Genomic DNA, 72,089 nt, shown 5'->3' with positions numbered 1-72,089 from the left:
TTCACAATTTTGTCCTTTTAGGACTTATTACAAATATATGCTTTTTAAGCATTTAAGCTTTATTTCATGAAAGACCACATCATATCTTCATCCTCCTGGTGCTCTAGTCTTCAAAAGGGTCCCAAGGAGATGGTCCTACATCACTAGATCCCCAAGAAGTAATAAACATTCAGCACATGACTTGTTTCAAGAATAGATTCAAACCATTAAACTAAATACCTACCCTTTTCCCAACTCTTTCTAAGGTCTTCAAATATGTCAATTAGGTTGTTCCAATAGTCTAAATGCATATCTTTAATAGGTTTATTCAAAACCCCTTACTTGGACATTATCTAGGCTTGATATTAATATTGCTATGAATCAAGTAATTCCTTATTTTCACCAATTTCTCCCAAACCCCATACACGTAAATTATAGTTACAAATACTACTATTAGAGTATGACAACATATAGCAATCTCATTTGTAGTTCCTTTAGACCAACTATTTGATCCAACACTATGGATTCAATAAAATAGGTCTAATTACCCTTCACTTACAAAGAAACTCTCAATATTTCTAACCCAAGGCCCTATAAAGGATATGGTAATATTCTATCATGATCTAAAACAACATATTTTCACACCCAACTACCTAGCCATGGGCATTCAATAGTGAAAAAGTTGCACTTAGCAACTTTCCAAGTTTGCAAAGTTGCTTGAGAACATTAACAAAAAGTGCTAAATCTTTATAAGGGTTTCAAGATTCAGTTGGAAACTTATGAGATCGGTTGATTTACATGGGTAAGAGGTATTTAAGACCAATTCAAGTCAGTTAGAGCGTTGGCACATGCTTTTGTACAAATTTTGGCATTGGAATGAAGAGCAAACTAAGCATTTTGATGACAATTTTCTGATTTCACCCTTCATTCACACCTTTAATGGATTGATAGGGTTGTTTTTTTCATGTGGTTTGATAGGGTATGGAATGTAGATGCTTTGGTAAAGACTAGGAGTTTTTTTGATCAGTTTCTTTACTAGTTTGAAATTTTTTTTTAAAGTTGCCAGTTCGCTGGTCTATACAAAGCAATCAGCAAAGAAACCTCTATAACTTGAATTCCAATGGTGGAACCATGATGGCCTTTTGGAATCACGTAATAGACTGTATAAAAAATGTAAATATTTATTTTGGTCTTGTTTTGTAGAGGTTTGTTTTTTTTTCCAAGAGACCCTAGGCGAGTTTGCATACCTGCCTAGGAAATGAAATCAACAAATAAGTGTTTGAAAGGAGCATAGAATGGGGTGTTGGTGGTGCAAGGGCACCTTGAAACATAGGTCCCTCACCTTTTCTTTTTCTTATCTTGTGCTCCAAGAGAGCTCTTGTAAATAATAATAAGGGTCATTGGACCCAAGTAACAACCCCAAATGAGCAAATTTGTAACAATGTGCCAAGTGACCCTTGTAGGTCCTGATGGGAAAATCCTACAAACAGTCAAATCTAAGATGTTTTTAGACTTTAATAGGTTTTTTCTACCCTAAATAGCATGTTCCCATCAACACCTTTCAGTTTCCATACCCTCCAAGCCAAAATGCATAATTCACCCAAATGTTGTCAATGTAAAAATTGCAAAATTGCATTAGCAACTTTTAGGAAATAACCATAAAAATATCTATATTCCTATATTCTTTTGAGGTTTTACTATTTCCAAACCTTTTCTAAGTCATAGAATTGGAATCAAGTGAAAAATATAAAAATTGCACTTTTTCTGCAAAGTTGCATTGTTGAAAGTTGTAAAAGTTGCTCAAATTTGCAGCTTAGTGGAAAAAAGGTTGTGGGATTGAACCGTCTACTCCAATAGCTCCAAGTGGCTAGGTAAACCCTATCCTCAACCTCATCCTGTCCGCTTCAGCACTTGAACATTCTCGGGTACACTGAACCAGAATGTCCCCAAGGGTCACTAAATGCCATAGGGCTACGATCTTTGACAGGACATATCTCGGAGCTCATGCGAGGTATGTATGTGATTCTAGTTCCTACAGGACTATGTTGTAGAGGCCTACAATAAATTCTCTCACTTTTTGGATATCACATTTTGTTTTCATTTTACAACGCCATCTCAAGTGATACTGAAACTTGCAGTGTTGGCTAGTACAAAGCTGCAAACTGCCAAATCTCTCTCACCTTTCCTTGTGGGATCAAATTGTCTACTTTGTTAGCTCTGAGTGGTTGGGTAAACCCTATCCTTAACCTTGTCCTATTTGCTTCAACACTTGAACCTTCTCGGGCACGCCAAACTGAAATGTCCCCAAGGGTCACTAAATGCCATAGGGCTGTGATCTTTGACAGGGCATATCTCAGAGCTCATGTGAGGTATGGATGCGATTCTAGTTCCTACAAGACTATGTTGTAGAGACCTACAATAACCTCTCTCATTTTTTGGATATCACATTTCATTTTCATTTTACAATGCCATCTCGGGTGATGCTGAAACTTATAGTGTTGGCTAGTACAAAGTTGCAAACTGCCAAATCTCTCTCACCTTTCATCATGGGATCGAATTGTCTACTCCATTAGCTTTGGGTGGTCTGGTAAACCCTATCCTCAACCTCTTTCTATCCCCTTCATCACTCGAACGTTCTCAAGCACGCCGAACCACAATGTCCCCAAGGGTCACTAAATCCCATAGGGTTGCGATCTTTGATGGGGCATACCTCAGAGCTCATGAGAGGTATGGATGCAATTCCAATTCCTAAAGGACCATGTTGTAGAGGCCTACAATAGCCTCTCTCAATTTTTGGAGATCGCATTTTGTTTTCATTTTACAATGTCGTCTCGAGTGATGTTAAAACTTGCAGTGTTGGTTAGTACAAAGTTGCAAACTGCCAAATCTCTCTCACCTTTCATTGTGGGATCAAACTCTCTACTTTGTTAGCTCCAAGTGGCTGGGTAAACCCTATCCTCAACCTTGTCCTATCCCCTTCAACGCTCAAACATTCTCGAGCACGCCGAACCGGAATGTCCCCAAGGGTCACTAAATCCCATATAGCTGCGATCTTTGACGGGGCATATCTCAGAGCTCATGCAAGGTATGGATGCAATTCTAGTTCATACAGGACCATGTTAGAGAGGCTTACAATAAACCCTCTTAGCATTTGGATTTCACATTCTATTTTCATTTTACAACGCCATCTCAGGTGATGTTGAAACTTGCAGTGTTGGCTAGTACAAAGTTGCAAACTGCCAAATCTCTCTCACCTTTCGTCATGGGATCAAACTATCTACTCCATTAGCTTCGGGTGGCTGGGTAAACCCTATTCTCAACCTTGTCATATCCCCTTCAGTGCTCAAATTTTCTCGGGCATGCCAAACCAGAATGTCCCCAAGGGTCACTAAATCCAATAGGGCTGCGATCTTTGATGGGGCATATCTCAGAGTTCGTGTGAGGTATGGATGTGATTCTAGTTCCTATAGGACCATGTTGTAGAGGCCTATAATAACCTCTCTCACCTTTTGGAGATCACATTTTGTTTTCATTTTACAATGCCATCTCGGGTGATGCTAAAACTTGTAGTGTTGGCTAGTACAAAGTTGCAAACTGCCAAATCTCTCTCACCTTTCATCGTGGGATTGAACTGTCTACTCTGTTAGCTTTGGGTAGCCGGGTAAACCCTATCTTCAACCTCATCCTGTCCGCTTCAGTGCTCAAATGTTCTTGGGCACGCTGAACTGGAATGTCCCCAAGGGTCACTAAATCCCATAGGGCTACGATCTTTGATGGGGCATATCTCAGAGCTTGTGTGAGGTATAGATGCAATTCTAATTCCTACAAGACCATGTTGTAGAGACCTACAATAAACTCTCTCACTTTTTGGAGATCACATTCCATTTTTATTTTACAATGTCATCTCAGGTGATGCTGAAACTTGCAATGTTGGCTAGTACAAAGTTGCAAACTGCCAAATCTCTCTCACCTTTTTGTTGTAGGATCAAACTATCTACTTTGTTAGCTCTGAGTGGCCAGCTAAATTCTATCCTCAAACTTGTCCTATCCCCTTTAGTGCTCGAACGTTCTCGGGCATGCCGAACCAAAATGTCCCCAAGGGTCACTAAATCCCATAGGGCTGCAATCTTTGATAGGGCATATCTTAGAGCTCGTGTGAGGTATGGATGTGATTCTAGTGTTAGGATAAACCACGGACAGAAATAAAAAACTACATGCAAATATAACCAATAACAAAAAATAATAGAACACACAGAAATGAACACAAGGCACCAAGATTTAACGTGGTTCACCCAATCCCTGGGCTACGTCCACCAAACAGCAAGTCTGATCTTATTACAATCTAGTGATTACAACTTGATTACAATCCGTAATCCCTTACAGCTCAATACCGCCACAAGAACCAATTTCGTATCACCACACATGAAAAATACCCAACCCTAAGCCCTTTTTATACAAGTATTAAACCGCTTTAGGGTTATAACATGTCAGCCATATGTCGGCCATAATATGTCGGCGACCATGTCAGCTACTTCCCAAAAAAAAAAATTTCGGAAGTATGTACAGTACTTTCCTGATCAGTCACCACAATCTAACATCTAGTTCCTACATAACCATGTTGTAGAGGCCTACAATAACCTCTCTCACTTTTTGGAGATCACATTCCATTTTCATTTTACAATGCCATCTCGAGTGATGCTAAAACTTGCAGTGTTGGCTAGTACAAATTTGTAAACTACCAAATCTCTCTCACCTTTCATCGTGGAATCAAACTGTCTACTCTGTTAGCTTTGAGTGGCCAATTAAACTCTATCCTCAACCTCATTTTGTCCCCTTTAGTGCTCAAACATTCTTGGACATGCCAAATTGGAATGTCCCCAAGGGTCACTAAATCCCATAGGGCTGCGATCTTTGATGGGGTATATATCAGAGCTCATGCAAGGTATGGATGCGATTCTGGTTCCTACAAGACCGTGTTATAGAGGCCTACAATAACCTCTCTCACTTTTTGGAGATCACATTCCATTTTAATTTTACAATTCCATCTCAGGTGATGCTAAAATTTGTAGTGTTGGCTAGTACAAAGTTGCCAACTGCCAAATCTCTCTCACCTTTCGTCATGGGATCGAATTATCTGCTCCATTAGCTTCAGGTGGCCAAGTAAACCCTATCCCCAAACTTTTCCTATTCCTATGTGACAATGGATAATCAATATTGACTAACTTTAAAGATGTTAAGAAAAGGGGAACTTTAGTTAACAACATTGGAAATTTAGTTTAAAACATTGATAAATTGTTAATGAAGCTAAAATATTGAATGGACTTATATCAAAGGTAGTTATGTAAAAATAGAAGATATGAGTCAAAGGGGGATAAATGAACTATTGGAAAATGCTACTCAAGGAGAGAATTGTTATAGTTAAGATATGAGTCAAGCAAAGACATGAAGTAGAGAAGTGTTGCAAGGAGATGAATGGTTTATTAGTTCTATGAGTATTCATAAGGGGGAATATATAATAGAAAAAAAGTGGAAACATTATTGTGTTTCATCATAATTTGAAGATGATAAATATTGGTGAATAGAGGAGGTCTGAGGCCATGCACTAATTCATGCACCAATTATCTAGTAATTACTTTGAAAACCAAACCTAGTGTGACCTTATTAGGTCTATGTACTTTACATGGGTTAGGTGCTACATGAATGGAATTGGGAATCTAGGCTTTGGAGTCTTAAATAAATTTCGAAAGGGGGTCTGAATCTACCCATAGAATAGTTAGATTTCAACCTAAGAGGAATTTAAGTCCAAAAAATTAGATTAGGAGACCTACGAGGAATTCTATGATAGTCGACATTTTGTACTGTATGACAATTAGAGGGTTAAACCAAGAGTTGATTCTCAATCAGATCAACATAAGGAAGGTGTCCCAATAGAAACTTAGGGTTGGTGAAGCCATTGGTGAAGAGTTACAGCTATTGGCTTGGAATAGGGCTAGTGTCCCTAAAAAAAAAAGGTGCAAGATCTTGATTGGAGAAATACTCACCTTGGAGGAGTTCACAAATGACCCTATCACTTTAGATAGGCCACAAAAAATGATATCCTAAAGGACTGAGATATTAGGAAGGTCACAAGTTTAGTTTCGTAGATTAGGAACAAGAAAGTGCTTAAACCTCACTTCTTGCTCAACATCTTTGCATTAGTGAGGGGGAGATGAAGAGGATAGATGGCTACACAGATATGAAAAAAATAGAAATATGAATAGGGGGGAGGGGAGGGGGGAATAAGAGAGAGTGAGATACAAGGATAACATGAGCCAAAACTACCAAATTGTAGTACTTGAATCCTTCATTAGAAAATCAACACCCAAATTTGAATACGAGTCTACAAAACAACATGTTCCTTCCACTTGTCATACTCTTTTATTTCCTTTTAAAGATGCTCTATGATTTTCCATAACATGCATTGTAAATTTGTTAACAAGTATAGCTCCCTCTTACAAGAATATTATGTGTCATCTTAGATTCGTCCCCCTCTCATGTTACATATCTCTCTTTCATATACATCACAACTATTTATTAAACTTTTATTTTTACCTTAATCTAGTTACTATAGAATAATAAAAACACATTCCAATCAACTGGTGATTATGTTACAATCATTAATGTATGAAAACACATAAAACTATCAGTGATTATGTTACATTTATGATTTTTAAAATGACATTTTTTTGCAAATAATCCATCTTTTCTCTACTATTGTATCAAAAATTCAAAATAATTAGGTATTGAATTAAACTTGATAAAAAAATGATAGAGAAGGAAAACTTTAAACATGAACAAGATCATAAATTATATGATGATGACATATTGCAAATGATTAACTTATGCTTAAACAATGATAAATTTTATTGTTAATCAATATTCTATCAAAGTTTTGAATAGATTAGGTATTGAATTTAATTTCATACATGCACATATCTAAGTTAATGTCATACACAAACATATCTAATTTAATGTCATACATGAACAAACATGAACAAACATGAACAAACATATCATATCATATGTCGTATATGAAAAAACATAGCATATATATTAACCAATAATGTCATAAGTCAAATAATGTTATACATCAAATAAATGTCATACATCAAATATAGAATTTTATATACATCAAATGTGTATCAAATATGTCAACTGATGCCTATATATATACATGTCTAGATCAACTACATCTTTTCCTTCCCACGAGGGGAAGGAAACAAGTCTCTCGATGTCCTCTGCCGTCATGTGGAGGGAGACAATGGAGATGACAAGGCCCTCCTGACATGCTCACTCGACCTCTTGTTGAGGCTCTTCTCTAGCTCCAACTGATACAAAAAAAGTAGATATGAATCAATATTTATTATATGTTGAAATCAAATATATGTACACACAAAATCAATTATTTTCTTACCGCCAACAAATAGTCACTCTGTAAGTTCACCTCAAATGCTCGTGCATGATCAGGCATGATGAGACCCTACAACAATTCAATAAATATAATCACTTATAAATACACATATCACCAAAGTCATCTTATACCCAACAATTCCAACCCAAGTTTTGATTGTGGGTCCAAGATATTCAGAGCATGTGAAATTTGATCTAACAACTTATTTTTTGGTTTAGAGAGAAAATACATGTCATAAATGGTAAGATAAGGTCCAATAAATGAAAGGAATTATTTGATTGAAGTTGAAATAGAGAAGCACACTTATAGATAAGGGTAACCTTGAATTTTTAAAGAAAATGAATCAATATAGGACTTAAATAATAATTTGAAGGTCCAATGAGTGTTAGGAGAGTGTGAAATCAATGTAGGAACCCATAATGTATATTAAAATGGGGCTAAAATTAATACCAAATAAGTGTTCTTACTTTTTCAAATGATACATGTAGTCCCCACTTTATTGGAAGAATGCATCCACCTCATGCACACAATAAAGTAGAAGAAAAAAAGAGAAAGAGGTAAAGATTTTGGGAAAACTACAAGGAGATTAAATATCACCAAGATGAAGGAGAAAAGCTCCCAAACCAAGAATATTAACTATTACATTCATTTTCAAGGATACATAAAAGAACAAAAAAATCCTAAAGCTTACTAAGATTCCAAGTCAACTAGTTGAAGAGACCTCACTCAAGAAAATGTCTCAATCTCAAGCATTGTGTTGAAAAAGCTATAGCAAAAGCTCAAGTGGTCACTTGAAAAAAGAAAGAACAAAAATAAAAAATAAGAAAATACTCAATGATTTATCCCACTAGCATAGCTATAAGAGTATGAAAAGAAGAGAGAAGGGCCATGCAACCAAAAGTCTAGTAAGTTATCTTATCCAAGTTTATTTTGTATGAGAGGAGGAGGAGGACGAGAATGAAAGAATGTAGAATTTTTTTATGCTAGTTCCATTCATCCCAAAGAAATAGTGAGGAGAGTTGATGGTGTTGATTCCAAAAACTATAGTCTCTTTGAATCCTAAGAATATGCCTAGTTCTATCATCAAGTTCAACATTTGACTTTGGCCTATGAATAATATCAATTTAAAACACAAATTATCATACACTTATGACTCTACTAGACCAAGGTGAGTATATCTAATCACCAATTATATCTTTAAACTTGACTATTATTTATAGAAAACATATAACTTCCATCTTGTAGGTCCTACTCCTAGTTGCAATCAACTTGGAATACAACTAATCTTCTATTCCTATCTTTACTTTTAATTTCATTATCTCCTACTCTTAGTCCTCATACCTTTATTTGATTTTCCTACTTCTTCTCTACTTCTAACTTCAATATGTGCTCCTAGTTCTTCTTTATCTAATTCTTTCACTGCCACTTCTACCTTCACTCCTAGTTTTTGAATTAAAAGTAGCGAAAACTAGGGGGCTGACCCTTTAACAACAAACTGACCTACTATCAATAGATAACCATTAAACAAAACTACCCCTTACCACTTAGCAAAACAAAAACAAGGTTTTGGTCCATAATTAAAAGAGTATCAGTAGGCCTAACATACATACTGCTTGTGTAAAAACTATAAAAGCTATAGTAATATACAAACAAAGGTTAACATTAAAATTTTTGAGATTAACTATTATAAACAACAACTAAAATGAAGAAAATTATTTCATACCTCCGTCAGTGGCTCTGAGCTAGCCACAGCTATGGCCACTCCACTATCAACAGACTATTGCAAATTAGGAGGTGTGTCTAACATCATGAGCTACATGTCATACAATACACGTTACATCTAACATGAAACATAAAATAAATATAATCAAATCAAGTAAATTAACATGAAACAACTAGACCTGTGTGAAGCTCGTATGATGTCTATGCTCTGAGTCTGTGGTAAAGGTTGAGGGTCCTATGGAGAACTGATGCACATGCACAATTTTTTTTGTCAATCCTTAATATGATTACGTAATAAATATATATATATTAATTAAAATGATTAAATTGAAACATACCTCAAGACTTGTGGAAGGGACAAAAAATGGGCCTGGAGGATCGTTGTTGGGCCCAACAACACTCTGACCCTAAATTTTAAACAATGTCAATAGATGCTAATTAATTAATCATTCACTATACATATGAAATGTGATCTAATTAATAAATTATAATTGTAATTCACCTATGTGTCAATGCCAAATGTCTCATTCAGAAACTGATTGGTGACAAACCCATCATTTGCACCATCTCCAGCATGAGTGCCAAATGTGCATAGGGATCCACATGAAGTGTACATGTGACCATGACACACAGAAGGCTCCCCCTCAACTAATGGGCTCATGGAATGGATGAGGGTCTATGTCAAAGCATTAATGGTCCCTAGAGTGCTGGCCTTTACATGTTCCTTCACAACTGAAGGAATAGTCACATGCTCGCACTATGGCTTGACCACAGGTGCCCTAACTACATTAGGGTCACGATGTGCTCCCAGCCTCTCAAATGATGAGCCGCCACCTCTACCCTGGGAGTCTAATATATCAAAATAATTGGGGATCTCTCCAAGGAAAAACTCACAATATAATTTTTTCAAAAAATACATGGGGACCTCGTGATTGTTGCAAGGAGAGGCATAAAAAACCATCCATCATCTATCCCAAAAATTGTTTGTAATAGCACTGTGTATGCACCAATGGATGGGGAATCATTTAGTACCCTATCTAACAATATTTTTCTCACCAAGTTTTCTAAATAATGCACATATACTACCATTTGGTATTTCTTTTTTTTTAACGTCTTCATATGACAATTTATTTGCATAAAACATTTTTTGTTCATCCCTCTTAACCTGCCAAATATCTAACTGACCACTAATTGAGGCTATCTAGGTGTTAATGGATTTGAGGGATGATGCCAATTGAGCCCTCATTGGATTGGTTTGTCTAGATTCTTTCAACCGAGCAATGAGTCTTTCTAATTCAATTTTGCCTCTCTCTATTTCATTTATTATATTTTCTTGTGTGCCTGGCGAAGGTCTTGTAATTGGTTCGGGTTGTGGAATTTGTTATTCTTCTTGAGGAGGGTTTTGCTTTTGAGGGTTTTGAGGCTCTTGTGGATTTTTTGGTTGATTATGGATATTTCTTGATAAAAAATCAATTGAAATCCAAATAAATAAACAAATCTAAATGAAATTTGTCAAAACCCTACAAAACAATATAAAAATCATACAAAACAATATGAAAAACATATTAAACAATGCAAAGTTAAGTTAATATCACTTACGACATCGTCATGGGTGTGCTTGTTGTCTTCAATTTCATTGGCAAGGAGGCATATTTGCAAATGAAGGTGAAAACTTGGGTTTTTGACCTACGTACGTGTTGTTCCCTATGGGAATAGAAAAAAATAAAGATAAAAATGATGGTCTGGGGGTCTGCAGCCATTATATATAACTTTTTGATATTGCAAATAGTGCATGTGTGCTATAGCATACATGCACTATTGAGATTAGGAAAAAAAACCCATGTCACCTTTTTGGCACCACAACTCGGTGCATATGCCCTACAATGGATGTTGAGTTACATTCAGGAGTTGAGTTACAATTAGAATCCAAGGTGAATTTTGATGTTGAGATTAGTTTCTAGGAAAGGAATGTCCAGTTACATGATAGACAAGTACACATTGAACCTAAGATTGAACTTCATGAATGACCTATTGTTGGAGAGAGAAGAACAAAGCCAAGATTATCAAAATATTTCAGAAGACATCATCCTATTGAATAAATCATTGGATAAAAAGAGGATGGAACAATGATGAGGAATAGATTAAGGAATGAAACATGTTTGTTAAGCATACATGAACATAAATCAATGAAGGATGCATTAAAGAATGAAGATTGGATTCAAGCCATGAAAGAAAAAATTGATCAGTTTGAGAAGAACAAAACTTGGACACTATTACCAAGAGTAGAGGACAAGAATGTTATTTGAACAAAGTGGGTATACATAATCAAATAGGATGAGAATGGTGAAGCAACAAGGAATAAGGAAAGGTTAGTCTGCAAAGGTTATGCACAGGAAGAGGGAATTGACTTTGGAGAGACATTTGCCCCAATTGTAAGATTGGAAGGAGTAAGAACTTTGCTTTCTTATTCTTCTTATAAAGGATTCAAATTTTATCAAATATATGTTAAGTCAACATTTCTAAATGGTATACTAGAAGAGGAGGTTTACATTAAACAACCTAAAGGATTTGTGATCCAAAAAACAAACAGATGGTGTGTAGATTGCATAAAGCTTTATATGGTTTAAAGCAAGCTACCAATGTATGGTATGAAAGATTGCACAATTATCTTGTGAAGATTGGTTTTAAGAAGACTAATGACAAAATCAATGTATACTTGAAGATAGAAGGAGGTAAGGGAATTTTACTAGTTGAAATATTTGTTGATGATATCACATTTGGAGGACAAAATGCATTGTGTAAGACATTTACAAAAAAAATGATGAAATAATTTGAGATGTCTATGTTTGGAGAAATAAAGTTCTTTGTTGGATTAAAAATATATTAGATGAAATATGGTATTCACATTACTTAATCCAAGTATGTAAAGGAAATCTTGAAGACTTTTGGTATGGAGGATTCAAGACTAGTTAGTACTCCAATGGTGGTAAGACATAAACGATCGAAAACTAATGATTATGCTAATGTAGATCAAACATTGTACAAGTCTATGATTGGAAAATTGCAATATGTAGTTCATAAAATACTTGATATTGCACTAGTTGTTGGGATTATTGTAATATTCTCTACAAATCCTAAGGAGAATCACTTAATGGTTGTTAAGAGGATTATGAGATACTTAAAAGGTATAGAAGACTATGGTCTATACTATAAGAAGAATGAAAAGATTGAATTGAGAGCCTATACAGATGTTGATTGGGCTAGAAATATTAATGATAGGAAAAGTACAAGTGGTGGAGTATTTTTATTAGGAAAAAGATAGGTTTCCTAGACTAGCAAGAAACAAAATTGTGTTTCACAATCTATTACTGAAGCTGAATATGTGGTTGCTACTATAAATTGCACAAATATGGTATGGATCAAATAGTTAGTGAATGGAATGAAGGAAGAAATCACTAAAGCTCTGGTAATCTACTATGACAATATAAGTGCTATAAAAATATCTAATAATCCATGAACCACATGAAGACAAAGCACATTATAATGAAATATCATTATTTGATAGAATTGGCTCAGGACAAAGAAGTGGAAATGGAATATGTGAATACATAGGGACATGTAGTATATATATTCACAAAGGCTTTACCTAAGGATGCAGATGAATATCTTAGAGGTAAGCTATGGGTGATGTCCCTATCTCAAGCTACTTAAGAAGCATGAGTAGTGCACTACATCAACTGAGTTGAATGACATACTTCACAGCTTGATGTAGTCGATCTTACTTTAGGAACTACCTAAACTAAGGAAGGAACTACAAAGTAAGATTTATAGTCAAATGTAAGGTGACAGAGGGAAAACCTAAATTGTTGATATCTACATGCATAAATGACAAGTCTTTGGCATTGTTGTCAAAGAGGGAGAAATATAACATTACCAAGAAAGAGGGAGATTAGTACTAGAAAAGAGAGAGATAAGAAAGAGGGACAAAGATTATTGTCAAGGTGGAGGACAAAGAAGAAGAGTTTGCACTAAATATCTAAAGAAGAAGAGAGACTGTAACCTATATAGAAGAAAGACAGATATGAATGGGGAGAGAGAGAGAGAGAGAGAGAGAGAGAGGCAAAGGATGAATAGCTAGGACCAAAGGCTCACCCAACTATCCAAACCACCTTGCAAGAGTTAACAAAATGGAAGAAAACGCAAAGAACAACCAAAGGAGGAAAAAGATAAATACTTTTATTAATTCATCAAAATATCTTCATACATGGCCAGCTATAAGGCCTTCTAGGTTACGGCCAAATAAAAATACATTCACATTCAAAGATCCAATAGCAAATTCACACTTTCAGTTTTGCTCTCTAATCCTCTTCCAAATAATTGCCTAACTGTAAGCCTAAACACTCTATATATACTTGCCAAAATGGCTTATAGATTATTCTAGAACATTACATAAGAGGAAGGCCGACTCAAAAATGGTCTAGGCACATCCCAAGAAAAGATCTTAACATAAATTTCATGATTGAAATAAATCCCACAAGTTAGCTTGTAGAAATCATGTCCAAATGCTAACACTTGGCATACACTAGTAACTAGGCACATGAAGACACTCTCGACATACACTGGGTAACTCGGCACATGAAGAAACACTCGATATACATTGGGTAACTCAACACATGAAGAGTCACTTTGCATACATTGGGTAACTCAGCACATGAAGGAATTACTACAATAACTTGGCACATGAAGAGACACTCAACATACACTAGGTAACTCGATATATGAAGAGACACTTGGCATACATTGGGTAACTTGGCACATGAAGAGTCACTCAACATACACTAGGTAACTTTGCACATGAAGGAATTACTACAGTAACTTGGCACATGCAGGAACTACAGGACACATGAAGGCACATGAAGGCATTGCTAGGCACATAAAGGAATTTCTAGGCACATGAAAGAACTGCTAGCCACCAACTTATAGAATGAACAAAATCAGCAGGATAACAAGGCAACCTAGGATGCTCTTGCATTAGACAACTGGGGTTGAAAGAAATGATTCAGTTGAATCATTGAGATGTCACAACTTGAGCTGAATCTAACTCAAATTGAGAAATCCATGAAGCATCTTAAATAGGTTTGTTCTTCCACTTCACCAAATATTCATAGTAATCTTTTCCTCTTGTGCTCTTGCCAACTCTCTGATCCAATATTTGTTCAACTTCTTCAATCTACTTCTTAGGATAATTATCTAATACAATAACTTCATCCTTTGACTCATGATACTTATACAAATTAGCAATATTAAATAGGGAGATATATCCATGTCATCAAATAACTCAACTTCATAAACATTACCACTATCAAACTTCTTCAAAATCTTACAACATCCAAATTTCTTCATCTTTAGCTGCTTGTATGTTCCAACTAGGAATCTTCCTTTCTTCAGATGAATCATCACCTCATCACCAACTTGAAAATCATAGTGTCTTCTAGACTAATCAGCATTCTGCTTATACTTTTGATTACTTTGTTGCAACCTCAACTTCACTTCCTTGTGCAAAGACTCCATAAAATAAGCAAATTCTTCTCCTACAACACTTTTCTTTTCTTCACTAGCAACATCTCTCAAATCTTATATACCTCTAGGATGTATTCTAGTAATAATCTCAAAAGGTTTCTTCCCTATACTCCTATTCATAGAATTGTTATATGCAAATTCAACTTGTACCAATACCATCTCCCAATTACTTGGCTTATTCCCAACTAAACATCTTAGCAAATTACCCAAGCTTCTATTCACAACCTCTATCTATCCATTTGTCTATGGATGGAATGTAGAACTAAACTTTAGCTCAGTACCCATCTTTTTCCACAAAGTCTTCCAAAAATAACCAACAAACTTACTGTCTCTGTTAGAAATAATCCTTCTTGGTAATCCATACAATCTCATAATATTTTTAAAGAAAATTTTAGCAACATGCTCAACATCTGATGTCTTCTTACATGGTATAAAATGAGCCATCTTAGAAAAAAATTTGACTAAAACAAATATAGAATCATACCCCTTCACTATCTTAGGCAATCCAAGAACAAAATCCATACTAATGTCAGTCCAAGGTTTCTCAAGAATAGTAATAGGTGTATACAAACTAGTGTTTTGACTCACCTATTTTGCAACTTGACAAAATCCACAACTCTTTACAAATTTCTCAACATCCTTATACATCTTTTCTTTTAGAAAACTCAATGTCTTATCAATTCCAAAATGTCCAGCTAATCCACCACTATGATTTTCCTAAATCAGATTCAACCTCATGGAACTTCTAGGAATACACAACTAAATACATTTGAACAACATACCTTCTTCAATGAAATACTCATCATACTTGCTTATGTGATCTATCAGATTTGGTGCTCTACACTCTCTCCACACCTCAAAAAAATTAGGATCAACATCATACAACTCTTTCATTTCATCAAAACTCTACTTGATTACAAATATAAAACTCTGCAAGTACTCAACCCATTTCATATTTCTTTGATTCAATTTATGTTGGCTTCCCAAGTATTGTAAAGCTCTATGATTAGTTTATAGTAAAAACTCTTTTAGAATCAAATAATGTCTCCACTTCTTCAACGATTGCACAATAGCATAAAATTCTTGATCATACATAGAATATTTCCTTTTAGAATCATTCAAATTTTCACTAAAGAAAGAAATAGGCTTACCTTCTTGACTTAATACAGCTCCTATTGCATTACCACTTGCATCACATTCAACTTGAAATACTTTGTTGAAATTAGGTAAAGCCAATATAGGTAATTCAACAACCTTTTGTTTCAAACTCGCAAAACTCTTATCAGCTCCATGTGTCTAGATGAAGTCCTTTTTATCTCCCCTCATTGTATCAGTCATAGCATTACAAATAGAACTGAAATTATTTATAAATTATTTATAAATACTAGCCAAACCATGAAATGATCTTACCTCACCCACATTCTTAGGTGTAGGCCATTCCAAAATTGTTTTAACCTCCTCAAGATCCATCTTCAAACCATTAACTAAAATCACAAATCCTAAATACACAATTTCCTCTTGCATGAAAGAACACTTTTTTAGATTAATTAGCAACTTTTCCTCTTTCAACCTCTATAATACTTGTCTAATATGCTCAAGATGTTCTTCCTTAGTCTTACTGAATATCAAAATATCATCCAAATAAACAATCACAAACTTACCCAAAAATCTTTTTAGAACTTCATTCATCAACCTCATGAAAGTACTAGGTGCATTAGTCAAACCAAAAGGCATAACCAACCATTCATACAAACTATATTTTTTCTTGGAAGTAGTCTTCCATTCATCACCTTCTCTAATTCTAATTTGATGATAGCTACTCTTCAAATCAATCTTGGTAAAATAATTTGCTCCACTCAAACAATCCATTATGTCATCCATCCTTAGCATAGGAAACCTATATTTCATTGTGATCTTGTTAATAGCTCTAGAATCAATACACATTCTCCATTCTCCATTTTTATTAGGTGCTAATACAATAGGTAGAACACATGGACTCAAGCATTCTCTAATCAAACCTTTCTGAAACAACTCATGCACTTGTCTATCAAGTTCTTCATTCTCTGCAGGTGTCAATCTATATGGTGCTTTCTTTGGAAAACTAGCTCCAAGAATTAGATCCATACAATGACTTATACTTCTTACTAGAGGTAAATCATTAGGAATAATATCATCAATAACATCTTTATACTCATTCAAAAATTCTATAATTTCTACTGGTACTCAGCTATCACTATTTGCTATCACTCAGTCATTACTAGTTTTTCCTGCTCAATCATTACTACCAACACTTGGTCCTCCAAGAACTATAGAAAAAAAAAACTTGATTCTTCTTTACTTCCTTTTTGAATTGTTTCCCATTAACCATGCATACTTTTATTTTAGTAGAACTAACCTCATCTAGACTTTCAATCAAAGGCAACAATATTTGCTTCTTCCCATTCACCCAAAGAGTATATTGATTCAATCTTCCATCATGTACAACATATCTATCATATTGCCAAAGTGTACCCAATAGAATATGACAACAATCCATAGGCATAATATCACACAAAACTTCATCAAAGTAATGTCCAATATTGAACTTCACAAGGCATTGTTCACTTACGAATATCTTATGCTCATCTTTGATCCATGAAACATAATAGGGTTTGGGATGTTTTAGCCTCTATAACTACAACTTTGTAACTAGCTTTTCTGATGCAAAATTTATAGAACTTCCACTATCAATGATCACCTTGCAACATTTTCTAGCCATCTTACATTTGTTCTTGAAAAGACTCCTCCTTAAAATAGGTTCCTCATCACTTCCCTTATTACATAAGGTCCTTCTCACCATCAGAATTTCTCCAGCCTCAAGTCCACTTGGTGAACCCTTATGATCTCCTTGAATCACAACATTTTTGTTACCTTTCCCACTTCTAGAGGATCTACATTCAAAAGATATGTGTCCCTCTTTACCACATCTAAAAAAATTACCTGAAATCCACCTCTAGAATAAGAATTACCTCTTTCTCAGTAAGAATTACTACCTCCTCGGTAAGAATTACCACTCTTCCATTTGGTCTTGCCCTTGTAATCATTCTTCCATTTAGATTTTCTTTTATCCCATATGAAATTTTCAAATCTACCATCTTCACCATAAGATCTATCTCTACCTCTCTGGAATCTACCACCTCTACCTCTTTGTTTTTGTTCATGCTTCTTTGTCAAGATCTCCTCAGCTTTCAAGGCATATTGATATGCTTCTTCTACACTTTCCAACTTCACAAAACTTATTTCATCTTGAATTTCAGATCTTAATCCATTAATGTACTTTGCAATTTTCTCAACATCATCATCCACATGTCCAAATCTAATGTCCAACCTATAGAATTCCTTGATATATTCTTTCACATTCCTATCCTTTTGTTTCAAATTTTGCATATTTCTCAACAAGCTAACTTGGTAATCAAAAAGGAAGAACTTTTTCTTTACCTTGTTCACCATCTTTGGCCAAGTTTTGATCTTCTCCTTTCCTCTCCTTTGTCTATCAATTTGCAAATTTTCCCACCATAACGATGCATGATCTTTTAATCTAGTGATTGTAATCTTCACCTTTCTATTATCATGAGTGTTTTCATACTCAAAGAATGTCTTCATATCAGAGATCCAATCCAACATAGCATTGGTATCCAGTTTTCTATCATAAAGAAAAACTTTCATAGCAGGCTTTGAATTTCCCCTAGACAACACTCACAACAATCTTTCCTCATCTCGATCTTCTTTAGGTTCTGGATTATGGTTTGGTGCTATTGTTTCATCATCACTTACATCATCAAGATGTGCTCCTCTCCATTGGGATATCTCTACAACATCTAATTTGGCTACAATTTGTCTCAACTGATCCAATATAGCATCATCAACATTTCTTCTACCATGAACCATCTTTACAAATTAGGTTCCTATAAGGTCGTAACCCTTTACAAGTTATAGGTCAAATATGTAGATCTACCACCCTACAACCATATCCAAATTAGGGTTCTATATGATCCAATCTCCACAAGGATGAACCTCAAGCTATGATACCAACAGACATAGAAAAAGGATGAATAACTAGGGTTAAAGGCTCACCCAGCTATCCAAACCACCCTGAAAGAGTTAACACAATAGAAGCAAACACAAAGAATAGCAACCAAAGGAGGAAAAAGAGTGAAATACTTTTATTGATTCATCAAAATATCTTCATACATACCCAGCTATAAGGCCTTCTTGGCTATGGCCAAATATAAATACATTCACATTCAAAGATCTAATAGCAAATTTGCACTTTTAGTTCTGCTCTCTAATCCTCTTCCAAAAACTTTCCTAACTCTAAGCCTAAACACTCTATATATATTTGCCAAAATGGCTTATAGATTATTATAGAACATTACATAATAGGAAGGCCAACCCAACAATGGTTTGGACACATCCCAAGAAAAGATTTTAACATAAATGTTATGATTGAAATAAATCTCGCAAGTTGGCTCACAAAAATCATGTCCAAATGCTAACACTTGGCATACACTAGTAACTCAGCACATGAAGAGACACTTAGCATACACTAGGTAACTGGGCACATGAAGAGACACTCGGCATACACTGGTTAACTTGACAAATGAAGAGTCACTCGGTATACATGAGTAACTCAGCACATGAAGAGAAACTTGACATACATTGGGTAACTTAGCACATGAAGAGACACTTAGTATACACTATGTCACTTGGCACATGAAGAGTCACTCGGCATACACTGGGTAACTTGGCACATGAAGGAATTGCTATAGTAACTTGGCACATGAAGGAACTGCTAGGCAGCAACTTGAAGAATGAACAAAATGAGCAAGATAACAAGGCAACGTAGGATGCTTCTGTATCAGAGAGAGAGAGAGAGAGAGAGAGAGAGAGAGAGAGAGAGAGAGAGAGAGAGAGAGAGAGAGAGAGAGAGAGAGAGATTTAATTAAAAGGTATTAATATTCTTTTTGGTATTGATTTTCCATCAATACCAAAGAGGGAGATTGTTGAAAAAGAAAATTGTTGAAGTATAGAAATGAAGAATATTTATGAAACCTATCATGGGAATAATCAATATTTTGTCACTAATGTCAAACCTACTACTTGTTGGTAAGAATATTGCTAACCTTGGTTTGAATGCTATCATTTGATTGGTTGATTAAGAGGATTTGAAAAGAAATGATAACAAGAGTACTTGGATGAAGGTTAACTTATATGGTGTATAAAAAGAGCACCAAGACCTAGTAAGACTGGCAATATAGTGTATTGTTTATCTACTTAAGGCTAAAATGAAAGGATACTTGAGAAAAGAAAAGAAGAAGACTAAGAAAAAATAAATGTGTCTGCCAAGCTTGACTAAGCAAACAATGGAAGCTCAAAAATTTAGTTTAGGCTGAGCAGAAAGTTAGTTGTCATAGAGAAAATTCAATATTTGATGAGCAAAGGAAACTTAGTATGTGTTGAGTGTTAGAGAATGACTTTATTGACCAAGTGAAGAATTAGTTCATATTGAGAAACCTAGTGTTGATTGAGCATCAAACGATAGCTATTGCTAAGTAAACACCATGTTATTGCTGAGTGATAGTATGAAGTGTTTGACAAAGATTTGACAAATCTGAGTTGACAAATTTGAGTTCTTGAATTATGTAAAATGTGTTGAAGATAAGTATGATGTGCTAGTGGTACAGAATTCAAGATAAATGAGAAAAGTTTGAAGAGGATTGTAAGGGAAGTTTCTATAGGGAACAAAATGGTAAAGAGGGAGGATTCGATGAATATAACCTAACCCTAAGATGGATGATTGTGGTAAAGTGGCAAAAAATCAAAATTCACTATAAGGAGATACAAGGCCAAAAGAAAAGAGTGAAGTGTGTGAGTGAAAAAGAGGAGTTTGGAGGTGTTGCTTCATATGGTGGCCAAAGGAATGAACCTGCAATTGGTATACTAAGAATGAAGGCTTTTAAGGAGGTGAAGGCTTGAAGGGTGAACAAGAAATTAGAGATGAAGGAGAATGAATGAAAAGTAGTATAGAGAGCTGAACGAGAGATATGTAATCTATAAGTGAGTTGTTTTTTTATCAGATGAAGTCTTACTTTTTGGAAATAATAAAGGGAAAGTAAGTTCTAAGATAGGGGGAAGGTGAATCACCATTTAAAACTTTTACCTCTAAAACATTTCAACATGAATACATCTCATAACTTAATATATAAACTAAAATAAGTAACCATTCATCACATCCAAAGAATGAAATAAATCAACACATAATACATAAGGTTTTGGTTATCTAGAAACCCTCTAAGGAGAAGGTAAAATTGGGGTGAGGATGACACTACAATTCTTCACTACTATATTTGTAAAGTGTGGCCTATTATGGGTACAAAGTTTTGATCATAATCTAGATCTACCTTGTGAAAGGTCTACCCTATTAAAGGCTTACAAGACTGCTAGGTCTCACCTTGATAAAAGGATTTAAACTCACAACTAAGTAAGCACTCTATTAGGAGATTTACAAAATCCTATTAGGACTACATTGTTAAGAGATTTACATTGTATAACCTATTAGAATAATTCAACACCTAATCCTTCAATTAGCACCTTGCTTCTTGATGTTAGATCTCCTCTATATTGGTTATCTCTTGATCCTCTTGATCAGATCTATCTTCTCTATCCTTTCACTATCTACCCATGTTCTTCTTAAACAAATTCTACATTGTAGTTTCATAACTTAGCCATCATTTCCACCATGAAATGCTCTCTATGCTTTTAGCATTCCTCTCCTTGTGCATGCGATGCTTCTCTTTGCAACTTCTTTGCATGCATACTCCCCTTAGGGTTTACCTCTTCAAACAGGCATTATAGAGATTATCTAGGTCATAATAAATTACTATGGTTGATCCTTATTGTTGCCTAATCCTTCCCTTTATCTAATTGGCTCCATGTATTAGCATAGGGTTTTGTAATATGAATGGATCCTTATTTCTAAATATAAAAAATTAATATTCACATTGGCCTAAAATAGTTTAAATAGAAGTTTGTGCCATAACAAACATCTATGTCAAAGACTGATAACTCAACATTAATAGACTTTTATGCTTGGCCTTCACTATGCTCTTTATACTGATACTCAACTTCTGAATAGCTTGGCACTTGCTCTTGCTCAACACCTAAATCACTCAACACACACTATTTTCCTAGCTCCTTCTGATTTCTTAGCCCTTGAGTGACACGACACACACTAACTTCTTGATACATACTAGTGCTCAACACTAATTGTCATATTACTCAACATGTATTTTCTAGAGGCTTATGCTTGACATACACTATGCACTCGATTTGCACTATTCTTTGATAGATAATGACTAAGTGTTTTGTCACCATTTTGTCAAAACCACAATGATATTAACAATCTCCCCCTTTGACATGAGTGGTGAAAACACTTTGTCATGGCATATACAACTTAATTTTATGCATAAGTTAGATAATATATCATCTCTGATTGACTTCTCTACAAACTTTCAAAATCTTGAAATTTCCAAAAAATGTTTCTATCTCCCATACCTTATTACTTCCCTGAGTAAAACTTCATTTCATTTTTGTAACTCCTTTTGAGTAGATATATGCCTTGAAAAAATTCTCCACAATTTACAATAACTTCAAAATCTTCAAAATCCCCCTTTTTTGACACTTTGTCATTTGGGTCGTACACTTATAGTATATTTGTCCAAAAATGGCTTGTGTAGTTAAATTATGATTCCCAAAGTGGAATCCAAATTAGCACTAGTTGCATCTAAAGATTGAATTTGTATTTCTAGATTCACTATCATATCTACTAGACCTTCTAGAGAAAGATGAGAATCTTTCTTCAACAATATTTCTGCAAAGGTTAGTTCCTTCTACAAAGCTTCCATGTGTGGAGTCAACATGGACTAAATACTAATCAAATTTGATCTAATATTCTCATCCTTTTCTTGTAACTCAACAAGCCTACTTTGTTTCTACAATAATCTCAAAAAATGAATTTGACCAATGTTAGGAGATTGCCTTAATGTAGTACCTATTAATTATAAATCTCATTGCATCTGGTCAATTGACTATTGAGTCTCTTTGGTAAAGATATCAACATCACATAATTTCTTGTATAGAGAGAAAATATTCTCCAATAGTTTATGTGCACTCTCCATCTTAGTTGATAAATCAACTTGTCTAAGTGCAATGGCACTAGATATCTTGTCCATAACCTTAGTGTGAAATTTCCTTTCAAACCACTCTAATAGCTCTACATTTGACTCTATATCTTCATCCTTAATCTTATCAACTATATGTACAAGCTTCTCTAAGATAGGCTTATTGGAAAATGAATCTAAAATATGAAAAACATCTACAAAATTATCTCTAATATAATGTAGAACCTATTTTTTCTTATGATCCCTTCTCAAGATTTCTTGCATTGATTTCCTCTATAGAGCTTCTTGAAGAACATCCATTTCTTCAACTGTGATTGTTGTTGGATCAAATTGGGCTAGAAAAATAACATCATCTAAACTTACATCCTCAAATGATGTAGTCTCATCACTCTTAAGTGTACTAGTACTCAACATTGATAGTTGCAAAGGCGTAGCTTGAGTACTCAGCCTTTGAAGAGTCTGATTGCTAGGAGGAGGTGTAGTGACTGGTAAAGTAACTAGTATTTATATGGCTACCTATTCCTCTATCTCAAATATCATCTTATCATTTTATCCTCTTCCTATTGTTCAACCTCCATTTGATCTTCAATGGGTTTTAGTGAGGTGAGTGTAGGATTCTCTTCCTTATTCTCTTTCTCTTTATTACCCTCTTTGTTAATTATGAAAAGTGTTGGTAACCTTGAGCCTTGTATACTCGGTAGTAATGTATCTAATGTATCTACTTCTTTCTCTTTTTATCTCAATGACAACAATAGGAATTGAACATGGTGCTTGGTTAAGTTCACCTTTCTAGTCTAGGGTTACAATTTAATCTGTTGTTTGTTCATTTGAATCCTTCTCCTTAACTTTTTCAACATGTGGGGGCACAATAGATGTGTCTGGTTGTGTCTTAGTGGATGCAATCTAAGCCTTTTGGGATTCATAAATCCTTACCAGTAGAGGCTTTGTACATGGAATAATAGTATTAGTTGATTGAGATTCATCAATCCTTACCAATACAAGATTTGTGCATGGAATAATAGTATTGGTGTATTCCTATTGCAATGTCTTTAAATCTTCCTCACTCAATGGATTTACATTCTTTGTAGAGTTATGAGGAATGACCTCAATGGTTACTAGGTCATGTTGACTCTCTTTCTCTCCATGTGTAGGATTGGTGCTTGACATATTAACATCATATGCATCTTGTGCATCTTTCTCAATTGTCACATCCTGAGCAGTCTCCTCCTATTTAGCTTCATTTTTCTCTACATCTATTCTGTTCTTCTCTTTGACTATTTGTACTATGTGTGTCATCAACCCATAGATTGTTTTCCAAAGTAATTTTCTCTTGGTTACCACTTCTTCAACTCTAATTCTCAAAATATGAAAGGCTTTGTATTTAGGAGAAAATCTCCCTTTGTGTTTCTCTATAGCCTTTGTGATATGTTTCTTACCAAATTCAAGCATAACTTGAGCTAAAGTAGCCTCTCTAGTTTGTTTTTCAGTCTCCATACTAAACTTCAATTTCTACTCAACTCTTTCATATAGAATTTTAGGTAATGAGTTAGCAATCTCTAATGGAGTGGTTTTAAAATTAGCCATCATATCATAAATAGCCTCTTAAATATTATGCTTATCTCCATTATCTAACTTATCAAAATCATTATTTTGGAAACTTGACAATTATGTATTATTTTTTATATTGTCTCATAGGTATTCAATAATAGATGAAGGATTGTGGCTTACCAATTTGAATTGACCATTGTCATCTAATTCTATCCTTTCATCATTTAATTCCTCCCAAAGTTTCAAACTCCTCTTTAATCTCTTAGTGGGCATGCTTGACTATGTTTTATCATCCTTCTTTTTGCCTTTATCTAATTGAGCTTCCTTAGCTTGTACAGTGGCACCCCTTATCCTTGACCTTGTTAAAGGTGTGACTAGATTTTGTTGTTCCTTCTTTTCTACTTTCTTTTGTGGTGCCTTCCTCTTCTTCTCAATTTTATTTGGTTCTGGCTCAACTTCCTCTTCACCCTCTGAAGCTTGATCTTCTCCTTGTCCTTGTGTAAGCTATAAAGGCCCTTGACCTTCTTCTTCTTCTACTTCACCAAAACTTTCTTTCAATTTCTTCGCCATCTTATTCGTATTTCTAATGATGATGGTAGTTTGCAAGTTTACAGTTATCCTTGATTTGGCTTCATCATAATTCCCAAAGGATGTATCATCCTAGTCAATCTCTTTTGCCAACAATGTAGTGATGGTTTTTGATGCCTCATCAACATTTATCTTATATGGTAATGGTCTTAACTATCTAAACCTTGAATAGCTTCCTAAACATAGGTATAGTCAGCATCTAATAGGAAAAAAACATCATTATAATGTTTCTCCACTAGAGATATAGGAATTATTGATCTCTTCTTCATAGATTTCTTGAGATCTTAAAAATAGCTAGTCAATACTAACTCAAAATTTTCTCCTAATTGCTCAATGAATTCATCTATCTGTTGGGTAATAGACCGATTGGTCTTCCAAGATACCTTGCCAAATGTAGGAAATGTGTTTTTCACATAAAAGAACATATAGTTAATGAGTGAACCAAGCTTACATGAAAAACTCTTTTCCTTTTTTATAACATCTAGGTTTTCAAATAGTTGTTGAAGTTGTATCTCTGCTAAGTCATATGAATGATCTTTCTTTATGATTTTGTAACCTAGGTCAAAGGAAATGCATGGAACACTATTTAGTTGGCTCAACTAGTAGAATCTATGTGCTATAATTCTTAGTGAAAATGTAATAATAGGGTCTTCAATAGTATCAATTTACATTCCCCTCTTGTTCCATATGACTCTAGTATTTTTTTCAATAACTTCTTTTATATCGCTCCTCAATGTCTTCAACATTTCTAGGGTAGGATACTGCATTAGCCTATGAATGATCCTCTTTGCTACTCTAATAGGTCCATTCTCCAACCATAGATAATTGTCATGCATATGACTCAATACAATATTTATCCATTCTTTTTTAAAAACTTAAGAAAATCTAGGGCATGCATTAACCCTTTTCATTGTATGATTTTTTTTTCTTCTTTCAAAACACCACTATCACATAACTTTTGATAAGTCTCTCTAATTTCTAAGTCACCAACTTTTCTAACCTTGCATGTGTAACAACATCTTACATCCTGAATCATTAAAACCTTCAACAAAATAGTTGATAATGCACTAGATGGATCACTTTTGTATGTAGTCTCAAAAATAGCATGAAATGGTGGTTGTCTAACATTATTATTGTTCAATTGTACATTGGTAACCTCTTTACCTTCCTTTCTTACTTCTGTTGATGAACTCGTTGACATATTTCACTTGCTATAATTTGCAAAATGTGAAATACTATAACTCGGCACAAGTGAAATACCTTTAAAATTGATGTAAAATGTCATGTAGCAGTTGAGTCTAGTATGTAGTTGTTGAAATCTCTACCTCAAATTCCCTTTGAGCTCTTCAATCTTCTAGTAAATATAAATAACTCAAAAATTTGAGTATATATCCTTCAAAACCTTATAATTAATGATTAGTGCATATACAATTGTAATCTTAGTTGCTATAGGATTTTCAATTTACTCGACTCTAATAACTAGCTCTATAATCACTACAGTACCTCACTACTCGACACTTATTGCAATACTTCCAATACTTGACAACAATGAAGAAAATAACATAATGATAGATTGTCTCTTTATTCTAATTACTTCATTGCATCTTAATGTATACTGATAGATCCTTTTCATTACTTGAATGTTTGGAACTGCTGCAAAATATATCATTTTAGATGCCAGTTCCACACATACCTTTGATTACCTAGTTGGGGATGATTTGATCACCTAATCCATTAGATAAAGTGATCTCACCTAGACTTGATGTGCTACAATCCTCCTTCTTTCTCCATGTCTTTTTCATATGCATCTTTGTCTTTTCAAAATCCACCTTTTCTTTGCCTTTGCCGAACTCATTTCTTGGTGCAAGTGATTGAGTTGGAAGTTTTTTCTTACATGACCAATCTTAAGACAACTAAAGCATAAAATCTCATTCAACCATCTATTTTTATTACCTCTGAAATGCATCCTAATGCAATTTAAAACAACATGACCATACTCACCATAATAATGACAACTATACCTTGTATTGCAATCCCAATCATAAGAATTCCCATGGTTATGTACCTTGGTTTTCTTGTTTGATGTCCACTTGGGTTTGGATCTACACTCATATGCCTTGTATCTATGCTTCTAATATTTGTAACAATATCCTTCAAATCTATAAGTGTTGGTGGTCTTTTTCCTACATTGATGTGCCTAATGTCCTTTCTTCTTGCAGTTATGAAAACATCCCTTGAATTTATGCTTAGGGCTTTGATTTCTATTGTTACTCCTACAAATATTTTCTATGTGACCCAATTTTCTATAGTGATGACAAGTGGTCTTTTTGTTCTTTCCCTCATTGTTCCTTTGTTCACAAATTCTAGATGATTCTCCTTTCTTAGTGGTAGAATATCCCAATCTAGCGATGCCATTATTTGATCTTGGTGCTTCCATTAGTTTTTCAAAGTACTTTATGGCTTTACTAGGCTTGTCAAGATTTCTCTTTCATATATTCAATTCATTCTATAGTAGGGTAGTTTATGTTTCCAAAGTTGTAATCTCAATGTCTTTCCTATTCAGTTCTTGATTTGCAATCATCAGTTGTTTCATCATATCCAATTAAACGCTTGATAACTTTTTCACATTTGATGACTTCTCCTCAATTCTATTAGCTAGTAATCTTTTATCTTCTTCAATCATGAATCTATCTTCTTTAGCTTTATTTTTTAGTTTAGATGTCTCACATAACAATACTAACTAAGTTTCTTGTTCCCTTTTTACATTCTTGACTTCTTCATTTAGTGCACTATTTTTTTTCTGTCAAGTCTACAATTTCTGCATCAAATTCATTTGAGTTGATGTTAGGATAAACCATGGACAAAAAATAAAAAACTACATGCAAATATAACCAATAAAAAAAATAATAGAACACATAGAAATGAACACAAGGCACCAAGATTTAACGTGGTTCACCCAATCCCTGGGCTACGTCCACCAAACAGCAAGTCCGATCTTATTACAATCCAGTGATTACAACCTGATTACAATCCGTAATCCCTTACAGCTCAATACCGCCGCAAGAACCAATTTCGTATCACCACACATCAAAAATACCCAACCCTAAGCCCTTTTTATACAAGTATTAAACCGCTTTAGGGTTATAACATGTCGGCCATATGTCAGCCATAATATGTACAGTACTTTCCTAATCAGTCACCACAATCTAACAATCTCCCACTTGGGGACTGATCAGGCTCCACACTAAACAACAATCTCCCACTTGGAGACTGATCCTGTAGCAATACAACTACCGCATGGGGCTCCCACTGGATCAAACCACCTTGGACGTTGTTGTTCTTTTATTCACATTTAGTCTAAAAGACCAACTGAAGCTGAAGAGGAGTTCAGCTTCTCCCTTGTGACAACCTTTGTCAACATATCTGCTGGATTTTCATTGTTATGTATCTTCTCCAGCTTTAACTGTCCATCTTCCAAAACTGATCGAATGAAATGGTACCACAACTGTATGTGTTTGGTCTTAGAATGCAGAGCTGAATTCTTAGCAAGATGAATTGCACTCTGACTATCTGTGAACAAATAATTATCCTTCTGAGGATGTCCCAATTCTTCCAAGAAGAATTGAAGCCATATCATCTCTTTGGTTGCCTCTGTAGCAGCAACATACTCTGCCTCTGTAGTGGAGAGAGCATTAATCTTCTATAGCCTAGAAACCCAGCTCACGGCTGCCCCACCAACAGTAAAGACATAACCTGTAGTACTCCGCCTGGTATCAATATCCCCAGCCAAATCTGAGTCAACATAGCCCTGTAAATCAGTAGTAGAGCCCCCAAAGTGTAAACACTTATTGGATGTTCCTCTCAAATATCTGAGAATCCATTTGACAGCATTCCAATGCTCAAAACCTGGATGACTCATATACCTGCTAACGACTCCCACTGCATGTGCAATATCTGGCCTAGTGCATACCATAGCATACATCAAACTTCCTACAGCTGAAGCATAGGGTACCTTGGACATCTTATCCTCCTGTTCTTGTCTCTTGGGACACATCTCCTTAGTCAATTTCAAATGACCAGGTAAAGGCGTGTTGACAGCTTTAGCATTCTCCATAGAGAAACGTTGCAACACCTTCTCAACATAATCAGCTTGAGATAGCGTCAATGTTTTGTTCTTCCTATCTCTTCAAATCTTCATACCAAGGATTTGTTTTGCTTCCCCCAAATCCTTCATAGCAAATGCATGTGCTAGCTGGCCTTTTAGCCCCTTAATATGATGCATGTTAGACCCAGCTATAAGCATATCATCAACATATAGACATAAAATAATGTAGCTATCATCATCCAACCTCTTAAAATAAACACAGTAATCTGAATGACACCTGTTATATCCATGCTCATGCATAAAACTATCAAATTTCAGATACCATTGCCGAGGTGCTTGCTTCAAGCCATATAAACTTTTCTTCAATTTGCACACTAAGTTCTCCTTACCTTTGACCTCAAAACCCTGTGGCTGAGCCATATATATTTCTTCATCCAAATCACCATGAAGAAAGGCTGTTTTAACATCCATCTGCTCTAAATGCAAATCTTCAGTAGCCACAAGACTTAAAACAGTACGAATAGAAGTCATTTTAACAACAGGAGAAAATATCTCATCAAAATCAATTCCCTTTTTCTGTGCAAATCCTTTTACAACTAACCTGGCCTTAAATCTTTTCTTACCTCCTTCCTCTTCTTTCAACCTGTAAACCCATTTATTCTGTAAAGCCTTTTTACCTGCAGGCAACTTGCACAAATCCCATGTCTTATTTTTCAGCAAAGAGTCCATTTCATCTTTCATTGCAAACTCCCACTGAATCTTAGTATCCACCTGTACAGCTTCATCATAACTTTCAGGTTCACCAGCATCAGTAAGTAAAATAGAATACAAAGAGGGAGAAAACCTTTGTGGAGGTCTAATTGGCCTTGTTGACCATCTAACATTCACTGGTGTGTGTGGTATTTTTTGTTGCAGTTGTTGCACATCATGAGGAATGGTTGGAACATCAACTTTTGGAGTATCATCCAGCACTACATAATCATCTTCTGTCTTCTCATGTTGCTGCACCAGATCTTTGTACAACACTTTTTCATTGAATATGACATCTCGGCTTCTTATAATTTTATGATTTTCAAAATCCCAAAGCCTATAGCCAAATTCATTAATGCCATATCCAACAAAGACAGATTTCTTTGATTTCGCTTCTAGCTTGGTTCTATTTTCAGAGTCTATATGAGCAAAAGCTTCACAACCGAAGGTCTTGAGAAAAGAATAACTCACCTTCTTACCAGTCCATGCTTCCTCTGGAATACCATAGCCCAAAGGAGTAGAGGGACCTCTATTAATCAAATATACTACAGTATTGACAGCCTCCGTACACATGTGTAAGGGCAACCCAGCATGCAACCTCATGCTCCTTGCGCACTCCATTATAGTCCTGTTCATGCGTTCAGCCACTCCATTTTCCTGTGGAGTCCTTGGAACAGTTTTTTGTCTACGAATACCATTAGTGGAGCAATAATCTTCAAATTCATGACTGCAATACTCACCACCATTATCAGACCTGAGACATTTTAATTTCTTACCAGTCTCATTTTCAACCAAGCATTTCCATTTCTTAAAAGTTTGAAATACGTCAGATTTCTGTCTAAGGAAATAAACCCATACTTTTCTAGTTGCATCATCAATAAATGTAACATAATAATGAGAGCCACCAAGGGAAGATACCTGAGCCGGTCCCCATACATCTGTATGCACAAGCTCTAATTTCTCCTTTTTGTTTTCCTTCCCTGTCTTTACAAAACTCACTCTCTTTTGTTTTCCATACACACAACTTTCACAGAAATCCATATTTACACATTTTAGACCTGGTAAAACTTTCCTTGAATGAAGTACTTTCATACCTTTCTCACTCATGTGCCCAAGTCTATTGTGCCACAGCGCTATATCAGAATCTACAGCAGCTATTTGTTCTCCCTGCTCAACTGCAGTAATTGTTCCTGAATATTCATTTTTCTCTAAAACAATCAAAGTAGAAGGAACAATATGACCTGTACAAAGATATAAGGTGCCTACTTTCACACCTTTTGCTACTACAAGGGAACCTTTTGAAACCTTCCAATTTTTATCATTAAAAGTAATTACACAACCCTCATCACCGAGTTGCCCTGCTGAAATTAAATTCCTACTTAGCTTTGGAACATGTCTTACCTCATGTAGTAGCCAATGATTCCCATTTTGCAACTTAATCTTAATTTTTCCCTTTCCAACAATCTAACAGGGTTCATTATCCCCCAAATAAACAAGCCCAAAATCCCCTTGGACATAATCAATGAAATAACCTCTATGAGGTGTAGCATGAAAAGAAGCACCAGAATCTAAAACCCATGAATCATCAACACTCTCTGAAGACAGAAGCAAAGCATCCTCTTCGGATTTATTACTTACCACATTTGCCTCTTTGTCTCCATCTGATTTATCTCCTTCATTTTTCTTTCGAGTCCAGCAATCTTTCTTTTTGTGCCCTGGTTTCCCACAGTACCAGCAATCATTTGGTCCTCTCAATTGAGACCTCCTCCTCTTTGACTTTCCTCTTGATTTCCCATGATTTCCAGAGTTACTTCCTCTTTCAGTCGTTCTGCCCCTGCTTTGTGCATTTAAAGCACTTCCTGATGTAGATCCACCTGAGGATTTTCTACGAGTTTCCTCACTTAAAATAACACCGATCACATCATCATATTTTAGGGTACTTGATCCAAGAACAAAATTACTCACTGCCATTACCAAGCCATTCCAGCTTTCAGGCAAAGAACACAAAATCAAGAGAGCCCTAATTTCTTCATCAAAATTGATACCCACAGAAGATAATTGACTAGTAATAGTATTAAACTCATTTAAATGATCTGCAACAGATCCACCTTCTGCCATTTTCATATTAAATAAACGCTTCATGAGAAATACCTTATTTGAAGCGGAGGGCTTTTCATACAGTGTCGCTAGGGTTTTCATCAAATCTTCTGTCGTCTTTGCTTTTGTAATATTAAATGCCACCGATGGTGCCAAGCATAACCGAATGCTTCCGAGTGCCTTTCTATCCAAAAGATCCCATTCAGCCTCTGACATAGTTCCCTGATTCTTGGCTTTTCCTTCCAATGGCTTCCATAAATCCTTCTGATATAAATAGTCTTCCATTTGCATCTTCCATAACTGGAAGTTCTGCCCATTAAACCTATCAACCCCCAGCTTACCATCATCTGCCATTGCTCCCACTCAACCGTGAGACTCCCACTTAATTGTGAGACTTTCCTACAGAGGATAACGTAGAAACAACTAGGCTCTGATACCACTTGTTAGGATAAACCATGGACAAAAAATAAAAAACTACATGCAAATATAACCAATAAAAAAAATAATAGAACACATAGAAATGAACACAAGGCACCAAGATTTAACGTGGTTCACCCAATCCCTGGGCTACGTCCACCAAACAGCAAGTCCGATCTTATTACAATCCAGTGATTACAACCTGATTACAATCTGTAATCCCTTACAGCTCAATACCACCGCAAGAACCAATTTCGTATCACCACACATCAAAAATACCCAACCCTAAGCCCTTTTTATACAAGTATTAAACCGCTTTAGGGTTATAACATGTCGGCCATATGTCAGCCATAATATGTACAGTACTTTCCTGACCAGTCACCACAATCTAACAATCTCCCACTTGGGGACTGATCAGGCTCCACACTAAACAACAGTTGAACTATCCTTAAGAAATACAATGGTGTTTTTTCCTTGATACTGATTGTCATTTTGTTGAATGGCCAATCCCTTTCTTTTCTTCAATGACCATTGTATTTCTTCTCTTGCCTCCTTAAGTTGATGTAGGGAAAGTTTTATTTCAATCTTCTAATTCTCAAGAATCTTTCCCAATTTGTAAACTTCCATCTTCAACTTCTTACCTCCAAAGTTGTCAAACTTTCATTTCTAGAGAATAAAGCTCTGATACCAAATGTTGGAAATAAAAATGGAAAAGTAAGTTGAGAGGGGGGGGGGGGCGGAGGAGGCATTGGACGTGAATCAACACTTAAAACCTTTACCTATAAAACATTTCACCATTCATCCATCTCATAAATTAATATGTTAAATAAAATAAGTAACCATCCATCAAATCCAAAGCATGAAATAAATCAATACATAACTCATAAGATATTGATTACCTAGAAACCCTCTAAGGAGAAGGTAAAACTAGGGTGGGATGACACCCACAAATCTTCACTAGTATAGTCATAAAGTGTGGCCTATGATCATAATATATGATATACTACTACAAAGTTTTGATCATAATATATGATCTACCCTATGAAAGTCATGCCCTATTAAAGGCTTATACAACTGTTAGGTCTCACCTTGATTAAAGAATTTGAATTCACAACTAAGTAAGCACTCTATTAGGAGATTTACAAAAGCTTGTTAGGACTACTCTATTAAGATATTTACTCTCTATCACCTATTTGAATGATTCAACACCTGATCCTTCAATTAGCACCTTGTTGCATGATGTCAGATCTCCTCTTTACTAGTTATCTCTTGATCCTCCTAATCAGATCTATCTTCTCTATCCTTTCACTTTCTATCTCTGTTCTTCTCAAATAGATTATGCATTATAGTTCCATACACTAGTAGATTATAGGTCAAATTTTGTCCTAAATTTTTGACCAACTCGGGTCGAGAGTTGTTCAAAACCTTTTTTTATTTGGTTTTTATGGCCGAGTTGGTCAAAATTTTGACCAACTTGGGTTCAAATAACAAAATAGAAATGGTTCTTTCTTACTTGTTCCTTTCATGTTCATTTTTGTGTGCTATTGGAGCATCTAGTGTGTGACATTCATGGAAGGCAGCCCTTTCTATCACCCAACAAGTTGGGCCTTCCTTCATCTCCTTCTAGTCCTAGATGCTCATCAATGGCTTATGGAGCTTTAGAGGAAATTGGACCTTTTCTTATATTGAAGAATGGCACTGGACTTTGCTTGAATAAATTCTTATGGAATAGAGGTAATGATATATTCACTACTCTAATTTGAGTTTAAGACAAGTGATTTAACAATATTGGTTCTAATAATAATTTCCCAAATTTGATTGTGTGACATATATACACCATGCTAAAAAAACCCACTTCAAAGCATCAATATGGATATTTGCATTTATCTTTGATCTATGCTTCCACACACCCCATTGTTTCCATCATCATTAGCATGACCTTTGTAGTTAGAAAATGAGGTAAACTCCTATTTTGAAACAATAATCAATGACATCCTCTATACTATGAATGATAATGCATTTTTTATGCATGTACATGTGGCTAAGGGAGACCATCTAGACTAGTAATGGTTCAATCACCAATATTTATCTCATCTTTGTGTCATTTCTATGTTTCCAACATGGGTTTCTAAGAACTCCTGCCTATGCATAGGGGGAGTCAACATAGTAATTCTCCATAATCCCCATATCAGGTTTGGAAACTGATTCTTCTTTGATTTTTCCATGTCAACATACAAACATATAAGAAGTCAACACAACACTTCCATGAACAAGATCCACAAATGCCATAGAAGACTTCAGCGAGACTATAAGCCTTGGGAATTAACAACATGCCTTATCAATCTTTATTTTTCATATTTTAAAATTGGTTTATCTTTCAAGCCTATGTGACTCAGACAATTATAGTCTACTATACATACCTTTTATCTCTACTACTCTTGACCCAAGTGTAACTTTGTATCAGGATTTTTTACTCAGAAATTATGACATGGTGTTTTAAAGATATTTGAATTCTCTTTTAAATGGCATAAACTTTATGTTTTGTATAGTTTTTATTCATATATATTTCTCAAGTTCTTTTAGATTATCTCTTTCTTTCTTAAATATCAAACTACAAAAATGGAAGTCATAGTTATGACCAATTGAAAGTTTTACCTCTTCTATGACTAACCTATTTTCATTTTTCATAAGTTATCTTATATCTATTATTAATTACGGGGCTTCAAGCAATAAATTAACAATTTTACTATTTAAGCCATTTATTTATTTTAATCTTTTTAGCTTGTAATGACTTCTCCCTTTTCTTGAATATTAGTTTTGATCTAATTTCTAAAGGACTGATGAGAATTTATTTGTCCCTAATTCCTTATAATCGTAAGGGCATCCTCCTAGTTTTTCTCACTCTGTATATAGTAAAAATCATAAAGGCTTCTAGCTTTTCTATCTATCTCACTTAAACTCCCCATATTTTTTATCATGGCATTGGGTCTTCTTTCATGACTTCCATGACATGTCATTACTTTGGCATTCATATTTATGTATGTAGATGAATCTCAATTTATTGAAACAATGATAATTTTATGTTTGATGCTTAGATTATTAAAAAGACCAAGTAATAAGAACTTAATGTCACTATTTTTGGGAGGTATTAATGCCAAAATCTATGGTCCTCTAGACTCCTATTCTTGGAAAAATTAGGCAGCCCATGTGATGCCTCTCTATCAAGTTTTTCCTATCTAATGGATTTCTATAGTAGGCCAAGAGGTTATTTTTGGTCTATTGGATACTCTTGAATTTCTATAATTATCTCTTTGGGTCAAATATAATATAATTAAACTATTATCATCTCTTACAATGTTGCTTTGGGTTGTGTTGGCTCTTAAGATTGGAAAACTTCTTCTTACTTCCCCTTATAAAGTCCTATTTTTAAGAAACTTATAACATCAACATTATTTTAGAAGGAATTTCTGGCTCATTGTGATCATGTGAATATTTTTTCTCTATTGGCAACATAAGTGACTTGTTTATCTCTTCTCAAAAAGATTCTTTTCATGGTTTCTCATGGTAATGGTGCAATATATTATTTTCTTTTATACTTTGGGAGAGTTCTTCTTTTGATATTAGATTTCTTTTATTTAATATTTTTTTTTCCAACACTAAACCATGCTCTAGAAGCTTAGTATTTTATGTGCATTTTCTACCATTATCTTAGACCTTAAGGAACAATGTGCATTTTCTAGCATTATCTTATTCTTCCATATAATGTAAATGTCTACCAAAACATTTCCAGATATAATGTTTGACAAAAAAAAAGCCTAGTTTTGAAGCTCTTATTTGACACAATCTGGGAGGATGTTGTCAAAGGTTGTGGAATTTGGATCTCATATTTAAAATATTTCTTTTTATAGAAGTCTTAATTCATGAGATGACATACTTAATAATTTTATTAAATAATTCATTTATTTATCAATATTTTATGTCTATTTTAAATTCATTTACTTTATCTATTGTTTTATGTTTATGCCTCTATATTTTTGATACATAAGAAGCTACAAATACATTGCATATCCTTTTAGATTTTGGATACATGTCTACTCAAGTAGTTACACATGCTTTATATATACTATTATATTTTAAACATAGTATTTTTGTAGTGTCTGCCCCTAGTTTACATTTTTGCTATTATCGCCAAACTCTTTTAAGCCAGTTTTATGCTTGATTATTAGTAGTACTGTTTTGAGATTATCAGATATTGTTTCACATACAGTTGATTATATGATGAGATTACTTGGTACTCTATATTTAATGTATTCATGCTGATTATACAGTGCTTTCAATTATTGATGATGATTAGTTAGATGGATTATCATACATGTTTTCTTATGGATACTTACCCCATACTGCATGTGTATGGTGTGCGTGTATGTTTTCTTTATGTATGGTGTTTCTAATGTGGTTAAGGAAGGGAGTCGTAGTCACTTGCTAGTCAAGATCTACATGATGCACCACTTCGTACTATTGCTTGTTTAGTTTAGAATATTGTATTTGTACATGCGTGGATTTTATATAGATTGTAAGTACTGGGTATCGACTTCCTTGAATTGTCTAGATGAGCATACCCTATCACATTATCTCAATGGTAAGAGAGGGGAGATAAACTCTTAAGTCCAAATCCTAAACCTTTAAGCCATTTGTCCTAGAAAATTAGGACAAGTATCTGAGTTGTTTACCTTTCAAATGTATTGGATGATGTTAATAAATCTCAATAATGATCAAAATAATAATGGATATTAGATAAATACATACTAGAAGTTCTTGTATAAAAAGGCAACTAGAATGACAAGGAGTCAGCAAAGAGATAATCATCACAACTAAGCACATGTCCACCAAGAGTGGATTATCCTCCATTGTGCATGAATATATGTACAACAATGAAAGAATGAGAATACAAAGGTGTATCTCGTAAAGAGATGTAGTATACAATATGTGCTCAATTGGAGTGCAAACAACTATTTTGTCCACATGAAAACTCATATGAATATGCAAACTCCTAGGTGTCTACATTCCAACTAATATGCTAAAGCGTTAACTTAAGTAAACTTTATTAAAGTGTAAATAGTAAATACTTACTTACACCAACACCCCCCCTTAAGTACAACTTAGGGGAATGCACTTAAGCTCACAAAAGCTAGATGAAAATGCATGATGGGTCCTAGCTACTAGGCCATGTTAGGTACCCATGTACAAACTACAAGTGCAAAAAATATGCAATGCAATCTCTCATAAAGTGAGGAAATAGGGAAAACCACATGGGAAAACCCCCCTCCAAAAAGAGAGATAAGTACAATAAAAGAAAATGAGAGTGAAGAAGACCTCATGTGAGGAAACAATCGCTCCCATAAGAAAGAAGAAAAAAGTCAAGTGACTCCCCTTACTAAAATATCACGCACCTTAAAGAGATCAGACAAATGGATGTACTTGACCTCAATGAAGGGTTTGGTGAAGATGTCTACAACCTACTCTTCTATAAGACACTACCTCAACTCAATGACCTACTCATGTATCAACTCTTTGATATATTGCATATGAACCTCAATGTGTTTGGTCTACTTGTTGGAAACATAGATGGAGTAACTGAGAGGGGGGGTGAATCAGTTACCACAAAAAAAAATCCACAAATCCCTTAGATGTCTTATATAAATAGTTACTACTGTCACTCAGTAACCACACAGAAAAATGTTGTAACTCAGTAGATTAACTTGTTATTGATTTTTAAGCATTCATAACTATTAACATGCATGCAAAGGAAAATAACATGAACACAAGAGACATCAGATTTAACATGGAAAACCAATATGGAAAAAACCACTAAATAACTAGCTACCAATTTTCACTCTTTCTAAAGTGATCCTTGTTAGGAGCCAACCCTGTTAAAGGTTACAAAACACATTATTAGGTGTGACCCTGTTAGAGGATTTCATCACCCTGCTAGGAGTGGCCTTGCTAGAGGACTTTAGAAAAATTTAGTAGAACTATCGACCTTGTTAGAGGATTTACAAAATGGTTTTTAGACAAACTCTATTAAGAGATTTACAAATCATTGCTACAATGATGAAAAAGTAATAAGGAAATGACCTAAATAAGATGCAACTAAACTTTTCTATTACAGATCTCTTTTCTACTTTAATAGATCCTCACTGATTGGATACAACTCTGCTACTCCTCAAGGATATCTGATCCTTCCTAAAAATTCACTCACACCTTCCTCTTTTCACAATCAACTCACTTGCATTCTCACTCATTACAATTAGAATCCGTAACTTGGCCTTTTATTTATACATTACAAATTGTCAAGTTAGCTCATTTACAAGTTACATTTACCAATAAACATTACATTAGTCAGCTACAAACATTACATGAAATAAATAAACTTTATTTTCAAAAATAATGAAATCCTTTATTGGCAAACCCTACTCTATAAACACAGCTCCAAAAATGATTTCCAGTGTTAACCAAGTGAAGCTCGATAAACGTTACGAACTCTGCAAAATCCTTTGGAGACCAAGTTAACTCAGTAAGAGCTGACTTTCCTTCACTGGCCTTGTGAGCTCGATAGAAATTGATTTCCCTTTGCCGAACTTGCTAGCTTAGTAGAAACTTTCTTCTACCATAAAATCCTTTAGCACTTGAGTGAGCTCAGTAGAAACTGTCTCCATAGTGTAATATTTAGGAATGCTCAATAGACTCTGGAATTCACTTTGCTAACCTTCTGAGCTCAGTAGACTCTATCTTTTGCTTTACTAACCAACTGAGCTTAGTAGACTCTATCTGATAACTAATATGATATTTGTGTAACATCAAAAACAACAACACAATTGAACAATTGTATCGAGCAATCTCCCTCTTTGGCATTGATGGCAACACAACATGTCATAGTAGAATGAAATTCAAAAACAAATCTTTTTCTAATAGAATGTTTCTCCCTCTTAGATTTCATTCCATAAACTCATCAAATACAATAATCTCCTTCTGTGAAGGAATTACATAGCTTCTTTACAAACATCAAACTTTTCACAAACAAATTCAAATTTGAGAAAGATATGATAGTATACTTTCCCTCTTTGACAACACATGCCAAAGACAACAAAAACCAAAAAAAGAAAAATGTACCTTATGTACTAATTCATATGCAATATTCTCATAACTATATTGCATCAACTGAAAGATCTTCAACTTGATACCTATTGATGCATCACTAAAACTTAATTTTGGTGAGCTTTAGATAGGAGAATGACCCCTAATTTACCTCTTAGATATAAGAATGCATCCTTAGGTAAAGGCTTGGTGAATATGTCAGTAATTTGTTCCTTTATATGGACATATTCCAATCTAATCTCATTATCCTACACCAATTCTCTAACAAAGTGATACTTTATTGCAATGTGCTTGGTTTTTGAATGCATCACTAGATTTTTAGATATGTTAATTGCACTTGTATTTTCACAAAACATAACAACAGGTTCTTTGATTTCCTCCTTCATACCTTCCAATAATTATTTGAACCAAACAATATTAAAATAGTTTACTACTGCGCAACATACTCTGCTTCTATTGTGGATTGAGATGTACAATTTTGCTTTTTACTTGTCCAAGAAACCAACCTTTTTCCAAGAAAGAATGCTCCTCCACTTGTACTCTTTCTATCATTAATTTTTCCTACCCAATTTGCATTAGTAAACACTTTTAAATCCAGATTACCTCCAAATTTGTACCATAATCTATTATCTTTAGTGCCTTTCAGATATCTCATGATCCTTTTGATTGCCATCATGTGATTTTCTCTTGGTTTTTCTGAAAATCTTGCTACAATACCAACTGCAAGAGCAATAGCTGGCCTTGTATGAACTACATACTGTAACTTTTCAATCATAGATCTATACAATGTCTGATCTACCTCCTTTGATTCATCATCTTTGGTAAGTTTTACTCTATTACACATAGGAGTCCCAACTGGTTTACAGTCTTCCATACCAAACTTTTTTAGTATCTCCTTGATGTATTTAGATTGAGTGATGTAGATGCCATTCTTACTCTACTAAATTTGAAGACCAAAAAAGAATTTGATCTCACCAAACATTGACATCTCAAATTTCTTGTTCATTTTCTCTAAAAATTCTTTGCAAAGATCATCATTCCCTATGAACAAAGTATCATCCACAAATATTTCTACCAAAACAATTTTATTATCTGGTCCTTCCTTGATATAAAAGCTACTATTATCATTAGTTCTTTGAAAACCAATCTAAATAAGATAGTTATGCAACCTTTCATACCATGCTCTAGGGCTTGTTTTAGACTGTACAATGCTTTCCATAATTTGCAGACCATGTCCTTTTTTTTTGGGTCAACAAAACATTCAAGTTGTTCAATGTAAACTTCTTCATCCAGTATACCATTGAGAAATATTGACTTTACATCCATCTGATAAACCTTAATTCCTTTGTATGTAGCATATGCAAGTAGGGTCCTGACACCTTCCAATCTTGCAACAGGAGAAAAAGTCTCTCCATAATCTATTCCTTCTTCTTGAGAGTATCCCTTGCATGCTAGTCTAACTTTGTTCCTTGACACCTTACCATCTTCATTCAACTTATTTATGAATACCCACTTATTTCCAATCACATTTTTATCTTTAGGCTTGAGTACAAGAGTCCATGTCTTGTTTTTTCTATCTACTCTATCTCTTCATTCATAGTTTCTATCCAACTTTCATTTTCTAATGCATCTTTGACACTTCTAGGTTCACAATTGGCAAGTAAGCAAGTACCTTTGAACATACTTCTTGTTATAGTACCTTCAAATTTTTCTCAAATGATCTTATCTGGTGTATGATGTCTCCTGATATACTTGGCTAATACAGGTTCCTTACCTTTTGAACACTTTGCATTCTCATCTTCTTGCTCTTTAACTTGAAGTTTTAGCTATTATGTCTGTTGCTTGGGTCCTTTAGACTTGATAGGCATTGGCTCAGTAGCATCAAAATGTGACTTGGGTTCCTATTGCTCGGTTTGAACTTTCTTCAACTCAGTTACTGAAGACTCAGGAGAAGAAGATTCCTAATTGACAGGTGTATCTAGCACTCTATCAAGTTCAATGAAAACAAATCTCCTATAGTCTTCTGGTTCCTTTTTGTTTTCTTCTTCAGTCCTTTCTACAAACTCATCAACTTTCACATGTGCACTTTCTATGACTTTGTGAGTAGACAAGTTTAAACATCTATATGCTTTACTCTTGTAAGAGTATCCCAAAAATATTCTTTCATCACCCTTCACATCAAATTTACTAGATTCTTTCAAAATGTAACATTTGCTTCCAAATACTTTCAGGTAACTTACATTGGGTTTATAGCCATACCATAACTCATAGAGGGTTTTGAATGAATCCTTCTTCAACTATACTCAGTTCAAGGTATGAACTAAAATGTTGATAGTTTTCTTCTAGTATTTGATAGCAATGTTCTTTTCAATCATTAAAGGTTCTTGTACAGTCCATGATAGATCTATTCCTTCTTTCATCTATTCCATTTTGCTCAGGAGTTCTAGGGGTTGATACCTATCTTTTGATCCCTCTTTCAATGCAAAAGTTATTGAACTCATGGGAGATGAATTCACCACCTCTGTCTAACCTCAAGCATTTTAGTCTTTCACCTATTTCCCACTCTGGCCAAATACCACTTGAACTTCTCAAAAGCTTCTGATTTCTCTCTCAAGTACATGACAGTCATCATTCTAGAGTAATCATCAACAAAAAAAATGAAGAACTTTTTTCCAGTATAGCTTTCAATTTCAATGGGTCCACACAAATTAGTATGCACAATTTATAACACTTCTTCAGATTGATAGTTCTTACTTTTAAAGCTAGTCTTTCCCATCTTACCAATTTGGCAATTCTTGCATATAGACCAACCTCTAGTTTCTTTATACTAGGAATGCCTCTTACTTTCTTGAATTTACTTATTTTTACTAAGTTATCAAAGTTTACATGACACAACCTTCTATGCCATAACCAACTTTCTTCAACTTAAGCAATAAAACATGAACATTCACCAAGTTCAAGATAGAACAAGTTACCTTTTGTCTATATGCCTAATTCAATCAGCTTTCCTTTGTCATCCAACAGTCTTACTTTTGCATGCATGAATTCCACTTTGAATCTATTATTGAGTAGTTGTGCCACACTCAACAAATTGTTCTTTAGTCCTTCTACCCAATATGCATTATCACATACAAGCTCTTTGGTTAGTGAGATTCTTCCTCTTCCTTTTATACAACAAGGTTCATTATTACCAAACCTCACACTACCACCATCATAGTCTTCAAATTGTTCAAACTTTGTTTTATCACTAGTCATATGATGAGAGTAAACACTATCTATAATCCATGTATCATTTTTACTTAAATGAGAGATAAGTGCCATTTCCTCATCATTATCAGATTCATCTTTCACAGCAATGTAAACAATCTCATCTTCTACATCATGAGAATCATTAGAATCTTTAGCCATGAAACATTTTTTCTTACCTTTATCCTTGAATGATTTGAAGTCTTTCTTGCCATTTCACTTGTGACCTTTCTTCTCATCTTTTTTTTTCTTATTTGGGCACCTAGTAGCAATATGTCCAATTTCCTCACAAGAAAAACAAATTAGGGGGACCTTACCTTTGTATTTTTCGCTACCTCTAGAATATTTCCTAGCTAATAGATCTTCAACTACCTCAAGATCATTGTTAGAACTCTATTCTAATTCTTCTTCACTTTCTGACTAAGAATCCTTTATTTTCTTGCCTTTTTCTTTGAGTGAAAGCTTGGCTTCAAATGCTAATTCAATGTTCTTGGTAACTAGAACATAGTTATCATAGTTATCTACTCAAATGCAGTCAATCTTCCTAATATGGCCTCTAAATTTATCTTATGATTTGCTTCACATCTTCTTTCTTGAACTGCAGAAACTCTAATTGCATAAATGGGAAGTAATGTCCTAAGAACTTTACTTACAAATGTTTCCTCCTCAATGTCTCTACCAAAAGCTTTGATTGCACTGACAACTGCTTTGACTCTTTCAACATATTTGGCAATGTTTTCATCCTCTCTCATCCTCATTTTATCAAATTTTCCTCTTAGAATTTCTCCTTTGGTTCTTCTCACATTATCATCACCTCCATAGATATCTTTTAGCTTGTTCCATATTTCAAAGGTAGTTTTGCAATCCTTGACATCATCAAATTCTTCATAGCTTAAGGCAGATGCAATGTCTATCATCATGGTGTTATGAGTCTTCTTCTCAACAATGTCATTAGTAGATAATGTACTAGTAGGAGTTACATATGCTTCATCCAAATATTTTAGTCCTATATCTCCAATGGAAGCTAGATGGAGTCTCATGAGACCTTGCCATGCTGAAAAGTTATCTCTATCAAGCCTTGGAATTTCACTTTTGTAAGACATCCTGATCTTTAGCTTAGATCCTTGAAATCCTTCCTGCAAGCACCAAATGCTCTGATAAAAATTATTGGAAATATAGATGGAGTAACTGAGAGGGGGGGTGAATTAGTGACCACAAAAACAAGTTCACAAATCCCTTAGATTTCTTAAATAACTAGTTACTATTGCCACTTGGTAACCACACAAAAAAATGATGTAACTTGGTAGATTAACTTGTTATTGATCTTTAAGCATTCATAACTATTAACATGCATGCAAAGGAAAATAACATGAACACAAGAGACACTAGATTCAATATGGAAACCCAATATGAGAAATTCCACCAAGTAACTAGCTACAAATTTTCACTCTTCTAAAGTGAGCCCTGTTAGGAGCCAACCTTGTTAAAGGTTACAAAAAAAATTGTTAGGTGTGACCATGTTAGAGGATTTAATCACCTTGCGAGGAGTGGCCTTGCTAGAGGACTTTAGAAAAATTTAGTAGAACTGTCCACCTTGCTAGAGGATTTACAAAATGGCTATTAGACCAACTCTATTTAGAGATTTACAAATCACTACTACAATGATGAAAAAGTAACAATGAAGTGACCTGAATGAGATGCAACTAAAATTCTCTATTATAGATCTATTTTCTACTTCAATAGATCCTCACTGACTAGATACAACTCTGATACTCCTCAAGGATATCTAATCCTTCCTCAAAATTTTCTCACACCTTCCTCTTTTCACAATCAACTCACTTGCATGCTCACTCATTACAATTAGAATCCACAACTTGACCTTTTATTTATACATTACAAATTGTCAAGTTGTCTCATTTACAAGTTACAGTTACCAATAAATATTACATTAGTTGACTACAAACATTACATGAAACAAATAAACTTTATTTTCCAAAACAATGAAATCCTTTATTAGTCGACCCTGCTCAATAAACATTGCTCTAGAAATGATTTCTAGTGTTAAGCAAGTGAAGCTCGATAAACACTATGAACTCTAAAAAATTCTTTAGAGACCAAGTTAACTCAGTAAGAGCTAACTTTCCTTCGCTGACCTTGTGAGCTTGGTAGAAACTGATTTCCCTTTGTTGACCTTGCTAGCTCAGTAGAAACTATCTTCTACCATAAAATTCTTCAGCACCTGAGTGAGCTTGTTAGAAACTATCTCCATAGTGTAATATTTAGGAACACTCGGTAGACTCTATAATTCACTTTGCTAACCTTCTAAGCTTGGTAGACTCTATCTTTTGCTTTGCTGAGTAGTTGAGCTTAGTAGACTCTGTCTAATAACTGATATGACATTTGTGTAACATCAAAGATAACACACAATTGAACAAGTGTATCCAACACTATTGATGTTGAATTGGATTTTTTGAGATCTCAATAGCACTCTAATTATTACAATGAATTACTATAGACTATGGAAAGTTGAACCCAAACTCCTTCAGGATATGTCATAGCCATATATCCTCTATAGCTATAGTAATAACCCCTCGATACTTGGACTCAGTTAAAGAAAGAGCAATATTATTTTTCTTCTTACTCTACCAACAAATGGGGCCAAAACCAAGATGAAACATGTAACCTAAAGTAGACTTGCAGGAATCAAGATCTCCTACATAAACTGAGTCTATGTATCTAACCAAATAAATTCTAGTACCTACTACATAGTGTATGCCATGTGTATGTGTACCGTATATGTAGTGCAAGATGCATTTGGCAGCCTTCCAATAAAGCTCACATGGTTCTTGCATGAAGTGGGAAACTATGCCAACTACAAAAGCTATGTTAGGACATGTTTGTGTTAATTAAATGAGACTCCCAACCATGTATACAATGTAGCATCAACAAGTGGAGTGGAACACTTTGCCTCTAACTTAACACCTAAAAGAAAGGGAGTAGGTGCAAGCTTACAATCTCTCATGTGAAAGAGAGAAAGAAAATTAAGACATTACTTGGGTTGAGAAAGTGTGATCCCAGCTAAAGACTGTATGATCTCAATACCAAGGAAATAATGAAGTAAAACCAAGTCTATCATAGAAAATCTATTCTCCAAAGAAGTCTTGACACTGGCAATGATGGATGAAGTACTTCTTGTAATTGTCAAGTCATCTATGTAAAGTACGAGTATCAAGTGTGAGTCATCCCTCTGAAGAATGAAGAAATTCATATCTAAATGACACCTAGTGAATCCTGCTAAGAGTAGGAAGGAATCCATCTTGGCATACCAAGCCCTAGGAGCTTGCTTAAGGCCATAGATAGACTTCCTCCTACAAACCATAGTCAAATCTTGTATGAATCCCTGAGGTTGCTCCATATAGATCCCTTGAAGAAGATCCACATTGAGGAAATAACTCTTCACATCCATCTGATGTACAACCCAACCATGAGCTACAACAATAGCTAGTGTCAAATGAATGGAGTTCATCTTATCTAGCAAAGCAAAGGTCTCAGTATAGTCAATACGAAGAACTTGTGAGAAACCTTTAGCAATAAGTCTAGCCTTATACTTATCCACACTTCCATCCACTGCAAACTTGGTCTAATAGATCCACTCGCAATGAACCAACTTTCTTCCCTTAGGAAGAGGAACTAAGTCCCAAGCATTGTTTTTCATTAAAGAGTTATATTCTTCCTCTATGGACTTGTCCGATTCAGGAACCCTTGATGCTTCCTTAAATGATTTTAGATCAAAAGAAATGGCAATATATGCATTTGGAAATGATTTCTATTGTGCCCTTGTCCTCCTAGTATTTGAAGGAATCCCCACCAATGAACCTACTGAATCAAGTGTTTATTGTGCCCAATTAGGTCTAGTGGAAGAAGAAAAAGGAATATCGTCAAGTATTTGTGGACCATATGAAGTTGGTGTCTTGTGAGTCAAAGTTGAAGGAATATCATGTTCCAAGTCACTATCATCACTATCATCATTTTCCATGAAGGAGAAAGGAGGAGTTGAAGGAACTAAACTTAGACAATTTTTTTCAAAGTGAACCCTCCTCTCAAATATAATTTCATGTGTCTCTGGATCCATAAGTTTGTATTCCTTAAGATGGTCAAGATATCCAACAAATATACAAGATTTACTTTGAGGTTAGAATGCCTTCCTTTTTTTGTGGAGGTATCCTTGCCCATGCTGGAAAACTGAAAACTTTAAAGTTTTTTACACTTGGTTTTCTTCCACACCAAGCCTCAAAAGGTGTAATTCCATCCAAGGCCTTATGGGGACTTCTATTTTGGATGTAATTGGCACAACACATAGCTTATGCCCAAAAAACTTGATCTAGAGACTTATGTTGTAGAATACAAGTGGTCATTTCCTTAAGGGTTCTATTCTTCCTTTTAGCAACACCATTTTGTTGTGGAGTGTATGCAACTGAATGTTGATGATCAATACCCTCATGTGTACAAAAGTCTATAATTCTTGAGTTCACATACTCCCTTCCATTATCTATTTGAAGAATCTTGATGGCTTTCCTTGATTGCTTCTCAACTTGAGCTTTAAAGGTGATAAGCTTGTCAAACACTTCACTCTTATGAGCAAGAAATAAGACCCAACTATAGCATGAAAAGTCATCAATGAAGGTGAGAACATAATGAGCCTTTCCAAATGATAGCACTAGAAATGGGCCAGCTACATCACTATAAACCAATTGAAGAACAACAATAGCTCTCCAAGACTTCCCCTTGTCAAAATTCTCTTCAAGATGCTTGCCTACTTCACAACCTATACATACACCCTCTAAATACTTGACTTGAGGTAGACCTATGACCATATGCTTGTTGCTAAGTTGTTGAAGGTAGTGGTAATTGAGATGTCCAAACCTCTTATGCCATAGTTTACTTTGTGAATTTGAGTGGGTCAACGAGGAAAAGGAAGTCGACTTAGGCACAAAATGAGAAAAAGAATAAATTCTTGTATCATGATTAGCCTTTCCAATTGCCACCATAGAATCATCCTTTAGGTTTTTCACCAAAACTAAATCAAGAAGGAACTCCACTTTGTTGCCACATCCATAGTGAGTTATTTGGTAGATTTAAAGGAGGTTGGTGCTAAGGTTGGGAACATGAAGAACATCCTTAAAAACTCCATTATCCAACTGAACATTCCATTTTCTTTCAACTTCCACTTGTGTGTCATTTTCAACATAGATGTAAGGTAAATGTGATGGTTTCAAAGAGTAAAAATGCTCCCTTGAAGCACCCATATGATGTGTAGCTCCTAAATCAAGAATCCATTCCTCAGAATTGTTTGTACTTGCTACCAAAGCTTGTCCCTTACCTTTTGAAATGGATAAAGATCTCGTATCCTTATAGGCATTTGGCACATCAATTTCATGTTTCCTCATTATGTTTAGAAACTCAATAATTTTCTTATCCTTACACTCATGTTCATCATGACCATTCTTCTTACAATAGGCACAAGTTTTCTTCTCCCTTTTGTTGAAGTTGTTCCCATTCTTATTACTTTTTGAAAAAGACTTGCCTTGTGAGGAAGATTGTTGTGTGGAGGAAGATTGATGTGAAGAGGTAGATTGATGTGTAGAGGAAGATTGTTGTGTGTCATCTTGTGGCTTAGCCTTCCACTTCTTTTGCTTCTTGTTAGAATTTTTAGCACCTTGATTCCCTTTATTAGCTACCAAGGCTTTGGACTTGGAAGACTGGATAATTCCCATAGTCACTAACTTTTCATGTTCTAAGACCAACATTCCTGAAACTGACTTGAATGAAGGCTTAGTGAAGGCACTTCCCATTGTTAACTTGTGCGTATTATAACTTGAAACAAAAGCCACATATTCAGGAGGAAGATGAGTCATCATATGTTTGATCAACTTTCCATCCTTGATAAGTTCACCACAATCCTTAAGTTGTGCCCTATACATGTCTATTTGGGTAAGATAATCTTTTATAGTGTCAAAATTCCTAGGATCCAATTTGAGAAGATTGTCCTCAATGGTGTAGGCCATATTGTCATCTACTATCCCATACAATGCTTCAAGTTTATTCCAAACTTCTATTGGATTGGTAATGTTCCTAATATGATATTTGGTAGGATCTAAGATATTATTTAGCAAGGTTCCTAAGGCCATTTCTTGTTTTCATGCTTAGTCTTCTTTACAAGACTGATTAGCATCATCATCAAGTTTCTTTGCAACACTAGTTACATAATGTAATAAATTTTTTTCTATAATGGTTCCTTTATCTTTTCTTTCTAAGTAGCATAATTATGTGGTTTTAACTTAGAAAAAGAACCCATAATGAAAAAGAAATAGCACAATATCAAGGAGATAGAAGAACACAAGACACCCCTGCCCCCTTTTCACTCAATCAAATAACCCCACCCCAAAAATGATGCTTGTGGCACTTTATATGTAGTGCATTTACAATTGGCCACTTGTCAAAATGGACAAAAGTGGACTTCTAATTTGGATGGTTACAATAGAAAAGATGAAGCTATAGCAAACTCAAATGCATAAGACACCATATCTCTGAAGGATCTAAACAAGTACAAGTGCTAAAATAGGTAAAAAATGACCAAATGCTAAAAGCGTAATATCTACTTATAGTTGCTTTGTTTTGATACCAAATTTGGAAAGTAGATGAAAAAATGCACTTTCAAAAAAAATAGCACCTAAAAATGTCTTCATATGAGGTTGAATGAAGCCTCTTAAGTTGTAAAATGTGGGATTAAATAGGTAAATTCACCAAGATCTGCACATTTTGTAAAATATGTCCACCAAAACTAAAAAATAACTAAATCAATGAGAAATTTAGGAAATGTAGCCCAAAATCAAAAAAAATGTGCTTGATTTGGAGTCTGGATGAGTGACTTATGGCCCTATGAAGTTAGACTACCAAACTAGAAATCAATATGGTGAGTGGTCCAATTCTCAAATGCTTTCTGACATCAGCAAAACATGATCCTAAATTTAACGGTTTGGGTCTCATCAAGGAAAAAAAAATTTAAAACACCAAGTACCTTCAGAAATTTTTTTCCATTAAATAAATCCACAGAAATGCAATTTTAAATAAAATTTACCAATTTTGTCTTGGCATGAAGCCATAGATCAAAGATCTCCAAATTACCACTAGATTAGATGTCTACAATGTGAAGTCTTATGAGACCTAGTGTCTTAATGTAGGCTTAGCCACTCCATAAAGAGGTCTTGCTCAATGTAGAGGTGGGCAGATCTCTGTTGGCAACCAATGCCAATGTCTTGAGAACATTTGAGCTTGAGTAGATCAGATCTATTATGCATTATGAATAGGCTTGATTTCAATGACCAATTTGGATGCAAGAGATCCCTAAAGGAGATGCTTTGTAGTGTGCCAAGGATGCTCAATATGCTAAAGAGCACAGATCAAATTGGGGGATGCTCGATTCAACCTTCAATGCTTGATTAGGAGACTTTGGTCTCTCTTGTTGGCTGGAACATGTAGGTGCCAAGTTTGAATCCATGAAAATGCATAAGAATAATTATAATTCCAATAGGGGTTTTAGACACATGGAGACTACATAGATCGGTGGCACAATTAGGTACCTTTCACCAAAAACTTTTTAGGGGCACAACAGATCGACGACAAAGTTTGACATTTTTAGCTTCGACGTCATGGCTCTAGAAATAGATTCTGATTGGTGAGCCATCAATTTGAGCTGCCTAGACAAGTAGATCATGTTGGTGGGCTAGGTGAGGGATTTGTATGAGAACGACTAGATTCTTGAAGCCAGTGACAATCACTTATCGAATAGCTATGATTTACAACAAATGAAAAGGTTTTTGTACATCAAGCTTCTCTATTCTCTCAATGATCCTTCAGCCTGACCAATAATGAAATGGATTATTCAAGCATTAGATGACAAATGATGTTGATCTTCACCTGCAGATTCTAAAAAAGACAAAGAGAACTTCTACCAAAGTATTTGTCACAATTTTGCAGGATAAAATATCTAAAAGGGCTCTAAAATAATAGAGATTCGAAAATATGCACCAAATAATGCCAAATTTCCAAATCTTCAAATAATGGAATATATGAAAATTTGAGAAAAATAATTGAAAAATAGTTTTTTAATTCAAAAAAACCTCAAATTGAGCTTCCAAGTCTAATTTGCAAAAGAAATTGCCTTAAATTTGACTTTTTCCCAACATAGGCAAATTTATAGTTAAAATTTATGGAAATGACCACCCACATGCAATGGTGAGTTTAGATATTTCTCAAAACCCTCCCAATAATTGTGGATATCTAGACTTAAATCATGGCCCTCCAAAATGAAGAAAAATGAAGCTCTCCAATGGCTATACAATGAAGCTCCCATCACTTTGATACCACATAAGAATTTGCCTAAGGTAATAATTCAACACCAAGATCAAGAAGCTCAGTAGATAGCACAAGAGATACAAATAGTGGTCAAATGAAAATCTCAATAATGATCAAAATAATAATGGATATCAAATAAATACATACTAGAGGCGCCTATATATAAAGGCAACTAGAATGAGTAGGAGTCAACAAAGAGATAATCATCACAACTAAGCACATGTCCATCAAGAGTGAATTATCCTCCATTGTGCATGAATGTACATGCAACAATGAGAGGATAAGAATACAAAGGTGTATCTCATAAAGAGATGTTGTAGACAACATGTGCTCAATTAGAGTGCAAACAACTATGTTGTCTACATGGCGACTCATATGAATATGCAAATTCCTAGGTGTCTACATGACAACTAATATGCTAAAGATTAACCTAAGTAAATATAAGTAAAGTGTAAATCGTAAATACTTATTTACACCAACAAAAATAATGGAGTAGTCATCCAAGATAGTGATTGCATCATCATAGCTTATGTACCACATAATGAAAGTTAAGTTGTGAAGCTTTGAAAGGTGGTTTGGGCGGTTTCTGCAAAATAGTTTGATTCAAAAGTGAGTTAAAATATTAAGTTGTGAGGAAAAAAAAGGAGTGATAGTAACATTAAAATAGTAATTATACTATTGTACAATAGAAAATGTTCTATGTTTGGTAGTTACAAAGTGGTGATAAGGTTAGAAGGGAGGTCATTGCAACATTGCAAGAGCTAAAGGTGTTAAATGATTAGTAGTTGTGAAGTAGCACCATGGTTAGATTCAAAAGGTTTTGCTACTTCACAAGTTTGAAATAAAAGTTAAGAATTTGAGTAGTCATTTTGCAATAAGATAAAAAATAGTTGTTTTGCTAAGTTTTTGCGGTTAATAAGTTAAAAGATAAAAGGGTTGTGAAGTTGTGAGATTATCAAAATTTAAAGTATCACCATTTCAAAAGGTGTTCACCAAAAATTTGTTTTAATATTAAAAAGGCACACTCACAATTAAGTGTGCAGTCATCATAACATCACACAATTCAAAAGGGAGTTAAAATCTTAAGTTGCAAAGTTGTACACAAGGAAATAGTTAACTCTAGAATAATGATTGCATCATCATGGGTAATAATGCAATTAAAGATTTCAAGTTGTGAAATAATAAAATTTAAAGATCTTGTGCTCATGACTCAGTTAAAGTCAACATTGAGTTAAGACAATGAAGCAATGAAAGCTAAAGATTGCATTGTCTTTGGTAGTTAAGGGTGATCTGAGGTTAGGGTTGTGAAGACGTAAAAACATGCATTCCCATCTTCACAAGGTTAAAAGATGAGTTAGAATTTTGAGTTACAAATTTGTGGAAAGGGATGAGAATAATTAAATTTAAAGGCTAGTGAAACATTTCAAGTGAAAGAGATGTTAAGTCCCAGATTGTGGCAAAGATGCAAGGTAGTTAGTTTGATGGTCATCATTGAATATTAACATAGTAGTTAAAAAAGTAAGGTGGGAAAGCTAGCCTCTTAGATGATGACACATGGTGCTCACTAAAAATTATTTGAATAGCTAAAGTACTTTTATTAGCAGACTCAATCATAAAAAAGGCATTGAAGAAGTTCCAATCAAAAATAGCTAGAATAGATGAATCCACGACTACTAGATGGTTCAAAAAGACAACATCTGCATCCCAAATATCAATGAACTAGAAAAAGTAACTGATGCCATGAAATCCTATCAATCCAAAGTAGTTACTCCTAAAAAGACATGATTTCCTGTCCTTCTTCCTCTTCTTTTTCTTTTTTCAACCATTCATGAAATTCAATTAGTCTCTATAATAGACAATGTTTAAAGCTTGACCTATTTTCAATTTATTTTATTTAGAGATGCTCTACAAAGAAATCATCTAGTGTAACTAACCATTTTGAGAGGGCCTATAAATGTAACTTTTCAATAAGTTAATAACATTGAAAAAATTACTTTTGGGGAAAACCCTATAGCTGAGACTATTATGTGCAAATTTGACTATATTTCTAGTTTTGTTGTTCATTTAGTTTTAGTATGGTGTTATGAACAAACTAATTTTATTAATAGTTTAATAAATGCTAATGAACTTGGTTTTATATGTAAATAAATTGTATGCCTTACTCTCTTTAGCATAAGTTCCTTTTTTCTTTCTACGATATGCCTTGGTTCATGTGTGTGAAGTGTGGTTTTGTTATGTAAAAAGCCCCAAGAGTTGGTTGATGGAGTGGCTGAGAAATTGACAATCTGGGTATTGTCAAAAAATTAGTTAATTGTGTAATCTGGGAATTACCAATCCCACCACCTTTTCCTCTCTTATTGTCATAGTTTAGTTATGCATGTTTCCATTCATTGCATTTAAGCTAGAATAGATTGCATGTTTCCATTCATTGCATTTAATTCAGAATAGATTTCATTTTGTGATTTGGGCCCCTTTTCCTCTTGCCTAGGTTGTTTAAAGTTTTGAGCAATCTATTATTTGCCTTTTCTACTTTCTAGTTCAGAGCATACCTTGAAAACCCAAAAAAAAATTCATTGCAAATCTTGCATTCATAAGGGAGTTGTACCTTTCAATTCAAGGGTCTCTGATATATTACTAAATTGACCCATTCTTTTGTTAACTTCTTTGTTTTCCATAAGCCATTGGGACGTCTACGAGTCAAGGTATAAACCAAAAAGATAAGGAAGACAAACTGTTAACCAATAGTTTTTGGCGACTCTACTGGGGAAGATAATCATATGTCCTAAGTTATCTTAGTAAGTTTGCCTATAGCTTTAACTAAGAAATATATACATTATCTCTTTGGCATTCAATTAGTTGCATAATGCATAACATTTTATAAGAAGAAATGGTGTTTCCTCATGAGGAACAAATCCTAATAGTGCAACCTAAACTCAGTTTCTAGGACAAACAAGAGGACATAATAAATCAGTTGAATAACCTTGCCTAGAAAATCCCAAAGTCCCTTGACCAATATAGAAGAGTAATCTTCACCCTCAAAAGAGAAGACGCTAATGTTGAATATTGGGAAGGAGTTTTGTAGAAAAGAAGACTAAGAGAATATTTCCCACTATGAACTAAGAACGTTCACCCTAGATTCTAAATATACCAGAAGTGCTCATGGAAAAGGGAAAGCTAACCCAGTGTTTGAATAACTGTCAAAGCTAAATTTCCAATATTGCAAGATCCTACCAAAAGAGGAAGAGCCTACTCTTAGGACCTGGTATATCAAGATATATGTGCTTCTCCTTTTCCACCACCTCGTCCTTTTTCCTGGATATGTAGTCATTCATCATCACCTCCTATTTTCCATACTCAAATCCCATCATTGTGCAACATCCTCACTCTTCACAAAGTAGCTACCTCTACTACTATTACTTTTTAGGTTGTACCTATTATCCTTCCTACATCAATGGTTTTTCCTTAGGGTAATGCTATTGGCCCATTCGAGCTAGCCATTGACAATGACCTACCTAGAGCTTCCCAAAAGAACTTTCCCAAGTACAATGGTGATGGGAAGATCTATGCTAATGAGCACATTGTGGCTTTCTTCACTGCATTCGATATTTTTTGTTCTTAGCATGAGGATGTAGCAATAAGGATGTTTGTGGAGAATTTGGTTAAGAATTTTGTTGACTAGTTTTAGCACCTTCACATGGGATGTATCACAAGATGGAATGATATGCAAACTCAATTTGAAGTGTGGTACAAGAGCACTGAAGATGAACACACTCTATTGACTCAACTCACCTAGATAAAGAAGGAGCCCATTATTCCTATGAGGGATTTCATTGAAAAGATTAACAAGTTGGTCAATAGGATCGCTATTGCTAGCAGACCCATAAAGAACAACCAGAAAATTTTCTTCATTAGCTCTATGCCCTCTAATGTCATTTTTCAAATTAGACAAGTGCATGTGGCTAACCTTCAAGCCACTCAAACTATAGAAATCAAATTGGAGGATGATCTAATAGTAGCTAAGAAATGGAAAAGAGAGATTCAAAGTGGAGCCTCAAAAAGCTCTGCCACTAGTATAGTTAACAACACTGAAGAAATGCTTCAAAAGCTAAGGAAATGATTGCCATGAAAAGACAAATGGGAAAAAATATTCCTTCATTTCAGCAACCCTATCAAGATATCCCTTGGAGGAAACATGAAGGAAAATAATTTCATTTTTCATCTACATAGAAACAACTTTCCAATGTGGAAACTTGAAAGAAGAAAATATGTGTATATTTCATCTAAGAGTGGAACATGATGGTGATTCCTACCCTAAAATGAACTGATAGAAATAACTCACTACTAATAATGAGCTAAAAATTGAGTACCCCAAAAGTGAAGATAATTATCCTCCTCATGGCGATCCTAGAACATTCTTTTTGGAGTATGAATTGCTTCACCACTCTGGATGGAATTAAAATGACTGTGGTAATAAGAAGTCAAAGGGAAAAGAACATGAAAAACTCTATGTTTGCCTAGAATGTAGTCACTAGCCCTTCCTCAGCCATAGCTGGAGCATCCACTTCCTCATCCTCGAGGAAAGAGTAGATGAATTTTGAGCCAATTGGTAAGCCTCAATATCCATTTAACATAATATAATATTGTAAAGATGCTCATATCTAGGTGTCTCCCCTTGATTATCTCAAAACCCATCCCACTAAATTAAAAATCTTGGCAGACTATTGTAAAAGTGATGTTAGTGCCAAAATTCAACCTTATGTCAACTCTACAATTAGTAGTGATCAACCTCAATTAGATAGCATCCCACCATCTCATGAAGAGCTTGTTTTGCCTATGCTCTTCAAAGAATAAGAAGCATCAATTTTGGCTACTTCCGCTTGTCTAAAGAGAAATTCATTCTATGTGTCCTTATATGTAAATGGCCATAAGATTAGTAACTCCATTATTGATTTTGGATCCTCTAATAATTCCATGCCCTCTTTTGTTTCTTGTGCCCTTGGATTGACCTTTACCAAGACTTTTGGATGTTTCTATTCCATGTATGCACAAGTAGCAATGGTCACTCACCTTGCAAAGAGAATGAAGCTAACCATCTTGGTAGTAGATATTCTAGGTAGTTATGGTATTCTTTTGGGTAGAAGTTTCTATAGGGACCTAGGAGGGGAAATAGAGATGGATTGGTCTCATGCCATTATTAACGTTGGGAATAAGAAAATCGAGCAGGAAATTAAGGAAAAGGCCAAATTCATAGTGTTGAAGTCTAATGATCCTAAGGTGTAGATCCTATATCAAGAGATGGACTTCAAAAATTATATGATGTTCTTTGATTTTGATTATTTAGAAGAACATCCAAATCCTACTGGTGATCTAGAGAATTGGAACCTATAGTTTGATGGTAGTTGTACTACTACTAGGTCTAGAGTTGGCATGGTGCATTTTTTCTTAGACGGAGAGATGACACAACTCACATACAAGTTGCAATTCAAGAATACTAAAAATACAACAAATTATGAAGCCTTTTTGTTAGGTATAACTTTTGTAAAGTAGAGAGGAGTAAAAGTCTTGGGAGCTCAAGGAGATATAGAGCTTATAGTAAAACATGTTCAAGCTCTGTATACTATGAAGAATGTGAGGCTCAATAACTATAGAAACAAGGTCTTGAATGAGATTTAGGACCTGGATGACTTCTCAATATAATTTGTTCCAAGGGAATAGAATGCAATGGTAAATATGTCTTTGCTTCTTCTTCCACACCCAAATTTCATAGACAATCAATTCAAGATGGAAGTCTTATTTAGACCAAATGTTCCTAATAATGTTGAGATATGGAAGGTATTCAACAAAAATAAATAGATTAAATATTTCTTGGAATGATCCAAGCCATTTAGTGATCAACATTTTAAAGAAATTGAAGGTTCCTACAAGGACTTCACCCTTGATAGCAAGAAGGATTTGGACCTTGGAATTGAACAACTAAAAGGTAACAAGATTCCTTGACATTTTATTTCTCTTGAAAAGATATTTTATAGGCATGAATAATTTATGAGAAGGGAAAAGGGTAGGAAAGGTGGCACTTCTAGAGAATACAAAGCAATGAACATTGGAACTAAATATAAGCCTAAAATGGTTAATATTAGGAGCAGTTTTTCAAATGAAAAAATAAATAAAAATAAGGGAATGCTAACGGAATACCAAGACATATTTTCTTGGGGATATGAGGACCTAAAGACCTTTAGAAATGGAGAATGTGAGCACAAAATTCCCCTCAGTCTTTAAGCTATTCCATTTAGACAAAAGTAATGTAATTACAACCCTATGGTCTCAGATGCCATCTTTAGAGAAGGTCACCATTCAACATGGATAGCCAATATTGTGGTTGTCCAAAAAAAGAATGGGGAGATTAGAATTTGTGTGGATTTCAAAAATTTGAATCAAGCATCATTGAATGACAATTATGCCTTTCCCAATATGGATCAGTTAACGAAAAATAATGGTTGGTCTAGAAATCATGTCCATGTTAGATGGATTATCGAATTTCAACCAAATTGAGGTGAACCCTAAAGATCAATTCAAGATAGCTTAAACTACTCCTTGGGTTACATTTGTATATAGTAGGATATCCTTTGGACTCATTAATGCTAGAGCTACCTTTCAAAGTGCTATGAACTCCTTCTTTGTTGATCTCAAAAATAAGATCATCATCATATACTTGGAAGATCAAACAGTCTTCTACAAGAAGAGAAAAGATCACTTGAAGGATCTGGAGAAGGTGCTATGAAGGTGTAGAGAGCATGGGATTTCACTCAATCCTAAGAAGTATATTTTCTATGTTACCAAATGTAAACTGGTGGTTCATATAGTCTCACAGGAAGGCATCAAGATTGATCTTGAGTGTGTTAGAGTCATTCACAAGTTGAATTTTCTAGGAAGAAAATCTGGAGTTGAGTCATTCTTCAGATAGGTGAACTTTTTGAGATGTTTCATCCCTAAATTTTCTAAAATCACTAAATGCATAGCTGGTATACAATCTTGATGTGACATGCAAGAAAAAACCACCTTTATACATAATATACCATTCCCATGAGAGAAAGTTGATTTCATAATTAGTTATTCAAGTGGGTCCTCACGATTTGAATCATCATCAGCATCATATTTCTTTACCCATTCATGATATTCTTCATTTGTTGGCCATGTGTGCTGAAGGATCTGATCTCCCGCATGTTTATAGGAATTATACTTTAATGTAGTCTTAGTAACCTCCACAAAATTATAATAAAATGTGCCAAAACTTACCAACTTGGAAATACACTCTTGAAAAAGTGACATATTCATATCACTCATTATAATTTTTACCATAACATTTACCTTGGTAATAGTCTCTATTTTCTAATTAGTGAACTGTTTGATATTTTTATTTGTATACATAAGCTATGGGACTAAGGTGTACTATTAACTCTCTATTGCATCTTTTAGCTCCATTAGTCTCTTCTCAACATGATCACAAAAAATTGAGAAATTCTTTAGTGACTTGAAAATCTTAGCAGTTGAGATGGCATTCTAGAAAGCATTAGGATCTTTCCTTGTGCATTGTTCTACCTTCTTCATTTTTTTTCACTTGGGTGATCCATTTTTTATAGTTAGGCTTAACAAACATCTTGTCATCTTCCATCTTATTGATTTCCAAGTATAATATCTTGCATGCTTCGTAGAGGCTAAATAATTTTACATTTATTCTCTCATGCAACACCATTAGTGCAGTTCTAAGAATGATTTCTTTATCAAAGTCATGTTTGTCTTTACTATTTTCAAATTTCATTTTCAGGTCTACCACTTCTTTTATCAATGCATCACCTACTTTTCTTCTTTTACCATGGGTCTGTTGCAACTAACCTTGTTGGGAAAATGGCACAATGCTTAGCTACTTCAATGAACCTCCCTGATTTCTAATAGATGGCTCAATAGGGCTATGGACTTCAACAGCCTCAAACTAAGATATTCTTCCTTCCATTAAGTTCTTTTTTTTGTAGCTTGATTTTTTCTTTTGTTCTTTTCTCATAAGGTGAATAGACATGTCTACATTATTCTTACAAATCTTCATATACATTTTCTTTGACTAGGAAAACATCATGAAGATAAGAAACTAGTTCTTGTAGACTCATGGTTGAATTAGAGAGCTTAGCATCCTTTACCCTTTGTATAATGTTATTCTCTCTTCCATAGTACTTGTCTCGTCTCCTCTTTCTAGTCTAGGTACAGCAAAATTCCATGTTACCAAGGCACCCAAATCTTTACTATTGTATGTGCCACTTGGGATGTCTTCTAACCCCTTTTGATGAAGTCTTTTCAATTTCATATTCTTCATAATTGAATCAAATGCAATGGCATCAACAATGATGAGATTAGGTGCTAGCTAGACCCCTGTTTGCTTGACTATCCGCCTCCCTTCTTTTGGAGTGATTTCCTCAAACATAATCATCATCTCATTCTTTACCTTTTGGTCCAAATCATCTGGGTCAACATCTAGTTTCTACTTTCTCTTTTCCTCAACTCTCTTTAGAGAATCTTCCCTATAATGTTGCCACAATAATTTCTTGAATGCTACTAATTTTACAAAATCATCATCCTCCATATTGACATCGCGTTCCTCTTTCTTCAATTCTCTAGGGACAATCCCTTTTATCTCTTGTGGGGTGATCTCATAAATAGGGGATGTAGGGGTTTGAGGATTTGTTCCACTCAATTACTCTTCAGGGGTATAAATATATTCTTCATCTTCATCATCATAAGGAAAGTTTAGTCCCCCTAACTATTCTACCTATTAATTATGCTCCTTTTCTATAGCACGGTTCCCTTCTTGATTTTTCACTTCCTTTTTTTTATATACATCTTCAACATGGTCTTCTATGGCATGAGGAGCTATAGGAGGTGGACTGGGAGATTTAGGGGATGGAGATATCCTTTTAGGATCCTCTATCTAGATAACTTACCTGCTTTGGACTTCAACTATGTTTGGATCAATAATCTTCTCTCCCAATTTTCTCTTCTAATATATGGTCAAACTAGTTTGAGCTTTGAGTTCTTCATTTGTTTTAGTAGTGGGGGCTAGTGCTTCCTCTCTGGTCATCTTTTGTCCCCTCTTCTCCTTTGGGACTATATCATTTGACTCTAATAAATCATTAAGGCTTTCTTCATTTTCCACAACTCTGAGTTTTATCTTCTTTCTCTTCCCTAACTTTTCATTCATGGTGTTATATATTTCTATAAAAAAATTCAAAAATATCCTAAATCTCAACTCCAAACTTTTACAGTTTGAGAGAGCTTCATAGTTGGGGTCTTCTTCATGGATCTTATTCAACATATTCTTATAAACATATCATCCAATCTTTTTTCTCTTTCGAGACTCCAACTTATCGTTTCTAATTATATCTTCATGAAAATAAAATTCATGGGCACCCCTTGGGTTCATGTTTATCTTTTGTATTAACCTAGCATAAAAACCCTCAATATCATTTAATCTTTTTGAACTGACATCCATATTATATTGCCTTAACAAATGAACCAATTGATTCTTACCTTCTTTCATTATTGAAAAGTGATGGAATAAGGTGAGATCAAGGAAGAAATTTCATTTTATTTCTTTATTTGGTCGGAAACTAGTGTCTTGCAACATTGCAATCTTCCTAATGACCTCCAACAATCCCATTCTCAAAGGAACATACCTAGGAAACACATTTGGTCTTTGTGGAAAATCATATATTCTGATAACAATTGTGTGCTTCTAAAAGTAGATATCCCTCCACTAATGATACATCTTTGGTCATACATCACAGTCAATTGGCCTCAAAAATACCTTTAAAGCTTTAGGGAAATTCCTCACATTTTGCATGATTCTCTTCCTCAATACTAATCAAAACTCATTTTTCAAAAGAAGAACATTAGATCCCTTCCCATTAGAAGATAAAGTGGTAGTCCATAATTGAACTGGCAGTGGTTCACCATATCTTTGAAACTCTAAATCCATATATTGTGCAAAATAATCTCTATTATGAAAAAGAATAAAATGTATCAATGGTGAGAACCATATAAAATTTGAGGATTTCCCTATTCAAAACTGCCAATGCCTCATTGATATTGTTCTCTAAATAACTAGGGAAAGCAAAAATCATTGCTTCTCCATCCTTGTTTAGTTGAACACTCATCCACAATGTTTCCTCACTATATTTCCTATTATTTGGCAATCCTATAACCTAATATAAGGTTGTGTGTATTAAAAAATGCATCATTGTAATGCTCATAGTTTCCCAAACTATGTGAGATAGTAAAATGTGACAATTTTACACCATCCACTTGTTTAATAAAGGGCACAATAAATTTCTATTGTTTAACATCCCTTGCATGGTTGAAAGCTTCATCAAGCATTTTGATATCAACTATATTAGTTACTTTATCAACTGAATGCAAGCTGAAGGCTTTCCTAATTGAATCTACATCAATGTTTAGGAGGACATTCTCATCTACATCTCTAATCTCATGTTCTATGGGGTCATACTTTTCTACCAACTCAAGGACTAAGTCAATATCTAAAAATATAGTGGGGACTACCAATTTACCTAAATCATTTTTCCATACATTATTGAGTGGACTCCCCGCATTTTCCTGGCTATACCACCATCTAAATGTTTGTAAACCCTTGGTTGGCATATGAGTATCGACAATTCTTCTGAACCTATCATTTAAATGAGGGAGGGTTTCATTTCCTAGGATTTTCCAGAACTCAATTTCCTCTTTACCCTCCTTATAATTTGGTAATTTCTCAAGGAAATCATCTTGCAATCTCCTATCCTCATAATTAAATTTAACAGAATACTTTTTGGGAGGCATGTTTCGTAATTTCAAAATTTGATCACAACTAGGATTCTTTCCTATAGTTTTTACTTTAAGTGGGGCCCTATATATCATAGATGATTGTTTATGATTTACCTATTCATGTTTTCAAAGTGAGGAGGCAACAAAATCAATGCTACTTAGTTGTTATTTCCCTACATGCATCTTCCTCAAATATTTTCCAACTGATAGCTTTAGCAAACTCAACCACTCTAAAAATTGAAATCTTTGTGTTTGATGTCAGAATTCAAAATATTTATCCATTTATGAAGGATGGCATTCTTTATTACAACATTTATATCACCAATTTGTGTGACACTATGTTTGCAAATTTTGAATTGGCAAGCTTCTTCATCATATTTCTTTGATTTTGAATTTTGACCATATATGAGGTCTTGCTGGAAGATCACACAATCTAAATCTATCTTTGACTTTTGTTCAAATTCCATGTTTCCCTCTAGGCCCAATTTCTAGCCAATATGAATGAAAACAACAAGCACACTAGAAAATGTTAAAAATTCTTTGAGGCTGACAAGAGTAGGACACATGTCACAATCTCTCTCAATCATTATACAAGTGCCCTTTCTTTGAGATAGCACGAGAGTTGGTTATCTTCTATTCATATAATGAGCTGATGGATGATTGTGATTCTTCGTAGATTAAATTTAGACCATCAAAATATCCTTTTGCATAAATCATCACTTAAGACCTTTCAATGCTAAGTGGGACACATGGTGCAATTATGTTTTATCTCAAATAAAATCCTATTGGTTTGTGAGATAACACGAGCCATCAATTTATCAACTGCCAGTTATACTTTATTTTCTTCTTGTGTATGGGTCCCTAGGAAATTTTGGAAATGTGGACTAGTTAGCACTCAGGTCTCATTGATTCATCAAGTTCCACTAGTAGGATTTCCCTTTAAAGAGTTTCACGCATCAACATCGCATGTAGTCTTAAGCTTCACATGTCATGCATGTGAAGAAATGTGAGTCATCAATCTTTCTTTATTATTTTGGGAAAAACAAATGGTTCAAATGAATCATGAGATTAAATCATTACCATCGATGTAATTTCATGCTTAACCTTTTATTTTAAAATGTGAGGAATATGAGACACATGGCTTCATCTCATTTATTATCTATAATCTCAAGATCCTCTATGAGAGAACGCAAGATGTCTAATCAGCCTTAGTATAATTTTCCTTTCAATTAAGATGTATCACCAAAGATTTTCAGTAGCTACATGGCCCAATCATATCTTAGGGCCCTACTAACAACACCAAGTGCCACTGAAACTATCAGGTGCCACTAAAACTAGACTTAGTCAAAGTCCACATGTCATCATCACATGTAGTAACCATGAGAAAAGTCAGATTTGCAACTAAAAGCATGTTGTCGATCTCCTTCTTTCTTGTTTGAAAACATGAGGCTCTTTGTGACACACATCATAATCTTGCTTCTTCACTATGAGATTGGATCAGAATAGTGAAAAAATGTAGACTATAGATCTTGTCTTCTTTATTTTCTATGTTGGTCCCACCTATATCCATGTGTTTGCATCTCACGTGTTCTCCTTTGGAAGTATTAGAGTTGAGATGCAACACGGATTGTTTGGGCCTAGTAAAGGTGCTTTAGACTTAGGATAATGCAAAAGATATGCAACAAAGAAAATAAAAGAAAGTGTGTGGGGTTAAACCTTAAAGTGATCAATCCTAACCAAAGATGGACAACTTAAAGGAAAAAGGTACCCTCACGGCTAAGGAAAAAGGTAATGAAGAAATAGAAGCAACCTAGGAAAAAATTTATAACAAGGTTTTTTCCTCTCTCTTCCCTAGGGCTTATAATATGGGTTTTCTATACAAACAAGAGGATCTCAAGGCCAACACATAGGGAAAAAAACTTTTGAAGATAAGGGAAAAAATGCATAAACTAAAGACTCACAAAAAAATTCATTCAAGAAGTGAAGAATAATTCAACATTATTGTACCCTCCATCGAGAATATATGCAAGCACTAAAGCAGCCATAGAGTGAACCACTTTTTAGCTAGAAGATGAGCAAAGATGTATAAGAGTAGGAACTCCTCCCTCTTCAACAACTTTCCAAACATTACTAAGATTAAATGCAACATTCTATAGTGCATCAACAATAGTCTTGTGTACATGTCCAACATTTGAACGACCCAATGATATCAAAATAATTGCTCATCAAACCAATGATTTCTCTATTGTAATAGAATTGCTCACCAAATTTGACACATAGTTTAGAGGACCATTCAATATTTGTTGGGGATGATGGGACTCAAAATTGCATTCCCAATTTGAGTACCTTTCCAAGCTTTTGAGTCAATTTGAGCCCCTATAATTGCATTTAATACATGTGTATATGGCTATCATCTTGAGGCGTAAGAGGTGTTTTATGTTTCCAACAACTTGAATTCAGTATATCCATGCATACCATGAAGATCAATTTCCATTCTGAGTCATTCTATGAAGTTTCATTTTGAGCAATGTTCAAATCTACATTTTTGCTCGAGTGTCAAACTATGATAGGAAGCCTTGTTTGCATGTGAATATCTTGCACCCAGTAATGTTTCATGACTCGTAACTTTGGGAGTGTTTAGTATGTATATTAGGGAACCTATTTTTCTAATTTTGAGTCATTTTTACATATTTTGACTAGGTTTTGAATCCCTCAAAGTCAATCATTTACTATTGTCATGCTAATGCTAATTGTTCAAAATTCTTGGAGACCCTATTTGACCAGTTATAACTTTGACCCAGTTGACTGAAATGAGAAAATTCATTTTACATTACATTATAGAGGTCAAAAACTTGTTATGTTTTAGATTTGAGCTCATAATGAATCTATTTGATCAGTTTTCAAATGTGATTCCATATGCAATTTGTAAAGTTTTACTGGTGTCATAAAGTGAAAATTGATTAGTACCCCTATTCAAGATGTCATAACTATGAATCAATAATTTCTTAAACTAAATAGATTATATTGTTATGTTCTGCTTTGAAAATATTTTAAGTTTTTCACTTTGCAAGTCTTGACGAATCCATCTGCACACTTTCCTAGGTCCATTCCTTTTGAGAAAATCACTTTTCTACCATTATTTCTAGTTCTACAAATCCATGTACCCCACTTTGATCATTTGCCAAATTCACCCAAATCATAGATTTATACTCTTCTCATGATAGTGAACTAATGCCCCAATTTTTGTTCCCTCAAGTATCAGTTTGACCTATTTTCAAAGACAAAATCAAATGCGATTTTTGATTTTTTGACATGTTTGCTTGTAGGCAGTTCTGAGAAGGCAACTTTGATGGTCAATATCTTTTGACCTAGATGTCATCACAAGATAAAATCTAACAGGGTTCAAGAATATGGAACAAAGAATCAGTATGTCTAATTTTAGGGCTCAATCAAGTGTTTATGTTAGCTTTTAAGGCTAGTCAAAGGAACCATTGGTACAAAATTGGCAGTTTGCTAAAAGTGGTAAGTTGAGTTTTAATGGTGAATCTACGATCATTTTTGAATCTAATTAATAAAATGAATTCATTTGATTAATTTGAGATTTTAGGTGTTTCAATTAAAAAAAAAATTAGTCGAACCCACTTTGGGGCCTGACTAGCTTCACTAGATCGATAATGCATCATGGAATTTTCAAGATGGCTAGAATGGATATGGATGAATTTGATCTTATGACATGTTACAATCTAAAGGTGGTATAATAGTAATGGTTGGAGAAATATCTCAACAAATTTTTTTGATATTGATGCAATGAATAACTAAATCCTTTGAAAGTATAGACTGGGCTACTCATATATGGGCAACTGATACCTTAAGCAAGATGGCAACTCATTTCAAGCCATTCTCATCTTGAAAATTTAAACTCTATAGAAAATAAAGGAAATTCACCAAACAAAGTTTTCATTGGGATGTTAAAATCTTGTTTTGAACTCTCATCCCAATTTACAAGGTGGTAACATATCTGAAAAGACAACAGGATCTTGAAGAAAAGGACTCCTATATTGGCTTATAAAGAACTAAATCTTGAATCTTTTAAAGAGCTTAAGGACCAATTAGTTGTCCAAGTTGTATACATAGTAAGAAAATGAGAAGGGGAATTAGATCAATTAATGATGATTACACTAAAAGCTAAGCATTTATAAAAGCAAAGAATATTCTACTTCTAAATCTAAGGATTCATATGGATTTAGTTCAAGGAAACATGAATCTAGTTACTAGCCTAGTCAGCAAGATCAGATTTTTTAGTTTTATTGAAGAGGAGCAACTCAAATAAGGAGATCTTTTAATGTTTCCAAGAATTTGTCAATCACCTCATGTCTTGTGGATGCTAAGTTGGTCATGATGCAAAGGAAAATCGTCATTTTATTGACTTTTCTTTTCATTTTACCTCATCATGATGTAGGTAAAAATATCTTTAGCAAAATGAGGTTCTGATTGCAATGGTGAAAAGATGTAGAGTTTGCTATTTTTTCTTCTAAAGTGCTAGGTCAGCCCAAGGGTAGATGTCTCCAAACAACCATCACTCCAAGGAAGGTGGATGCTATTGCCAAGGATAGACCATGGAGAGTCAAAAAGCTGTGATAGTGTACTGAATATGCCCAAGCAATTAGGACTACAAGAATAACAATCCACAGCTACTCGGGCCAACATTCCATAACATTATGGATCATGTGAAGAATGCCCCTTAATAGCATAATTAAAAGGATGGAGGATCAAGACTTGCAAATGAGTTAGGGTCCAATTTGAATGGAGCCCAAGAAACTGCAAACCACAAAAGTTTTGCATAGGAAGATGCCACTCCACACCATGGAAGAGGTAGGAAACATGTATATTTTGAATCTCCCAAGGATTAATAGAGAAGCCCCTCACCACAAATTAAGAGTTGCAAGCCACCATTAGGAATATTGATGCCTTTTCCAAGGAGTAGGATGAATTGAATCTTTTTAATGCCACGGTTCACCCTTCCTCTCATCAGGTCTATTTCAAGAGAATCAATGATGGATCATCTTGCATTAGTGATTTTAAAAATTGCTATCAACATGTTCACCAAGTTTGTGGGATTTCATAAGTAGTTATACAATATTTGCAAAGAAGTTTTAGTCTCACATTACTTGTATAGGGGGACTTTTTGCATTTATATATCCAAGTACTCCAATTACATAATATCTTCAAGGCACATGCCTTTTAAAGGCAAGCATCTTGTGCAGGGCCAAATTAGCCTGCCGGAGGAAGGCTAGGATAACTTTGTATAGATGCAAATTGAGAATGCACATGTTGAAGGTTGACATGGCACAGTGACATGGTCTAAAAGAAAATAATAGACTGACATGTGGCAACCCAACAACGATTCCCATAGTGAGATATGGCAGGCGAGATCAAAGCCTGGCACAGATTTTGTGGTGGCCACATCGGTGAGGATGACATGTGGTGGCTTCTTGCATTCATGCATCGATGTGGTAGTTTACTAAGTAGGAATATAGGAAAGTGCCTTACCACCATGTGGTGGTTGGTAATGACATGGTGGGCCCAAAATCGTAGTTCACTAGATTGTGCCACATGTTCAATCCAATAGTAGGTGCTTCCCTATATTATCAAGATGTGCAAAATTTAGAGAATATAGAAAAGCACCTTACCACCACATGATAGTAGGCTTGGTTGGTAGATGACATGGCATAGAACCTGACCAATCATGTGGTGACACATGTTAGGGCCAGTCAAACCAATTTGACCCAAATGGAAATTTGGAGGGAAACTACACAGATATAGAAAGATATTATTTTATTATTGTTTTCTAATTTTGAATGTGCAAGGCTATTTTAAATTAAAATGGGTTATTTCATAAAGTTTTATCTTTATCTCGAATGAAATTTTTGCAAAATTTTATGACCCTATCATGTATTTTTGACCTAGTCTTCAGATGGCTATTTTAGACATTTTCAATATAAAAATATATAACTATCATATACCATTGGAAAGGTTTCGGAACAAGATTTCCAAATTTGGAGTTTATTTTTACAAAGGAGGGAGTATGTTTGAGATATTTAGGGTTTTGTACTAGGTGCCTATTTTTTAACCTTATTCAGTTAAGGCAATTCAATTTTTATTTTTAGCAAACTGGTGAACTGGGTGAACACCAAAGGCAATAAGGATGCAATTAGGAATGCTTTTTCACTTCCAAATTAGTTTAATGAAATATTGTATCAGAATTTTAGACACATACTTGATATTTTATTAGAAAAAGTGTTTTTCATCATTAGGAAGAGATATTTTGAGTTTGTTGAGATACAATGATGAGATTCCTTTCTGATTTTGGTTGTAGAGAGAAGAGAGATGCTTTGCAATAGTAGGGGATGGAGATTCAAGTGGACATGTGTCACTTCCAAATTAGATTTGGTTTCTTCTTCCTTTCCTATATCTTTCTCTTTCTCTCTCATTGTAAGGGTTCCAATTTTGGAGAAATTTTCTCATTTGATGTGATACCAAGGGTTGGTTCCAGTTTGTTTGTAATACCAAAAGGTTGGATCTAGAGCTATGATTCCACCATTTTCTTCAGTATTTCTCTCTGTTATGAACAAAATTTATAATTTCTTTTAAGAAAATAGATTACATAGTCATTTGTTGTGTATATTCTAAGTTTTGGCATATACCATGATGTATTCATTTTGAGGAGATTAATACAAAGTTTTATTTCCTTAGTTTTATTTTGATTCTCATCTCCTTCCTCTATTGTCTATAATGTTTTGTGTTTAAGAAAAAAGAGCTTAAACTCATTTTCAATCCCTTAAGGTTGTATGTCTAGACAGGTTTTCTATTTGAACAAAGAGCCAAGTAAATGCTTATTTACCTTAGGGTTGCAGGTTTCACCAGGATGATATTACAATAAATATGAGAGTTTTTATGAAGATAGATGTTTATTTACAAGGTGAATGGATAGATTAGATATCTAAATATATGAGTATATCTTAGGTATCCATGTGTATGTTTTGACTTAGCTTATGCCCAATGGATAAGGGACTGATCAACTACGAGATTGCATGTGTTTGTTGTTGCATACTTGAGTCATGTTGACATTCAACATCATTAATCAAAACCTTTTCCCATTCATTTTGAAGAGCTAAAAAGTGGTACCCTTGCTCAACTTTTGGATTTCATAGAATTTGCAATTAGCTACTGCAAATATTTGTTATTGCACGAGTATAGCAAAAATAAGAGTTTTATCTACTTTATTTATATTAAAGTGTATGCTTTGAACACTGGTTTAGGATAGTTTTTGTAGAGCCTAAAGTATAAGAAGGGTCTAGCCTTATAGTTGGCTCAGTGTCTGAAAGGGTATGTTGTAGATGGGTAGTAGTTGCCCCTAGATGTATTCTATTCTTATTGGGATATTTGAAACATAACATCTTAAAACACCAACAAGGGAATTCCTTGAAGAGCTAGAAGCCCTCAAGACATGTGTACTAGTTTGTAATGACCACACTCGGTCTTGTCACCATTTTGTTGACCTTTGTGGTGGAATGCAGAGTAATATTACTCACAACATTTATAGGATAGTTTGAAAATGATAGGTGATTCATAAGCCTAGCTTAAGTTCATTGCATGTGCAAAATAAAAAATTACTCCATACAATTTTTTGATTAAAAATTGTTATGAGTAAATTGATAAAAAATAAATAAATAAATAATTTTGTTGAAACTAAATCCATGCCTACTCCACAAAACTAGCAGGCATACAAATTACTTTTCAAATTTTTAAAATTATTATTTTAATTTTGATTTTTTTAATTATATAAGATGAATAAACAATAGATAATATATTTTTTGATTAATTAAAAATAAGTTTTAAAGGACCTAAAACCTTATACAAAGTAACAGACATAAACAACTAAGAAAGCCCACAAGGAACTGTGCATCAACACCAAAACAACAAAAACCACTAAAATAGAAGCCTTAATACAACAAATAGGAATAAACTACAAAAAGCAAGCAAAAGGACAACACCAAGATAGCTATAGGTGTTGGGTGAAATTGTGGTACAAATATTAAGGATAAACGATAAGATTAAAAGCCGATTCATCTCACATTTAAATATCAATCCAAGGTCGTAAACTTGTGGAAGGTATAGTGGCTATATGCTCAAGGGATGAAGATAGCATGCCAAGTAGATATGAATGAAGCTAAAATACATTGGAGGAAACCTACAATAAACCAACCAAAACTGGCAATAGGAACTGTCACTTCCTGACGATAGGAGGTAAGCTCACACTCTTAAATAAAAATATTCTAAAAACTAGAAAACATTTAATCTATAATAAATAACAAACCAAATAAATCTAAATTAACAATTAAAACTAAAATAAAATAAGAATAAATTATTATTATGTATAATTATATAAATTAAAATATTTAAACTAAAATGCTAAGTCTATAATTAATTAAAATTATAACACACAAAAATTAAACACACAACAAATCTAAACTAAATCACTAGTCATCCCAAGAAGTGGATCCTGCCTCCTCAGTATGCCTGGTGAAGAAACACAAACAACCTTCTACTCTTCCTCAATCAGAATAATAATATTTTATTCATCCATAAATAATATAAGATTTCCACAAAATTCTGCTATAGAAAAAAATCTGCCTACAAAGCCTGCATTTCCATCTGCTATCAATATAATCTCTATATATTAATCTGATATAAATTTGCTCTCTTGTAGCTTACATTATGCATCATATATATTGTAGTCTTACAACAAATGCATATAAAAATAGAGAGCTTGTTTTTTTGTATCTAACAAACATTCTCATGTAATTCCTTGTTTGAGAATGACTACAAATTGTTGACAAATTTGTGTGACATCAGGTGAAAATAGAGATGGAAACTGTTATATCAACTCCCCTATCAAAGTGAATCATTATCCACATGGATATAACCATTAGTTGTTGCAGAAAAATATGGAGTTTGGGCTAGCTGCAACAGCAAAATCAAAACTCTTATGTTTATAAAACTATCAGTAACTTCTAAATGGTTGAGTTTTTGAAGATTCTGTCACGAAGAAACTTAATTGGGCCCATTCTAGACAAAACTCATTTCTTCGATTTTCCAGATTCATCCTCATTTGCTCACAAATTGAAACGCAAAATTGACTATCATATTTTTCCCTTGCAAATTTTGTTTCCTCTAAATACCTAGCACATAAATCACAAGATTTTCCTCTAATTATTTCATGTAGATTTCACTTGATATAATATTATTTATGGATAGGAGATCATGAATAGTTATATCCATTGCCATCATATGACAAGTAGAAGTTCGTGACCAAAAGTGACAAGAAGATTTTCTACATGGAAAATGACAAGAAGATGAACACCCTGAAATCTCTATATTAGAAAATATATTTTCCAAGACATAAAATAACAATTCTTTTTAGTAACAATAATCAATAATTAATTCTTATATTTTAATCTCAAAACTATATTAAATATAACTAATATATATTTAAGCATATGTAACATAAAGTAGTAAAATGGGATGAGATGGAATGGAAAATAGAATATGGAAGTAAATATGATGGAACATAAAATGGATAAAAAGATGGTATAAAATGATTCATAAACTGCTCTCATCAATAGGGTCTTCAGTAAATCAATAGTTCGATATGCAAGGATCTTCATGTTCACTACAGAAGCCTTTAGCTCATCAATTTCTTTGTCTCCCCCAACCTCTATCTTCTTTAAATTAACTCTAGTGCATATACTGGGGCCTTGATCCTTAGTCTTGTCCTTAGAACCATGAATTCCCCCCTGATCCAGTTTGTCTAGCAAAGTTTTGATGTTGTCTGCAACAGCCTTCGATATGGAGCAACTCTAGTCAACAATTTTTTTTATAGTCTTTTCCA

Source organism: Cupressus sempervirens, chromosome 1, assembly GCF_028749045.1.
Source record: "Cupressus sempervirens isolate cs-2001-9-10 chromosome 1, ASM2874904v1, whole genome shotgun sequence".
Taxonomy (NCBI): Eukaryota; Viridiplantae; Streptophyta; class Pinopsida; order Cupressales; family Cupressaceae; genus Cupressus; species Cupressus sempervirens.
The sequence above is the reverse complement of the archived record's forward strand: the minus strand, read 5'-3'. Positions refer to the sequence as shown.